The sequence below is a fragment of the Chironomus tepperi genome, unplaced genomic scaffold (genome assembly GCF_022539635.2).
Source record: "Chironomus tepperi strain 1889 unplaced genomic scaffold, CSIRO-AGI_Ctep_v1 contig_465, whole genome shotgun sequence".
NCBI classification, from domain to species: Eukaryota; Metazoa; Arthropoda; class Insecta; order Diptera; family Chironomidae; genus Chironomus; species Chironomus tepperi.
Genome location: NW_027226587.1, coordinates 30,974 through 85,230, shown reverse-complemented (window position 1 = coordinate 85,230; position 54,257 = coordinate 30,974). Strand labels below are relative to the sequence as shown.

At 33.1% G+C, this 54,257-nt stretch overlaps 7 protein-coding genes across 9 annotated transcripts; 3 read left to right on the top strand and 4 right to left on the bottom strand.

The window, feature by feature from the left end:
* Window positions 1–5,070: 5,070 nt before the first annotated feature.
* Window positions 5,071–12,995, top strand: Nep5 (Neprilysin 5). Its single transcript, XM_070651623.1, has 17 exons — window positions 5,071–5,159; window positions 5,326–5,387; window positions 5,473–5,509; window positions 5,614–5,767; window positions 7,001–7,082; window positions 7,167–7,261; window positions 7,328–7,360; window positions 7,756–7,891; window positions 8,542–8,919; window positions 9,040–9,976; window positions 10,086–10,245; window positions 10,332–10,380; window positions 11,732–11,784; window positions 11,850–11,995; window positions 12,363–12,405; window positions 12,475–12,546; window positions 12,643–12,995. Exons 4-17 carry the CDS (start codon window positions 5,710–5,712, stop codon window positions 12,870–12,872), a joined length of 2,472 nt encoding a protein of 823 aa, XP_070507724.1. The 5' UTR covers window positions 5,071–5,159; window positions 5,326–5,387; window positions 5,473–5,509; window positions 5,614–5,709; the 3' UTR covers window positions 12,873–12,995.
* On the bottom strand, window positions 12,916–14,293 carry Smn (survival motor neuron). Its single transcript, XM_070651624.1, has 3 exons — window positions 14,145–14,293; window positions 13,609–14,082; window positions 12,916–13,346 (listed from the first exon to the last, which is right to left on the bottom strand). The coding sequence occupies exons 1-3, from the start codon at window positions 14,172–14,174 to the stop codon at window positions 13,083–13,085; spliced, it is 768 nt and encodes a 255-aa protein (XP_070507725.1). The 5' UTR covers window positions 14,175–14,293; the 3' UTR covers window positions 12,916–13,082.
* Window positions 14,294–14,785: 492 nt separating this feature from the next.
* Window positions 14,786–27,437, top strand: LOC139099274 (putative leucine-rich repeat-containing protein DDB_G0290503). The gene is made up of 6 exons (XM_070651696.1): window positions 14,786–14,996; window positions 21,957–23,534; window positions 23,595–23,715; window positions 23,808–26,643; window positions 26,758–26,873; window positions 26,939–27,437. Exons 1-6 carry the CDS (start codon window positions 14,971–14,973, stop codon window positions 27,275–27,277), a joined length of 5,016 nt encoding a protein of 1,671 aa, XP_070507797.1. The 5' UTR covers window positions 14,786–14,970; the 3' UTR covers window positions 27,278–27,437.
* Window positions 27,438–29,127: 1,690 nt separating this feature from the next.
* LOC139099189 (uncharacterized) lies at window positions 29,128–30,202 on the bottom strand. The gene is made up of 4 exons (XM_070651586.1): window positions 30,043–30,202; window positions 29,588–29,975; window positions 29,320–29,430; window positions 29,128–29,263 (listed from the first exon to the last, which is right to left on the bottom strand). Exons 1-4 carry the CDS (start codon window positions 30,200–30,202, stop codon window positions 29,128–29,130), a joined length of 795 nt encoding a protein of 264 aa, XP_070507687.1.
* Window positions 30,203–31,140: 938 nt separating this feature from the next.
* LOC139099188 (uncharacterized) lies at window positions 31,141–33,558 on the bottom strand. The gene is made up of 6 exons (XM_070651585.1): window positions 33,289–33,558; window positions 33,197–33,241; window positions 32,089–32,167; window positions 31,655–32,033; window positions 31,482–31,592; window positions 31,141–31,276 (listed from the first exon to the last, which is right to left on the bottom strand). The coding sequence occupies exons 1-6, from the start codon at window positions 33,556–33,558 to the stop codon at window positions 31,141–31,143; spliced, it is 1,020 nt and encodes a 339-aa protein (XP_070507686.1).
* Window positions 33,559–35,806: 2,248 nt separating this feature from the next.
* Window positions 35,807–47,231, top strand: PCB (Pyruvate carboxylase). 3 transcript variants are annotated; one of them, XM_070651684.1, is made up of 11 exons: window positions 35,807–35,825; window positions 41,530–41,660; window positions 41,735–42,146; window positions 42,200–43,297; window positions 44,182–44,226; window positions 44,481–44,695; window positions 44,904–45,038; window positions 45,099–45,146; window positions 45,204–46,277; window positions 46,386–46,737; window positions 46,794–47,231. In XM_070651684.1, the coding sequence occupies exons 2-11, from the start codon at window positions 41,565–41,567 to the stop codon at window positions 46,904–46,906; spliced, it is 3,588 nt and encodes a 1,195-aa protein (XP_070507785.1). In that variant the 5' UTR covers window positions 35,807–35,825; window positions 41,530–41,564; the 3' UTR covers window positions 46,907–47,231. The 3 variants fall into 3 exon arrangements, with proteins under 3 accessions (XP_070507785.1, XP_070507784.1, XP_070507786.1); XM_070651683.1 differs by lacking the exon at window positions 35,807–35,825 and adding an exon at window positions 37,148–37,264; XM_070651685.1 differs by lacking the exons at window positions 35,807–35,825; window positions 44,182–44,226 and adding an exon at window positions 37,148–37,264.
* Window positions 47,232–48,149: 918 nt separating this feature from the next.
* On the bottom strand, window positions 48,150–51,125 carry LOC139099265 (myogenesis-regulating glycosidase-like). The gene is made up of 4 exons (XM_070651686.1): window positions 50,814–51,125; window positions 48,879–50,177; window positions 48,523–48,822; window positions 48,150–48,467 (listed from the first exon to the last, which is right to left on the bottom strand). Exons 1-4 carry the CDS (start codon window positions 51,016–51,018, stop codon window positions 48,280–48,282), a joined length of 1,992 nt encoding a protein of 663 aa, XP_070507787.1. The 5' UTR covers window positions 51,019–51,125; the 3' UTR covers window positions 48,150–48,279.
* Window positions 51,126–54,257: the final 3,132 nt, after the last annotated feature.

Below are 54,257 nucleotides of genomic sequence, written 5' to 3'. Positions count from 1 at the left end.
GATACAACTTTAGCAAGTTACAATTTGAGTTGACTTGAATCAGCTTGAATCCATACAAAATCTGAATCTACTTCGAGATCTGGTAGTCACAATAGTGACAAGGAAGTAGCTTTAACAGGCAAAGAGCATGTTTTCCAGGTACTGAAGTATCACTGCGGTATCTAAAAGTGATCTTATTAGCGATAGAAACAGATTTCCATTTCAAAATGGATTTACATGTTAGGGTAGTATTCTAAGTATGCTATTTCCAAGCTTTTTCAAAATCAAGGTTCCGATTATTTTTCGAGATCAGAATTTTTCGGAATTATCCGAGAATTTCGACAGAGAGAAAGAATAATTCTAGAAACCAAGCCAGATTCAATTGGCAAATATGGTTGCTGCCACCAATTAGCTCCAGCTTAGTGATTGCAAACATTTCAATGTGTGCCATTTGAGTTTAAATTCTAACAAATCCTCAAGAGTAAATTACATCCTTTATACTTTGTTCCCTTTATGCTACATTTTAAAACCATTCGACTGACAAAAGACGTCACAAGGATTAATTGGATTTGTCAAATCCAGAAAATTTAAGTGCTTCATTTATGTTCACATGTGGAAGTTTCAGTAACATTTCTAAAAAATTTTAATGAGCAATTAAGTGACATCATTTGAGGTATTAATGTGATTTTGTAGCTTTATAAAGATAATGAGAAATTGTTCAGACAAATTTACAGCATAAAGGAGGTTCAAAATTAGAGATTATAATCAGATTTTGTGACGAATTTGATCGATACAATTGAAGTAGCTTCAAACAATATAAAAAAAAATCACTGCTGACCAATATAGCATGTAACTAATAGATTAAAGGACATTAAATTGAATTTTAAATGACGATAAAAATTTGAACTGAAAAAAAGTCGGAAATTATATTTTTATATTTAATTAAAAAATTGTAATAGGTAAAATCTATGCAGCATAGAGTTGTTATGGAAATTTAAAATCATTCATTAGGAACTATCTCGAATTTCAAAATTTTACAGAATAAAATAATGGTTTCACATTTCATTAAAATAATTAATGAACGCTACTTTTCTAAAATTATTAATGTACTTTTCAAATTTAATTAATTTAAATTTTGCAAGATTAATTTATTGGAGTGATTTTTGAAACCATTGTTTTGTCTGTGCGGTAACACAAAGTGGTTACAATGAGGATCGATCTTATTTACATTTTCATAGCATAGAAGTTATGGAAATATTCCAGCAATTTCCTTTTTCAAACGAATTTTTGAAAAGGGGTGCTTATTAATACACATTGCTAGGATTGTTGATAAGATGGCTGGATGAAGCTCGATATCTCAGAATCCAGAAATCGTTAAAACTTCTAGTTTGAAGCATTAGCTTTGTGATAATAATTTCTCCGATGAATATTGATCTCGATGAGCAAAATTCTTATTAAGCTAGTTAATTACCGATTTTTCATTTTATAAGCAAATAGCTTTAAAGCGTTGCTTTTAACACATTTAAATTTTTTAGCCTATAAGAATTTGAATTTTAAAAAGCCGGTATATGACAAATTTGATTGGAAACAAGTTAATATCCAGTTGATGACTAGTTCTAACGTTTAATTGAGAATAGGAAAATGACATGAATACTACTTATTCTACAATGTTCATAGTTCTTTGCAGGGATTTGGCCAAAAACCGTTGGCTAACTGCATTTTCGGCATTTAAGATGCACCCCGACCTATATTAAAATGCTGCCATAACGGTGACGGGGTAGTAGTATACTTAGAACGAAGTGGCAGCCACTTGGCAAACCCGGTTGTTTTCGCCACTTGGTTTCTAAGTATACTGTCGCCTTGCCGCAGTGGTGACAATATTTTAATATGTCCCGATCGGGATCGTTTGAAGTTTTTGGCTAGAACTTATAGTTCGTCCAATATTGCAGACCTCCAGATTTGGAAAAACCCTATTCTTTGCTAATCAAATACTGATCGCTGCGACAAAAGTAGGCTATAGTTGATCGGTAAGGTCGAGTCCTTTTGTAATTTTTATAAATTCATTGAAATTTTTGGAATTGAATCTTAACAAAAATGTAAAGACAAACGCAAAAATTCAAAGTTGATTCGGATTTTGTATTTAAAAGTTGATTTGAGTAAACTCGACTCTCCCGACTAGACAAGCTGCATGCGTACGCTTGCAAAGTGAAGTAAATATACTATTATGTTGATTGAGTACACTCATAAGCACACTCTTTTATGGTTAGTATGTTCATTGCCTGGTAAGGCTTTATATAAAATCCGAGTCAACTTCGAGTTCTGCGATAAATAAAAGTATTGCACTTCAGCAGCTCATAACTTCTCTAAAAATTTAAACGACGACATTTATGAATAACAACTAAACAGAAAATTCAACATCCTCAAATTAATGAACAGTAATAAAGAATGCCAGCACAATTGTGCCTATTACTGAATTAAAAACTAAGAATTTATTATTAAGTATTTCAAATTAAACAATTTTCTTTTGTATGAAGAACTCTAGACTCAAATATGTTAAAAAATTTATTGTTAAAAGAGATTGTGATGATTCCAACAAAAACAAAAAACGTACTTACAATGAAATTGAAATTTTCAATAAAACAATGAAAGAAGAACAAAAACTTTATGTCATATTGTGAAATAAGATCTAGTGTTTCAATCATTTTTATTACAGCATATCCAGCCGGTCATAGAAAATCAGTCACAAAATGAAAATGGAAAACCTGCAAAAAGCGTTGAAAACAATCGGTAACCATGGAAATAATAATGTTTGTCCAAAGGGAATGAAAAGTTTAATTTTCAGTGGAAATTTTGTTTTGTATTTCCAGTTCTGTTTGTGCAAGCAACAATCCAATTTACAATGAAGATTAACTTTTAATGAAAACGTGATAAATGTACGCAAATAATCAACGATGATTACAAATTTATCCCACGTGAGTTCTGTAGGACTTCTTTCGAAATTAAAAGGTCAGTTTTAATCAGCATAATGAATCCTCAAATATATTTTTCACAAAATCCTGAAAGGTAAGTGAACAGGATTAATCGTACTAATTAAATAATATGTTGGAGAATGTGAAGTCTTTGATTAAAATTATGTAAATTTAATTGACATACTAATAGTTTACATGAATGCACTCTAATCATTGATCCACACACATTTTGTTGATATAGAGCAAATAATATGTTCATTTCAAGAGCGTAGTTCAGGATTTAGTATGTAAACATTACAACAAAGTATTTGTGTCAAATTAAGGTTTGAATAGCTTTTCCGAACAACACACTGTGTTTGCTGCGTCGCTGTATTATCGGTAAGACGCAAAATTGTCCTGACGGCGCCTCACTGCCGGCACTACTGAGTGCTGTGATCTGGCGCACCTTCACTCATTAAACAATCATTAATCAAAGTGTGGTCGTCTCAAGTTCGAGTTTTTCGACATTATATTGTCGAAAAATTTGAACATCTTGAACTCAACTTATTTTAAAATACAAATTTCCGTTACGAAAAAAAATAAAAGTAACGGTCAAAGAAAATTTGAATATTAACGACAAAAAGAATTTTTAAAAAAATTATCGGTTGTTTTTAAGAAAGTCACACTCTGTCATTAACCTCAAAATGCTCTAGTTCAACTCTAGATCTCAATGATCTGAATGCTAAATCCGGCTCTTCAAACCTGCCAAAAATGCAACTCCCCCTATTGTGCTGCTCGGCCACATCTAAAATTATATCATTGAATTTCCACTTCAAATTCCTTTTGAAATGGAATCAAGATTTCAATAGATTGAGAAACACAAAGAGCTCCTTCATCCATGTTGTTGTTATTGTCAGTAAACCATTTAGATAGAGTGTCAGTAATTTGAATAACGTTGAATATTACTTTGATAAAACAGGATATTCGATATATTTGCTTTTTATGCATCAGATATTGTTAACAATATTGTATGAAAAATGTGCATTTGAACTAAGGTACTTGATTATTTATCTTACAAATGTTCTCGAATTTAACCTTGATTGAACTTGAAGGTAAAGGAAGTTGAAATCTGTAACAAGAGCGCCTCTTTGATTCGGAGCTCAAATTTTGTATGTCAGGTTGATTTTTCTATACCAAATTTGATTAGACTTTGATCCAAAGTATTTACTCCCCTAATAGGCAAAAAGTATGCTTTCATGATACATAAATACCTCTACTGTTCCTAAAAGCGGTCTCTCTGCCTGTTTGGGCTTGCTTTGATGGTCGTACAGATCAATTGCGATTCATGACCTCCCTAAGACGTCTTCTAAAGCTGGGTTCCGTCTGCTATTTATCGATGCCCAATCCAATACTCTCTTTATCGATAGCTTCTCTGGATTCAAAGTTTGCGGATCTTTTTCGTGCTATTTTGCCAAATTTGACAAAAATACCTTGTTTAATAGAACTTCCACTGATCCTGCTAAATGGAGCCTGTTAACTTTTATACTTCAAAGGTCAATCTCTTTAGCTTTAGCTGAGTATAGTGTCTGAGTAGAGTAAAATCAGGGGTATCGAGCTATATATATGCATCTGCTAGTGCGAAAGTAAGTCCTCTGTGATCGAGTGGTTAGGCAACAGACCAGAAATCTGTATAACAATTTTGTGAGTACGTGGGTTCGATTCGCACCAGAGACTGATGTCTCAATCATTATGGTAGAGTCCTGTCGTTATAACAAGGATTCACTCAATTCTTGCTCAATCCTACAGGATATGCGACTTAAGCGTCCTAACCTCAAAATTATATAAGGTCCCATATAAGCTTCAACAAGTTCAACAACCCTTATTATGCGTCCATACCACCATCAAACTACACAAAATCCTTACATTTTCATGCACAATATTTCCATCAACATTTAATATTTAATACGGTTCTTGATAATGATAGTTATTCATTTAAACCAATATGCTGTTCATATTATCTACGTCATTCATTCATTCATTAGCTGTCGAACTTATGTTCGTTTTTGTTGGTATTTGTGATTTCATTTACATTCCTTTTTTATTGTTTCCATTGGAATATAGAATAAAGCAGTTAGTTGTGTGTCAGCTGTGGCAAAGCAAAAACGTTGAAAATTGAAAAAAAAATCCTCGACTAAAAACCGGTTGCAAGCTATTAATAGGAGCATAAGTTAGGTATTGATGTTTTTTTATGCATATTGATCAGATTATAAATTTTGCTACATAAGTGTTCATTAAAAAGTCATTATTAAATGCTAATTTTGGGACCTTATGGAAGTACTTAAATTTCCATTTTAATGTCCTTTTAACACTTTCTATATTATGCATTTCCTTCCTCAAGGATTAAATAATGGATTTAATGTAATCAACATTACAAATTATTAGCAATCTTCGTCCGTTTAAGTAAGTTCTTACAAAAGATACTTAATTATACTCTTGTGACCTTAATTTTATTAACTATTGTATATTCCCCATCTATTATTTTGAGATTGACTGTGCACTCTACTATGAGAATTGTTTGTGATGTAAATATTTAATTTAAATTGCAATTGCGACATAATTTGATTCCTCCTCCATTTTTTTTGTATTTTCCATTTTGTGCATTATATCTACTAACGACGATTTTCAGTGCTGAACATGCAAAGTGTCATTCATTAAACTCTACATTGTACAAAACAAAATAAAAAAAGATCCCTTAAGTTGTTAAATTGTAGAGCTATTAGCGATGATGGAATCAGAGCGAGTTTGGACGACACATGAGGACATGAAGACACAGAATTCATGTAAGTAATTTTTATAATTTTAATGAAGCATATGAATGAGGACAATCAATAATTTTTTTTGTATTGTCCACTCATGATAATTACAAAATAACTTAGATTATAATCAACAAACCAAATAACTAAATGTCAGATACAGTCAGTCACTTCTTTACATATTTACATATTCGGTGAAATCAATTTTATAGATTTATTTTCATATTTTTTTATGTACAAACATACATTAGAACTATTGATTCATATAGTATCCTTGCTATATCACTGCATAATCATTATATGCCACTTGTTGCTTTCTGATTTCCTTATTTCCACTTTTCATTCATTCTTTTCGTCTATGTCCTTTAGTACTTTTTATGTCCTTACACGTGACAGATGGAGTTTCATTCCTTTTTTTTGCTATGTGCAAATTGCTATATTAAATTTTCATTATTCTCTCATCCTCTTAATCTCTGTCTCTCCTTACTATCATAAAACATATGCACATTGTGCTTTGGGGTCGTTATGAAACAATGTGATTATTTTAGACCATAGTGCAGTGGTGGACAACCTGTGTACCACGGCACACACGATTTCCGTCGATGTTTACCATCACGGTGTGCCGCGAAAAATGAAAGGTTGCCCATTACTGCCCTGATTGATGGGCTTTTATCTGATTAGATGTATGTCTATTTCTTGATACGATTTAGAAGACATTAGTCGTTTTTAAGACTAGTCATCCCAAACAGCACACCCTGGTCTTCGCCGTATTGATAGTAAGACGTGAAGTAACCCATATAAACCCGCGACGGCTGATTTAGACTTATTTTATGACAATAATTGCGATTAGTCGCATTAGGTTGCTGCTCATATCCTTACGCTACCCCCGTGAGTCGGCGATGGTGGTTAGGATTTCTTCAAGACTGAGTCAACGACTACTCTTGGAAGTCTCGCCCTAACAGACAAATAACATGCTATCAGCTTACTCTGCTATTAAAATCACGTTCTTGGCTTGCCGACTTGGTTTACAGACCGAGCTGGGAATTCTGGATCTCGATCTTGAGAATCCTTGCAAGGTAGAAGGGTTGGCAAGCCTCAAAATCGTCCATCCATTATTCCCCATTTTTAAAATTCCTCATCAAAATATTGCTATCCCTGCTCCTGATGGACATTAATTGTAGACGACCACTCTAAGCATAGTTATCCAGTCTTTTATTGACATTTTCTCATTTTTAAACAATAAAAATGAATGTTTTTCAGCTCCAACGCAGCAGAATCACAATGGTAGTGCTGTGAAAAGCGAGAGGGCAAAAGCGTCGTACATGGTTGGCGTTCAATCCAGGTAAAATAAATAAAATGGAACACGAGAAAAAGTATAAAGCATCCGATTTCGTTTATTTTTTATCTTTCTTTTCTGTGAAATCAGATTCCAACGGAAATACTATCATAAAACTATTTTTACATCACTTGCTGTGATTATTCTGCTATTAATAATTGCAATTATTGTTATGTATTTAAGCAGTAAGATTTTTTATTTCATGCTTTGTGTCATACTGGATAACGAGAAAATATTCTTGTTTATTTTAGTGAGAACTACAGATGAAGTTTGCTATTCGAAAGGTAAAAGTATTGTTCTCTTTACTAATGAGAGTCATATTATATTAATCATATTCACATGCAGTGAAGATATTTGAGAATATTCCATCATTTTATTACGCTGTATGTGGATTAAAGTCAAGGACTAGATGATTGGATTATTCCATTATCTTTAGTAAATTAGGTTATTTCCGTCAGTATACTTTGTATTCCTTTTTGAGCAAACTTAAGCTAAGAATGCACGTAGTCAGAGAATCTGAAGATATTTTAGCAATTTGATATCTTCTTTTGGGTTTCATGATAATTTAATTACTTCCGATGTACTTGTGGCATTTTTAAAACTACTTAATTGTTGCATCAAGTTGTCTCTCACTTTAATTCTCATAAATCAAGCACATAATCAATGTTTATTTTTTTAGACTGTTTGAGAACAGCAGCAACATTCATACAGAACATGGATCCCACAGCAAATCCTTGTGAAGACTTTTTTCAATACATGTGTGGGAATTTTGAACAAGAACACCCGTTGCCGGATTCATCAACATCACATGATTGGTATGCATACATATAATTATGGATGGTTAATCGGGTATGACGTCCAATGTTGTTCTATCTTGACTATTTTGATAGTCAGGAATATTGTGTTAATTCTTGCCATACCGACAGTATTCAATATAATGATTAAGAGATTGATCTTTGGGGGGAATCGAACCCACGTATGGGTACCCACATATGGGTGGTCTGTTGCCTAACCACTCGGCCACAGATGCATTACTATCGCACTGGCAGATTTTCATGTATATGGCTCGATGGCTTATATATGGCTCGATGGCTTTTATATGGCTCGAAGGCCAATATATGGCTCTATGACTTATATATGGCACTATGACTTTTATATGACTCGATGGCTTATATATGGCTCAATGGCTTATATATATCTCGATGGCTTGTATATGGCTCGATGGCTTATATATGGCTCGATACCCCAGATTCCATTCTGATCAGAAATCTCAGGAGTTCTTGGTTAGGAATTGAACCTTCGTTCACACTGGATTCTAATTGATCAATTATTCAATCCTTAAATCACGAACAATTTCCAAAATCAGTTCTAGCATTTCACAATGGACGTCATTCACAATCTACCCATATGTTGTTACAGCACACAAAAACAATTATTATTCTTATTCTCGCATTATCATAATTAGGTTTACAGAAAAACAGCTAACAGTTCTACGAGAGTTGAGAAAAAAGTTGCAACAAAAACAGTCAGACGTAGAACCATATCCTGTATCGCAAGCAAAAATGTTTTATAAATCATGTGTTGATACAATCTCAATAGATAAACTCGAGTTTCAGGCATTATTTCGATACTTGAAACTTTTTAATATACCAAAATTACCAACGATGGTGTCGGATCCAGATGCTGAGAACATTAACTTTGATTGGATTAAGAGTATTGTCAAAATTAAGAGATCTCTTGGTGCTGATAAGTTAATTGGATTTGAAGTTTTTAATGATCCAAGAAATCGAAGTGTAAACTACTTAGCTATTGGTTCACCATCACAAGAAAGTGACCTGCCGCTGTAAGTTGTTTGTTTGTTGTTGTTGTTTCAATTAAATTACTCTTGAGGATCATTTACAATCAACTCATGTACGCTTTTCATTCATCATTTTTTCTTCCATTTCCTTTCAACCTCGACTAGTGTCGATGATGCGCTATCGAAGAAGATAAAACGAATGAGGAGAAAATATCATCTCAATGCTCGTGTTACGGATGAAGATGATGACGATATATCGATAGATGATGAGGAAGATATAGCTTTAATGGCATATAATATTTATATGAAGGAAGTCATCCATGAATTGATACGGAAAGCTGCACCATCATATGATATAAAAGGAAATACAAATCGAATATCCAAACTAATACAAGTGACAGTCAACATATCCAGGAACATATATACATTTATAGATATGGCTGAAAATGCCTCAAAAATTGAGGATCGAGACGGAAACTTGTCAGATTTAGTTTACATTAAGGTAAAAGATTTACAAAAGCAAATTCATGAGGATATTAGTGCGGAACAATCAACATCCCCTTTTCTGGAACGATATATGTCGTTAATGTTGAATGGTATACCTGAAGCACATTTTGATATAGATGAGGATATAGTATTAACAAGCAATGCAGACATACTTTATCTTAAAAATGCTATAAAATTGATTTACGAAACAAAAACAATACATCTTGAAGCATTTTTATGGTGGTCGATTGTAGAGGAACTAATACTTTACACGACAAGTTCAATGAGGCAACTTTATCATGATTACACAAAGACTGTTACCGGTGTTGAAGGTATACCATCGCGTTCATCATACTGTACAACATCAATCAATAAATTAATGGGTTATGCTGTGAGTTATTTGATAGTTGAGAAAAACTTTATGATTGAAACAAGACCAAAAGTGGAAAACATGTTGTCTAATATACAGACTTCATTTAATAACATAATCCTACACAGTTGGATGGATTGGGAAACGAAGGAGAAATCGCTCAGGAAATCGAAAAAAATGAAAAGTTTAATTGGATTTCCCGAATGGATATTGAATAAAACTGAACTTGAAAGACATTATAAAGGGGTAAGTATCGATAATGTTTATTTTAACTTTTTTCTTACTCCAATCAGATGCTGTTTATTATCTCTTATACTTTATACTACTTTATCTACTTGACATGTCTTCAAAAAAGATTAAAATTAAAAGTGACACATGGATGGAGAATATAATTGAGTTGTTATCGTGGCAATTCATGGATAAGCTATCAAGATTCCGTATGAAAAATGAACTGGAATGGGCATCGTCACCATCAAATGTTAACGCCTTCCATACATTTCAGTCTAATGCAATAAGTAACTTGTGATGAAATTTTTTTTTTATATTTTACTCTCCATATCATTTAAGCTTCAATGTTTCTTTCCCCATAAATATTTTATAGCTATACCGTTTGCTATACTACAATTTCCATTCTATCAGCTAGGATTAGAGTAAGAGTACTTGTTTGTTATGAGCTTGAGAGTGAAAAGTAGTAGACATTATATTTGCACTTTGACTGTTGTGGTGTCGGAGATGTGTGGCTTCTCTATCGTCTTATTGAGTGTATGCATTCTCAGACTGTATGTAGAACTAGACTAGCTAAGACATCGCTTAGTTACCGCGTTGACAGCAAAACATATAGGTAACCTGACGGAGCTGATCTTGGGCTATTTTAAAGTTGGAAAGTTAGATTTCCTGAAGCGTGCAACTCGGAAAAGGGTGTGGAACTAATCAACAATTTTGAATTATTTTGATCAGTTCGACACTCTTGTGGGGTTCAGAGGTTGTGCTAATGCTTCACGTTGGAAGATTTGATTGATTTAGTATTTTGAAATATAGGCTAGTCGAGGATGTAGACTAGTGTATAAGAAGTTAAGTGTCGTGATTCTTAAGTGTTTTGCAAAAAAGAGCTATCCGAAACGAAAATAGCCGTCACGATGCCGTAAGGACTTACTTAGTTACTTCCTTGGCAAGGGCGTACATTGGCCGATTCTTGCATTTTGAATCCTTCGGAAGCTGGATCTGTCTTTAGATAACTTCTGTATGTTTCTAATTTCCAGCACTTTTCGTTGCTCACACAGTAATCCCAAGAGCTCTTTGGGCCGCAGGTATTTTTGTCTGCGCGCCTATGTAGCGATGCCTCAACGATAACATTATGCTGCTCGGAATATTAATTGTCTGCTTTTTATTGACTATAAAATTTGGAAGACGTAGACTTAGACAGAAGAGAAGGTATGGTGTTCAACCTCCTTCCCTTAACAGAAGCTTTAGCTACGTCCTAGCATGCAACCAATATGACAATAATTCACAATGCTCTCGACACTACAACCACTTTTTTTCTGCAATGAACAAGTTTGATGAGTTTTAATATCAATGTAAATATGTAGCATAACTTTTTTTCAAGGTTTCATGTAATGCAAAAAGTCATAAATTATGACAGATATTAAGTGTATCTAATGACTAATGATCCAATATTGCGCTTCAGTCGTAATCATATGAAAAGCAATTTTTGCTGTCTTTTTCCCACTTCTTTTAGAGAACAAGGAAAAACATGTGAATGGAAGTTAGTTACTAATTCCACAAATGTTTCTTTTCTCTTTACACATTTTTCCTCATTTCACTTCAGCACTACTTTTCTTCCCTTTGAGAGCACCTTTTGCAAGTTTATCGTACACTTCTGTTTCCTTCCCTTTTAGCTCATAAAATGCTTTCAATTTTTTTTCCTTTTGTGTGATATTAGAAAAGCATTAACATGAATGGAAGTGGAATAAGTTTTTTTGATTTAAATGATTTTCCTTTTAGATCACTGAATTATGGTAGTATAGGGACTGTATTGGCGCATGAATTGACTCATGGTATGTAGTCCATGAATATTTAATGGATTTGAAAATTGATTGTGGATTTTTTATTTTGGGTTTAGGATTTGACGATATTGGTAGGCATTTTGATGAGGATGGGAATAAGAACTTCTGGTGGACCAATAATACAATACAGAAGTTTCTGAATAGGACTGAATGTTTTAAGAAGCAATATAGTGAATACTACTTACCTGAAATTGGGGATTATGTGAGTATATTGTAGCAATAAAGAAATTGAAGTGATTTCCGTAAAGAAAGGATTGATTTCCATAGAACCGGCTCATTTCGGGTGTATTCGACCGGATTCTGTCGATTCTATGAACAGCAATCCAAAACAAGATTGGCTTCTTGTTATTGTTTATATCTGAATTTGGCGGGAAAAATCTTAAATTTCAATAATTCTTCTGAACTTCCTGACATTTCCAAAAACCGGCTTTTCATAGACAAGTAAACAGTAATCGGCAATAATTCCCAGAATTAGAACCCGCCAAAATTCAATTCGTCCATAAACCAATTTCATGGTCTTCAATATACAATGGATTTTAATTGAAAACTATTCTTCTCTATTACGCTAGATAAATGGCGAGAATACACTAGGCGAAAACATCGCAGATAATGGTAAAATCTGATACGCACGACTATTACTAATCAAATTATGCTACATATCTAACAAATTTCATTTTCAAGGTGGATTACGTGAAGCTTTTTATGGTTACAACTATCATGTAAAAACGAATGGAATGGAGAAGAAGTTACCAGGTAAAGAGAGAAAGAAGAAAAATGATTCCAATATCCTGACTGCCTTTGTAAAAATTAATTAAATCACAAAAAAAAAATTTCAATGTTCTGTAAAAGGATTCGAGAGATTTACCCACGAACAACTGTTCTTTATGAGCTATGGTAATTTATGGTGCGAGACAATGTCGCTTCAGGGATTAAAATTTTCATTAGAAGATACACACTGTCCAGGACGTATTCGATTGTTGGGCGTTTTATCGAATGCAAGAGAATTTCATAATGCATTTAATTGCCATATTGGACAGAAGTATCATCGTACGGACGATAAAAAGTGTATTCTATGGTAATCAAAACGTGTGTGATATGATGATTAAAAAAAATTGTGCTGTGTATTTTTCATAATCAATTTAACATTAATTGTGATTTTTTTTTCGACATTTTCATGTGTGACATTAAATATTTTTTGAATAATAAAGGAGTTTAATTAAATTTTTATGATCGCTGCATTTTCCATTATTTATTGTTCAATTAGAAAAAACACAACTTTTTTAATTAACTTAATCAGATTTAGGACTTTTACTACTTATACTTCTCTTCTTCTGTCGCTTCCTATCGTGCTTTGGATTTTCATCTTTTGTCGAGGTCGACGGGGATTTTTTTGCAGTTTGTTGTTGTGCAATGGACACAGAAATTTCTTCTTTTGCTTCTTTTCGTCCGTGATATAATCCTGTGTAATATCCGCTCATGTACCACGACATAAGCATCGCAGACATATACTCTGTATCTCTTGAACTATTGAACATACCTGGGGGAAGTGGTGGCTGTAAATAGACAAACAATGATCTATGTAATACCATGAATTTATATTAAGCATATTTATGATTTCCATGATAGTTTTTGCAGGCTTAGATTTAATCTTAATCCTGAGATTAATTAAATCTTAGGATTAAAATATCGTGTTTTAGCATGAGTAAAAAAACGAGGTAATAACTTGCATGATAAACTGCGATAAACTATTGATAGCAGTAAGGAAAACATCATTAAAGCCATAGAAACCGAAAAACTCATCAAAAAATAACTTACCATTGGAGGAATGGGAAGTTTGCTGTGAACACCTGAAGATTTGTTCAGAATGAAATTGTGCAATTCTTCTTGATGATTTTGATTCTCTTCTGCAGGTTTGTCTGCTTCTGCTAACAATTTTTGCTCTTCTCGTGCCTCAATTCCCCAAGATGCAACTAAATCCTCTAATTTGACTCGCTGTTCATTATCATATCCAATATATCGAATGAGTGCAGTTCCATTTTCATTTATCGACAATATTTCAGCTTCATAATCTACATTATCCTCATATGTGGACCTAACAAAGTCACCTACTTTAAACGATTCTTCTTCATTATTTACAGATGTGCTGGATTCTTCTGTTTCTTGTGGCTTCTTCTTTTTATTTGTATCCATTGCAAGCTTCTTTGCAACCTCTTCTTTATGTATCTTGATTGACTCTTCATATGCCTTAATTAAAAGTGTATCATCCCAAATGTCATCATGATCCGGTCCCTAAAAATACGAAATAATTAATTTTTTTGAATTTATTGACTATAAATTCAATTGAGACTTACTGAGGACTTTGTATACAAATTGTTTGACATTTTAAGCACTTAATATGTTAATAAAGTAATGTGTTATTTTGGAAAATCAATTTAATTAACTCTTCTAAAATAATAAATTTTGTGGTTCACTCAGTTAAAAAATTATCCGGTTGCTATGACAGCGCATTCGAGTATTTGTAAAATTAAATTCATGAAAATTACATAAAATGTAAAAATGTTACGAAATTTACATGTATGCAATATTTATTGTTAATAATAGTAAGTTAGTAAAAGTTTATATGAATTTTAAGAAACTTTTTAACTTGACCGACAAAAAAGTATGACAACAAACTGTTTACTATGAAAAATTGCTAAAGTTTCGAATCCGAAATTCAAATATTTTTTGACCGTTGTTAATATTGAGAAAGTTTGAATGAGAAATGGTACTTACAGGTACTCTAATTGTGCATAAGAAACTTTTGTAGAACATAAGAATCTTCCATAGTTATAAATTCATGATAAGCAGTATATATTCAACCTCAAGCAGTGATAGACTATAATATTGATATTAACGGCATTTATAAATTCAAATCAAGCATAAAATATCTCATTTGAAAATTTCATCAGTTTAAATTCATTTCAAGAAAACGTTCCAGACTGAACAGATCGCTCTTTAATTCGCTGAGTGAAATTATTTAATTTAAGGAATAATAAACATAGTTTAGTGATAAGATTTTGATAAAGATAACAAGAAATATATTTTATTCATAAGTGCAATTAAATGAATCAAATTAATTAGTGATTAAAAATCAAAATTATATCAAAAAAGTGAAAAGCGTGGTGTAGACTCAAAAAAATGGGATTAATTGGATGGATTAAAAAGTAAGTAGATGTAGAGTGATTGATTTCTGATAATTAATCAGTATAAAACATAAAAATTTTAAATTTCATACGAACCAAGTCATAATTGTTGAAAATTCTGTTGTTGGAAACTGTAATTCATCTGTGCTACAGTTTACTTAATAATATAAACATCAATTGACAATTTATGATACAGATACAATACGTATTCTATAACAACAATAACAACCGTTTGTTAAAAACATAAAGAACGGGATATTAGGTAGAAAAAAAGATGTAAAATTAATGTTGGGAATTTACGTGAATTACGATCATACTGGATCTTGATATAAATCGCATATTAACAAATTAGCATCTTCAACTACCTGAATTAATGATGTGCCCTTATTTTTATTAGAATTTTAGTGGGTTTGGCTTTCAGATAAAATGCTTCCATTACCAATAAATACCATCATTGAATCTGTTACAAAATGTATTAAAAATCTCCATCATCCACCTGCCTTTCCTGTGATAGATTTCGTACAATTTAAATGAAAAAAAAAATATCTCTTTTACGCTAATGCCACCGCCGACTATTGTGGTTAATAAGAATAGCTGTATTTTAAGCATGCAAGTACTGAGTGAAGAGATCTTTCCGCTATTATAATGATAGATACATTTTTAAAAATGTACATAATCCATCTCTGTAGAAATTGGCGAAATCAGACAACAACAACAGTAGAAACAGGCACATAAAATACATTTTTTAGCGCATTTTTGAAATTTTTTCAAAAAGGTAGCTTAATAAGACACTTTGTTCGGTCGTTCGGTCGGCTGGAACGCGAGATCTCGATAACTAGACATCGTAGAGAGCTCTGGTTTGTTTTAATAGCTTCGTTCTATCAAGTTATTGGGTTATCGGTCATTTAGAAGTTTCAAATCAACGCATAAATACTATAATTAACAATTTTTCATTTTCATATACAACAACAACAAAAACAACAACACGTTTTTTCGTTGTTTTACAGTGTTTTTCAATGTTTGTTGATGTTTTTACAGTGTTTACTGAACAATGTTTGAATTTTTTTTGACCGTTATGAGGTTTGAATCATGAAAATCCGTTAAATGATGAAGTTCTTAAATTTTTGGAAGTTTTATATAAATCTTGTTTTTAAGATCTGGAAGTGACTTGGATCTTACTGTATCTTGGTTTTAGGTCTGGAAATGACCTGGATTTTACTGGATCTTGTGTTTTAGTTCTGGAAGTGACCTGGATCCTACTGGATCTTGTTTTTGAGGTCTGGAAGTGACTTATTAATCAATTACTGATCGCTGGGACAAAAATGCGCTTAAGTCCCTCGATCAATAACACGAGGACTTTTGTAATTTTTTTGTTGAATATCAGGTGGAATTACTGAACCATATCTCCCCGAAAAGAGTAATACAAAAACTTCATGTCGGCACTTATTGTGGTATTCTTATGTCATTTTGCATGAACAGTGTCTACACATTCACGCATTTTAACTGGAAGAGACACAGCAGCAGCAAAAAAATTATTGAAATTTCCTTTAATAATATGCGAATATTTACTTTATAGTTTTAAATCGTGTGATGATGCATGAATTAAGCAGTTAGTGAAAGATTTAAATGCGAGCAGGCGAAAGAAAATTGAAAGTTTTTCACTTTTTTTTTTGCTGCTGCTGCGTTGTTATAGAATTAACATTATGATAAACTCTTTTTGAGTTTTAGACTGATATCTCATTCGTAACAAAAACGATTTTATACTTTGCTGGTTTTTTCATTCATTAAACTGCAAAACATTTCTGATTGTTAATCTTGACAATAGAAGCGGCAAAAATTCATTGAATTAATTCTTATTTTTCTAGATTTATAGTTGTTGATAAGAACTCGAGCTTGCGAATATTATTGTGTTGAGATGGATTATTTATGATGAATCATTGAATTTATTATAATATTTAAAAGGCTGACATTCTCAGAAAAATGCAATAAATTTTGATTTTGACATAGATTAGGTACCAAAATGTTCCAATTAAATTTCGCGGAATTCAATCTATCAGCGGTTCTATCGCTGGTTTACACCTGCCAATTTCCAATACCAAATGCATGCCAATCGCCAATACCTAATAGACTAAACACTATGGTACCTAAATGCGGTCTCTTTGCCTGCTAGGGTTGTGAAAACAATTAAAAAGCATTTCATAGACATCGATACTTTTAGTGTTGAAATCCTCTTTACTACATCAAAGTAGAGCTTAAAGTCAATTCGGATTTTGTATAGAAAAGCTCAAGTTGACTTGATTCAATACAAAATTCAATTAAATTTCGTGCACTGCACCAAAGTTCCCAATAGTTAGCAACCATATCTCATAAATCAAAAACATCAATTGAATCTTACGAAACCATAGTCTAAACTCATTGAAAATCGTACCTGACGATTCGCACCACAATTTTGATCTTAAATCCATGCTAATCTTCTTTCTGACCAATTTATTCACCCATTAATTTTAAAATGCGTTTTGTTCATGCTACCCCACGCTGCGATACTTTTACTCACTTTCTTGCTGATTACTTTTAATAAATCTTTATACACAAAAAAAAAGTAAAAATGTTTAATAAAAATAAATTAAGCAGTCAAAAAAAGAAGAAGAAAGAATAATACAGATACATAGATATACACAGTAGTACAGAGAGAGTAAAGCATGCACATTAAAATGCCATAAATATTGTTTCACTCCAAATACTTTTCGATTTGTTACTCTTCACATTGGAATTCCATTTCAAAAAAAAAAATATTCTCATGATTTTACTTCTTGTACCTTAAGTACATCTCTTTTTGATATTGTAAGTATCATTTAAAGAATTCTTGCTAGAAAAAGTAGAGCAAATTTTTGTATTTGTTTGTTTACTTTAAAGAATTTGCAGTCTTCATTTTTAATTAATAAATGTTTTCATTCATCTTATTAAATTAACTAAAGTGGATTTATCTTTAAAATGAAGAAAAGAAAGAATGGAATAGTTAATTGTAGTTGCTACATGAATGTGAGAAAGAAATAATAAAAGAAACACTATGAAGATGGTTAAAAAATGATTGATCGTGGATTGGAAGTGCTTTGGGGCGCATTTGGTTTGGGATGTAGACTTGAAGTGTCATTCAGAATTTGAACGTTATAATAAACTCTGTCAAAAACCTCGAATAGCACTCCAAGTTTGCTAGGGAATTAATTCGTCGCCGTATTTACGTTAGGACACAATGGCGACATGGCGGCAAATTTAGATCCATTTTTAAGGGCGAAAATACGGCTCATTCTTAACACCAACATGACGCCAAATTTCGACCCATTTTAGGGAGAGACTCGCGATTAGCAGCAACATTACGCTGGATTTCAGTCAATTTTTACGGCGAAAAATACTACTCGTCGGATTATGCTGTTCGGTTTTGTGTCACTAGAAATTTGAAAATTCGAATAAATTCTGACCAAACCTACCGTTTTAATGGTAAGGCGAGGTATGGTCCTGACAGCGCCATGACGATGGATTTCGACTCATTCCTATGGCATAAAATTTAACTTACCACATTATACCACTCGATCAACTTCATTAGTGGATTAGCATCAATTCTAAATATTGAAAGTCCAATACCTTTATTGCAAAATTGATTAAAAATTCCCATTCAACATCATTTCTATAGTCCTAACAACAAAAACCCAATTCATAACCACAAATCGAGATCAATAGACCGTGACTAACGAAACTACTCCGCATACACAAAAAAATCATATAGACGGACAGACGTTTCAAAATCCGAACAATACCGCTAGTCCGCAGACTCAGACAATGCGTGTACAAAAGACAAATTGGTATGAAAGAATAATAACATCAAAGAAAAGTGAAATGAAACGCATGAAGTAATGTTACAAGAGGTTTTTCTCCGTCTCTTCTAACTCTGAACGTCTTCTTGATTGTCGGAATTTAAATTCATTTTAAGAGTAAGCCTATGGTCAGGAAATAAAAAAATTGTTTCTAATATTAATGGAATTTCATGAGGCTCAATCAATGACTTGGAAGAAGCATGATGACCGTGTAAAATGGTTACTTTCTTTCGGAATTTCTTAGTTCTATTCTCATTTCGATTGGAAATAAAAAATCACTTTTTGATCGAATGTCACGCTTCATTACTTCTTTTTCCTCAAATTAATTTTTCTTCATTTTTTGATTATTTTTTAAAAAAATTGTAAATTGTTGGGAAATAACAAAGCAGCAATTAATATTTGTTATTTATTCTCTACTCATTAATATCCACACAATCCATTAGTCAGTTCAAGAACAACTTTTTTGGTCTAAAAACATTTTAGTGTAAACCACACACAAGGTTTCAATATTATGATTCTTCATCAGCACATATGTGATGGTCTAAATTACTTCTGTGCTGTAAAAATATTATGGTGTTAATTATTATATTACACATTGCATCGGCATTACTCTATTGTTGTCGTTTTTTTACCATTCGTGATTCTCTTAAGAGGCTTTGTTTTCTTCTCAGATTTTTTTATTGGAATTTGGAACAATGTAAGAAACAATGGAGATTGATTACTTTACGTGTATAAGCTGGGTATATAGCATAGTTTATGAATTTTTGGGATGAAAGTTGGCTGGGATTGTTGCTGTACATACGTTATTGGGAATGGAATACTTACTTCCTTGGCAAATGCACACGAGGGCCAATTGTCACATTTTGAGTTCTTCGGAAGCTGGATCTGTCTTTATATAACTTCTGCCAGTTTCTAATTCCTAGCACTTTTGCATCGTTGCTCACACAGTAATCCCATGAGCTCTTTAAGAATGGAATTGGGGTAGAATTTCTGCAATTTAGTACAATATTGCTGAATTAAATGTTCTACTTTGAACTTGGTGCTAATACTTTAGCTATTAACTGTTCCCTTTAAGGTCTATTTTGTCTAAAGAATATGTCTGAAAATTATAAGCTTGATCTTTAAATCTAATTCTGTATCAAGCTAGAGTAACGCCGGACTGGACCCCAATTTTTGATCAATTAACCAATTAGTGCTATTCGGGTCTATTACCGTAATATTCATGATACAGTAACTCACTCTTAGTTTCAAATTCAGAAAAGCTTCAACTTAAAGCATGATCAGCTATAAAAGAGCGCTGTAAAACTAATTAATAAGAAAAAAACTTCCTACAACTTTACATTGTCTTCCCAAAAAAATAGCCACGAGAGTTCTAATTACTTTTACCATGAAAATTCAATTTACCTCACAACAATGTATTGTTTGCTGACTTCTGTATTGTTGTGCTGCTGCTGCTGTTGTTGCTGTTAATGTTTTAATAAAAATTAACTTAATTTATTTTATTAGATGGAAAGAAGAAATGAAGACGGAAACTTGCGGATTTATAAACATAAACATTTCATTTTACTTCTGTTGTTTGTGTCTGACTGTATATAATAATAAGAAGTCATCAATCAAGCGACAATTTTCATACATCCGATGTTTTTATAACTGTTATGTTGGTTAATTATTATTAGTGTCATAATTAATACATGTATATAGGCATTATTAGGTGTACATTAATCATATTTTTGCATGATATCTATGCTTTGACGCCAAAACAAGTCTTTTTATTTTGACATTTTGAGAAATTGATATTTCTTTTGTATTGTTAATGTTGAAGCATTTTTTTGTGTGACTTGTGCATGAAAAAAGTCTATTTAGCGTGAAAGAATGATTTGTGAAAATTTCATTATTAGCGATTTTTTTGTTGCTCGCTATGCTCATGATGTGGTATTTAGCAAAAAAAAACGAGACACACGGGTCGTCGTTTGAGGATTTGTTAATTAATTTATGTAGTTTATTCATCATTAATATTGAAAGTTACATTTTTTTGTTGCTGCTGTTGAGAGTTGATGCATGTAAAATTCCTAATATGATCATTTAATGAACGAATTATCAATTAAAGCGGATGATGGCAAAAAAGAAGTATGGCAGTTATGCAATTTTTGGACATTTGAAAACGAATTTTGGACATTAAAAGATAATTCAGGTTTTGATCTGATTTAGTTTTTACATAAGATGTACTTAAAAATGCATTAGAAGTCAGCTAGTACAGACTAGAGCGACACAAATGAAGAAGACTCTGCACACATTTTAAAGGCTCCGCTAAACTTCTTATCATTACCAAATGGAAACCGCCTATTTTGGCAGTCAGACGGAAGCGGCTTCTATTTAAGTTCTCTGGCGGAGAATGAAAATCATTTGCATCGATCGGTTAGAGATCGATTAAAATGAATTATTCACAAAATCACAGCAACCTTTAATGCAAATTCTATCCTCAAAACCAAAAAATTCTTAAATATTCCATCTAAAAAGTTTTCACACGAGTTTCACTTCCCATCACAACATAATCAAAATTATGTCATCAACAACTAGATTTAACACACAAATCAAATAAAAAACAGTCGCAAACATACAAGATTTGCGCGACACAACAAACACATAAAGTCCAAACAGTTGACGACGAATGAGCATAATCATGATGTAATTGAAAGTAACAGTCTTTTATTTGCTATATTCATCTCATCTACTCTATTTAATTAATGCATGATCGTGTGTGATGAATAAGCATGCGAATAGCTTTAGGGTAATTGCTAGTAAGTTGGTCTTGATGTTTTGACAAGCATAAATTACATGCAATTAACATCTAAACAAACATCATGTCTCAATTGTGCTTAAGCTGCTCATTTCTTCATATATTTATTAAAGAAAAAGTTGTGTCTATATGAATCGATGCGTTGCAAATTAGAGAATCGCGCGAAAGAGAAACAATCGACTTTAAATGCTCAACTTTTTTTTCTTTTCTCAACGTTCGACAGCATGACCAATTCGATGAAATTTAAATAATCAAAAAAATTTTCTTTTTTTTGTTCATTAAAAATAATTTTTCTTTATTTTTCTCACCAAACAGAGAAATTGAGTCGACATCAAGGCAACGTCGACAAAGTGCACCGCCGCCAATTCAAAATTTACAGTTTCAGGATCCGGCTTATAGAAGGGCAATTGAGAAATTTCGTGAATATCGCCATAGTGGACGCTTTGAACGACTTAATGAGACAAAAAATACAAGCACAGTCACACAATCCGATATAACGGCAACAAATAATAATAAGACAATTGATTCTGTTTCAATCACAGATGTTGAGATTCAAGCATATGAACGTGAGCGCTTAAAAAGTCATCGTAAGCATAATAGTCATAAGCATGATAGCAATAAGACTGACGCTATTTACAGTAACTGTAATCCTGAGGAAGTTGGCAGAAATAAGCGTTTTTCACTTCCCATAATACGTGATAAAATTGACTCAACAATAAGTAATAATGGACGCAATAAAATTTCCAAGAAATTGCAACCAACAAGTACAATAGATGAAATTGAAGAGTTTGAACAGAATCATTGTAATAGAATTGAAGATGAATCATTTGGTAATTCAATTACGACACCGCCATCAAAATTTTATCGTAATAATAGTGATCCATATGATTCAACAGCTAAGAAAACAGTCGATAGTGCTCAAAAGCCAACGCCGAAGAGATTAATGGGAAAGAATATGTTGAGACGTAATAAAGGAAAAGCTCCACAACCACCAACAGTTAAAAGGGAAAATAGGGGAGATGCAGGAACAGAATCAACAGTTAATTTTTATAATGGAAATTTTAAGCGCTATGACGTGAGTACAGCCTCGGTTGATGACGAGTTTGTGATTTCTTCGAAAGCTTATAAAGGTAGAATGAGAAAAGAGCATCCGGAAAATATTAATTCCGTTGGTGAAAGTGCAAGTAGCGGTTCTTTGTCATCTGATACAATTAATGAAAAGAATTTGATTAAGAATCGTCGTCTATCTCCGCTTAATTATCAGACAGTAATCAATAAGCATGGAGAGGAAGTTGAATATGCTCTACCTTATAATGAACGTGATTCTACTCTTGATTTACCTCCTTTACCCGAAGCTCCAATTCCTAATGTATCACAACATCAAATCTCAACACAATTTGATCAACTTATTGATCAAAATTTCAAGTTCCTTAACTCAAAACTTGATTTCCTTAATTCTCAAATTGATGATGGCGAAGACGCACAAAAAGCTATTCAATCGATTGAACAAATTAGCATCCTTAATCGTCCAAATGTTCAAGTAACTGATTTGGACAAATCTAACGAGTGTGGACTTGCATTTCCAATGCAAACTGGTGACATAATGAAAGATTTAGATGCACTGTCTAAATGGACACAAAATTTCGAAAAGAATGATCGAAATACATCACCAATGCTACAATATCTAGCAGCTCAAAAAGACGTCAAAATTTTTAATGCTTGTGACATTAAGTACAAGGCTGGATCGTTAAGAAACTCATTTTCAACACCATTAGAATTTTCTAACGGATATTTCCATCAGACACCGATTACACTCAGAAGTACACTGCCGAATAATTACAATATAAGTAACTTTGCCGATAATGGATGTAAACATGAATTTGAAATTTTGTGGTAAGTAATGCTGTTACTAGAATGAGATCAAACAGTTGTTAATAAATTGAAATATTACAGTCAAGTTAAGCACTTAAGCATTGTTACGTTGATGGGAATAAGTTTCGATAAGGATTTGCGTGTTACGTCGTTGATCATGGAGCCGTTTGACTACACATTAAATCACTACCTACATCAAATGGTAAGTAACGCTAAACAAGCAGCGAGATGAAAGTAAAAATTTTTCCCATAATTAACGCAAAACAAAAAAAAAATTTAAATTTCTCTTTATAGGATAAATTCTACAATATCCAACAAACCGTTTCGATAATCCATCAAATTGCAAGCGCTACACAATACCTCAATGAATGCGGTTTTATTCATTCAAACATAAGCAGTCATGCTGTTCTCATTCGTGAAAATCCATTTGCTGTTAAACTTTCATCATTTGAATTAGTTACTGAAATTTTGCCACGTGAAATGACTGGAAAATTTTATGAGATGCAAAAAATTAATGTTGATATGGACATTTATAATCTTGATATTACAAGTGATCATGTAACGGCTGAAAAGTATGGAAAATTGTCAAAACAGCATTTCTACAATCGTACATCATTGCCAATTTCAAGATTTGAGGAGGATGTTGTTGAAGATGATGAAGAGTATAAATTGACATACTCAATTGCATACAGACGAATGTATTCAATGCATTATTATCAAGCACCCGAGTTGTTAGTTCCAACAAATAATAGCTCCATAAAATATGTTAAACCAACAATTCAATCAGATGTTTATGGTTTGGGATTAATGCTATGGGAATTAATTAATCGAGTTGTTCCTTATGTTATTTATAATCACGATGAGCTGATAAGTGGATTAATTAAAGGAAAAGTGCAATTACCTGTTCTCGATAAGAGTTCAATTATTTTTAAGGAAATATTTGAAAGTTGCTTACATGCCGACATCAAAAATCGATTACCAACTGTATCAAAATTCATCACAATGTTGGAAGATCTCCAATTACTCGGTTATGAAAAAGATAAAATTGAGGTCTTGGAGATTATTGAGCCAAGCCATGAACATAAAACCGAAAAGAATATTAAAAATTCAGATCAACGTGATAAGTTGCGTGAAAAAATTTATTTCTCAAAGACTGAAATTAATGATCCACAAAGAAGATTCGAGAATGCTTTAACAACAGAGAATCTTATTGATATGGGACTACGTGACACGTCACAGAAAATCTCAGAATCAGTTCAAAGTTCAGAAATTGAGGCTAATATGGCGTCATTTAGTCATCAAGCTCCTGGCATCTTACAAGATGATGCTCTTGATAGAATTCGTAAGACAGTTGAAAGTCAACGAAATTTTACACCAAAGAAGCCAAGTCGCAAAAGAGATGATGAACATGAACACAGCAAAAACTCGACAATGTTCCAAAGTTTCTTTGGATTTGATCGTCTACAGACACCAAAAGTTGACAAAGATGTGATTTATGAACGAACAAGTACGTTGAAGAAGCGTTTGAAGGCAGGAACTTCAACTGGAAATAAGAAGTCAGTTAAAGGGTTATTTGATGAGAAGATTGAAAAGCCTGAAGAGAAGCAAGAAAATATTGACGAGAAGAAAATTTTAAGGGAGCAGTTCGAGAAGATGAATGATGAACTTAACTTAATAATCAGTAATTATGACAAAAGTGACTTTATGCAGGAGATTGTAAAAGAAATTAAAGATCGAGGAAAGACTAAAAATGACAATGGATTGTCAACATTTCTAAACAAAGCTATTCAGGACAATAATTTAAGTCGATCATTTGAGGAACTTCCAATAAATGACAAAGAACCTGAATTTGTTGGAATTAAACGTAGCGAAAGTGATGCATGTGGATCAAATTTGCATCGATATTCATCAAATGAATCATTTTCTCTTCCACATACACCAATCGCACGTCAAAATATGATACGAAGAAATGCATGGCTTTCTGACAATTATAGACCTAATTCAAGTACTCATATATCCGATGAGATTGCCAAACGTAGCATAAAGTTCACAAATAGCTCACCGCTTAATGACTCAAAGTCACAAAATCTGAAACAGTACAATGTCAATATTAAGATTCATCATAATGATCTTGATGGTCATACAACACCAAAAAGTACCAATCTTAATCAGTCACAATCAAATTCATCGTCTGTAAAGATCAAATTGTATAATTCAGCCAGTAAATTGTCACCAATTGTAAAAATTAATAATATAGATCTCAATAAGACAAGTTACACTGAAGATATCAATAAGAAGTATTATCCATTAATGCCAGAAATGTTAAGCGATGCCATACAAAATAAACGCGATCGATCGTTTATGCAGACGACGCAATATGAGGAAGAGCATAATAAGATAAATCACGAAAAGTCTTTAGAGATTATTGAGTCACAAGAATTGGCAAATAAAAATGATGAAGACAGCGATTATGAGATTGAAGAAAAAGTCATAATTCCACTACCAATGAGTGTACGAGATACAGTCAAACTAATTGAGACAACATATAATCCAAATTCAAAATTAGACATGTTTAAGCATCATTCATCAGTAAATCATGATGATGGATATAAATGTGAGAAAATATGTGAAGAGACACAAACCGATGAATGCGATTTTCCAGCATTAATAAAAGAAGGTTGTGTTGATGATGGAACGGAATGTCTTACGCAAGCATCGGAATCAATACAAAAATTGGAGAATTTACAATCCAATAATGACGCACCAAAAGTCAAAAGATTGGAAAATCTTGTAAATCAATCAACGACATCGACACAAACGCCAAAGAAAATCACGACAAAAGTTACGTTGAATTTAAAGAAAATAACTGGACGATCAAGTGATGTTTCGCATTTAAAGCATGTACAGGAACAAGTACTTAACAATACTGAGATTTTAAAGCGATTCCAAGCACACTTTAGGGCAAAAGAATCGTCATTGGCTAACAAGAATGACCAAATATCAGCTAGCTGCAGTAGCTTAGTCTCAAAAGAATGCAATCAGGAAATGGTCTCAAAAAATGGTGGACATAATAAGTATTTTTGTCGTAATTGTGGATTCACAATGATACCAGCTGAGATTCTGCAAAAAAGTGAGTAATGAATTAATTTTAATCCTAGGATTTAATTTAATCCCACCTTAATCCTTGGATTTAATCTAATCTTTTTGGCACAATTTACTTAATTATTTTATTTAATTTCATCAGTTCAAAGTTCAGGACGACTCTCAATTGCATCCAGCATTACCGATGGTCTACAATCAATTAAATATGATGAGAGCTTACAATCTCTTGCTGCTATCCGGAAATGTCAACAGCTTGTGGTATGTTTCAAATTTAATTCCAACAAAATCGATCAAAAATAAATAAAATTTTTATTATTTAACAGGAAACACGTTCAACAGAAGATTTGTACATTGATGATGACTTCTGTCAGGGGATATCACACAGCTTAGCAGCAAATATGGAATTATTACCACCACCCGACTTCTTTGACTCAATAGACTTTAATATTTTATCAGCTGAAATTTTTCATACTCAAGAGCATGATTTTGACGATACGTTAAAGGATGATGATGAAAACATTGAGCAAATTGAGGGAAATGAGAAGCATGACGAAAAGGAAATTAATAAATCACACAATGAATCGTTGCATGTTGATGATGTTGTGCCAATTTGTGATGAAAAAAATGATGAAATTATGAAACAGGATGAACCAAAGGTTTAAAAAAAAAATTGATTGGAAGCTATTAATTGAATATTATTACTTGCTATATACTATTAATTATAGATTGTTGAAAAAAAAAATTGATTAAATCAAAAAAACTGAAAAAAAAAATTTATTAACAGATGAACGAGAGCATTGATGATGAAAAAATTTATTTTATATGTATGAGAAAATCCTTTAAATAATTGTTGAGAATAAACCAAGAACATTCAAATTGCAAGCCTTTTCATATTTCGTACAGTCTCCTTTAAGTCCCAACTCCTCCGCCTTATAGTATTCTGATGGAAGTTCTTTCTCTTTCAATGATGACGATGGACTAAAAAATTGAGAATGTTTAGATATCTAATTAGCACTTGTCGTATGCAGCATATGATATAAAACGTATAGCATATTCGGGTAGAATCATATGACTTACGTCAATAAAATATGAAAGATGTGACCCAAGATTCCATTGCTGCTTAAGAATGATACTCGAGCTGATTCACAAATTGCATGCAGCAGACATTTTTTGCCATCGATTTCGTTCCTAAAATTAAAAGCTGATGACTTTTGAATATAGTACAAAATTGTCATGTCTTACGCATCCATTCGACTTTCAAGCATCGTGTAAATTCCAACTCTAGAGAAAATTGTCTTAAAAATTGGACTTCTTTTCTTAATTTCATGTTCATCTTCAGGTACAACAGTTGTTTCCTCATCTTCAGCTATTAAGGTTGAATTTTCAGCTTCAACTTCAACTGCATCTTCGTTGGTTTTTTTCATATCTCTCGCAATAACATCACCATAAGAAGCATCAGCAGTTGGATCGACTGATGGATATTTATCATTCAATTTAAGTCGATTTAAAGGTCCAGGAATGGCATCGCCTGGGACGTTAGCCATGTTGTAATTAGCTTCAAAATTGTACGATACGAAAACGTTGTATTCTTCAAGTGCAACAGGAACAGCTGTAAAGGAATTAGTTTGACACATTTAAGAACTTGACACGTTGGCTGTTTTAATGATTGGAACAAGACTTAATTTTAAGCACTAGAACAGTGGTGGGCAATCTTTTATCATTCGCGGCACATTTTGGTGGTATGTCATGACCGAAACCGCACACAGCATACGGGTCAGCGGATTTCCGACATTTTTGCAGCGGCACTGTAGGTTGCCCACCACTGCACTTGATCCACAAATATTGAACAATTCACTAATAAAATAAGCATATTCATACCTATGGCACACAAAATTCCAGTAGCTGCATTATATCCATACAGAATAGATGGAAATAGAGGCGGCGCAGGCGGTATAACTGGCAGCAGACGTTTTTTTCTTGATAGCGTCAATGTCTTGTCAACATCCTTCGTCCTAAACATTGACAATGAATTATCAAATTCAACTGCGCAATTTATTTCCTGTAGAAGAGCCACAATAACCACTAAAAACTTAAAATTTTGACTCATGACGAACGATCTAAACTGTTCAAATTCCAATAGAACAATAATAATAAATGGGGAGAAATGGAACAGAAGAAATGGATATCGTGACATGTTCATTTTCATTACTAATAAATTTCCAGCTAAATTTAGATAGATCTATCTTTTTGAGTAGCTGAATGCTTGACGATATTTATGTTTGTAGGCTAGATAATAGACTTTTGGTCTGAGCATGTAAAGTTAGTCAAAAGTTCGGATTTTGGTTAAAGTTTAGATTTATTGAGGTACACAGCTATTGCCATTTATTATCAATCTTACTTTGGGATCTTTCACTTATTACAGTACGCAGTGCCTCCCCTGTAAGCTGTTACAAAACAGTAGACACTCCACCTCCCCTCTAATAAGCAAACGACCCCTATGTACCCACAAATATCACACAAAAGTACTTATAGCATTTAATAAACTGAAATCACATTTTCTTATATATTTCGTGCAGTCATTCTTGTAACCTAATTCCTCTGCTTTACTGTATTCCGATGGTAGATTCTCATCCATTGATGACGACGGTCTAAAATTAATAATTTCTAAAAATTAAGTCTAGACAGAAATTGAAATTTTACTTACGTGAGAATAATGTGTAGTATGTGACCTAAAACACCATTAGCTTCTAAAAGTGAATTCGATGCTGATTCACATATGGCACGTAGGAGGCATTTCTTGCCGTCAATTCCATTACTGTAAAATACAATATATTTCGTTAGCTTCTAAATTCATAGACCAGAACGGCGCAATATAGCCTTTAGGGCATGAATACGTCGTCATGTTAATGGGATATAGTCATAAATACGTAAAGATGCCCTTTCGATCTTGTTGCTGCTGCTTTTATACTCACGCAGTAATTCTACTCTCAAGCACTCTATAAACTCCTTTTCTGGAAAGCACCACTCTATCCATTATACTTCTCTTCTCAATCTCATTAGTCTCCACGTCATCAACATGACTACTTTCTTCTGTCGTCGTCACTTCTATCACTTCCTCGTCCACAATTGTAGTATTTCCTTTGCTTAAAGTTCTAGCAACAGAATCATCTACTGCAGCATCTCCAGTTGGATTTACTGACATGTCATCATATGTAGACCCTAACTTCCATCGTACAAATGGTGGTCCAGGAAATGAATCGGCTGGGACATTGGCTAGATTGTAATTAGCTTCAAAGTTGTACGACATGAAGACATTTCTGTCGATATCGTGAAGAGGAACAGCAACAGCAACAAGTATGCCTTGAATTGGATATACTCTACGTTAGTTATTGGATCAAGGACTAGTCGAACTAAATATTTTGTATACCTGTTGCTGCATTAAGTGGAAAAAGGAGCTGTGGCCAAAAAATGCCACGTTTTGTGATTTCATGAATATGTCGTTCCTTCACACTATCCTCTAAAACTGCAGATACTGTGCACGTCACTAGTAAAATTAAAATCACTAATTTTAATGGTAAGACAGACATCTTTGGTCCGTGAATGATTAAAATGAAATGAAGCGTAAAAAGTACCAAAAAAATTACCGTTCTTGTTACGCATGTAGAAGGGGGTTATAGAACAGAACCATGGTACATACATAAAATTTATCATATGATTAATATCGAGTGGCACGCTTCATCTATTATACTTTTATAATCCAATCACTAACAGAGAATATTTATTTACTCATCTAATTCTCTGGAACTTATCTAGTTCTAAAATTGAACTGATTTCATTTGTTGATATCGATGTGGTCGTTTTTTGGATGTCTAAAAATAGTTTAAGATGGAAGGAGTCACAAGACCATTCTGAAAATTCTGAAGAGTAAGGAGATACTTGGCAGTCTATAAAGTGATTCTAGTTTGTGTAGACGATAAGAAGATTGGTTTCAATATAAAGTGAATTAACTTTGTGAAATGGGGTGAAATGGATTTATTTCTAGAATTTAAAGACAGAATAATGTCGATTAGTTTGCTGACGTCATGGGTAATACGTAAGCTTTGATCAAAACGGAGTGTCTACTTAGGTAATGTTTGTGATATGTTTAAAGTAGTCAATTATAAAAAGTAAACATAAATCCTTAAGGCAGTGTCTTCTTGGGGCTAAATTAAGACTATTCCAAATAGTTGAATAATGGTATTATTCTCTTATCTACCACCCAGTATACAGACCACAATATACCACGATACAGACCTTTATTTAACAAGTTGTATGTCTATTTCTAGGGTTGACAACATTAGTCGTCCTTAGAACTAGACATACAACTAGTCAAACTATCTGCTAGAAATAGCCAACGATATATCACAGTTCAATACATAATCCACAATTCTAAACTTAAAGAATCACTAATTGAGCAGTAAAAGAGTTTTACTAATTAAGCAGTAAATGTAAAGCAACAGATTTATTTAGTAAGTAGCCAAAACTTTTATACAAAGGTAGAAACAGCATCCAGTAAACTAAAATCACACTTTCGCATATATTTTGCACAGTCATTTCGATAACCTAATTCTTCTGCTTTGTTATATTCCGACGGTAGATTTTCATCAATCGATGTTGACGGCCTAAAATGAAAATAAAATTTAGATAAAGGAAACAGCTCATTTAAATGTTAGTTTTAAACAAGATCATATGTAAACTGAATTCAAAACAGAGTTCGAAGTCGATTCGACTTTTCCATACAAGATTCGAGCCGACATCGAGCTCTGATTCAGATTCATAGACTAGCTCAAAGCTTGCTTAAAATTAACAGTAACATATCATCCTTACGTCAGAATAATATGCAATATGTGTCCTAAAACTCCATTAGCTTCTAATAATGAGTTTGATGCTGATTCACATATAGCACGTAGGAGGCATTTCTTTCCATCGACTCCATTTCTGTGAATATAAAAGAAATAACTTAATTTTCACTGCATGAATTGAACAACTTCTTGTCTTACGCTGTTATCCTACTCTCAAGAACTCTATAAACTCCTTTTCTGGTGAGCAGTACTCTATCCATTAAGCTTCTCTTTTTGATCTCATTGATATCCTCATCATCAATATGATTGATTTCTTCTGTCGTAGTCACTTCTTCCAGCTCTATTGTTTCATTACCTTTATTCAAACTTCTAGCAACCGATTCGTCGATTGCAGCATCTCCGGTTGGATTCACTGACATGTCTTCATATGTAGATCCCAATTTCCATCTCACATATGGAGGCCCAGGTACTGAATCTGACGGCTGACCGACCATATTATAATTAGCTTCAAAATTGTAGGACATGAAGACATTTCTGTCAAGGTCATGTAGAGGAATCGCAAGTGCAACGAGAATTCCTGTAATTCAAATAGTTCAGTCAGTTCCAATAAACAGTAATGAAGAACTAATTACCTGTTGCAGCATTTAATGCGTAAATTAACCACGGCCATCCAAGACCACGCTTTACAATTTCATGCCTTAAATGTTCATCCTTTAAATTATCACCAAGATTTCCACAATTACCGCAAGTCACAATTATGATAAAAATAAATGATTTAAAATATAATGAATGCATCATTAAGCTGTGAATGATTAAAATGAAATGAAGCGGAACGAGCACATAATAATTACAGTACTTGAAAAGTAGAAGGGAAACTACTAGAAATATATTTTCTCTGTAGAATTGTGTTACATTCTCAACGAAAGTATCAATTACTTATGCAAACACTAAGAGAGAATCTTTTGTAATATTGACCTATTTATTTTTAGAGTATATACTTTATACTTTATTTTGATTTTGAAAATGAATCTAACAATTTGATTCGACAATTCTTGCGATATTTTGAACAGTTATTATTAGAACTTTCGGCATCGATATATTCGTCCATATCTGATTCATTTGTTGATGATGATGGTCTGAAAATAATGTTGAATGAGAAGTATACATGCATAAAATGATGATTATAAGAAGTGATATGCAGGAGTGTTCTATGGAATATGGGTAGTAAAGATAGGTGGTGTGGTGTCTGCGATCCCAGAGTACGGCATCTGTGGTCGAATGGTTACGCAACAGGCCGGATATCTGTACAACTCTTGTGAGTACTTGGCTTCGATTCCCAACAGATACTGTTCTCCCAATTGTTATATAGAGTGCTCCATTTATGACAGGGATTTGTTGAATGCTCATGACATTACAAGTGAGAATAGGCAAATCTAGAATTCCAAAGATCCCCAAAGATCATATCTAATGTAGCACTTCAATGTACTTAGTATTGGAAATTGGAAAGTCGGAACCAATTGGTAGACTCAATTTTAAGAGTCATCTGAGAAAGGAAAGGGATTGACACTGAATTTCATTCGGATGAAATATTCTATTGCTCTGGATGAGTGTCGATAATTTGGAGAAAGGTTATCTATAAAGGACTAACTTTTGGTAAACCTTTGGATTAAATACAGCAACAAAAATGTAAACATAACCTCAAATTGCAGTAAATAAAAAAACATATCAAATCAAACTTACGTCATCAAAATATGAGCCATTGATCCAAGAACTCCATTGATGCTTCTAAAATCTACTCTTCCAGCCTCACATATCAACCTCAACAAACAAGCCCTTCCATCTATCCCAAATAGCTCCATTTTATCTTCAATCATATTGTAAATATGCTTTCTTGAGAAAGCATTGAATCCAGCCATCCTCGATGATGTTTCATTCTGCTCAACGCCATTAATCAAGAGAATCTTATCATAAAGTCCTTGTGTAAAATCAGTTGACTTTGCAGGTAGCACATAATTTGCCTCAAAATTATACGACATAAAGATATTACTTTCTGGACTTCCAAGTGGAAGAGAAAGAGCAACAAGATACTGTCCATAGTGCATGATTAACGGAATATAAAGAAAGATGAAAGTAAGGTTTTTCATTAATTAACATGTTGATTTGGACTATATACACTTTTGGTAATTAAATCGTGTCTGTTTTAACAGAAAATATTCTTGGTATGGAAATAATTCAGTCAGATTTTGTAAGCCATAGAGTTAAGAAATGAAGGAATTATTCATAATTTTTGTGATTGACTTATTAAGATGGTCGGATGGATATTTGGTTGTGCCTCCTACGTCGCCCACAAGTATGTGCTTAATACTGTCTAAAGCAATTCAATTTAATGGATAATTTCATCATATTTTAGGGCATCAGCTGATTCTTGGTTTGGGAGTTCCGTTAAATCTTGAGAATGAAGCTGTTACTTATGGTAAGTCAAGTGTTCCTGACAGAATATTACAGCCTCTAATCAAAATAAATATTTTTAGGTTGGACAGTCAAAGCTCAATACTTTCTTCCTGAATCTACAGCACAGCAACTCAAGTGGCCTCATTTTAATGGATTCTGGCCAAACTACGACGGTCTTTTAGTTCCACCAAAAAATCTAACACAAACTGCATTGAATACAGTATCACAGTATGTTGAGACAGCCTGGAAGCCTTTCCCTTACGGTGGTAGAAGAAAACGTGAAGTCTTGATTGATAAAATATCCGGTCAAAAATATGAAAAGTATGATGGCGAAGTTAAGGAAGTTGGAAATATAGAACTTAAAGACAACATTCAAAATAATGATCTGTATAATGAGGAGGATGACATGTTTGATGATCATATCGATAATCAAGGAAATATTCCAAAATTGAGTGATTATCCATTGAAGACCGAAGAAGAATTGATGGATACAAGTGGAACTCGATGGTAAGTGGAAACTAGTAAGAGTATTGGAATGCCAAACTTCGGTAAATCGATCAAAATCCGGTTTCAAGCCGGTGTGACTATGACTTAGTACAGCATTCGATTTCAATCCGGCACTATGTTAATTAACCGACTTATACTATTCAGAGCTAGCCATTCTAGTTAGAAATTGGGTTCCTCTGACCTTTAACCATGCTTATTGTCTTTTTCAGGCTGTTATACGATGGATTTGCAAAGATGCTCACAGCAAAAGGATTAGAAGGAAGATATTGTGTTTTAAGATCGATTTGTGAAGCAGCTGAATCAAATTTCGGAATTCACAGTGGACTTTTTGGGGAGCTGTTCCACTTATTCTTCACGTAAGGAATCTTTTCCTTTAAACTTCCTTAATATTTACTGAAATCAATTCCTCTTCCAGCCCATCATCAACATCAGATGTAATAGTGAACAGAGAGCATTATGACTACTTAAAAGCTGAGATGCTCGGACAAGCTGGTGAACCATGTGATCAAATTTTCCATCAATGTAAGCGCTCAGTTTTGGAGATTTTCACAAAAGTTTATGATTTAAATTTTAATTTTCACAAATAAACTTACACCATTTGTCGCACCTGTTGTAAATGTCAATAGACTTGTTACTTTATTTACTTCTGTTATGAATATTATGATTAATAGGTGCTTCATGTTGAGTGGATGGAATGTGACTGGATATTAATGCACAGGATTTCTTCAACATTTCTTATGGATCTGCATTTTGTGGTGTTAATTATTAGCATAAAGGTAAAGAATTTAGAATGATGTTGCTATTAATTTGCTGAAAATTTGGATATGCTTGCTGTATGTGATATTTCTGCAGTTGCCCATTACAGTTTAATGCTAATAAAACACGTGTAAGAAAAAGATTTTCATAAAAGCCGTTGGAAAGCTTTTTAAAACTTGAAAGCTAAAAGCTGATTAATAAGCTTTCAAAAGCTCTTGTCCCATTTGGGAGAACTTTCCCTTACATAAAAGCACAATTCTCTCAAATTCTCTCTTCTCTCACGAACCATGTGTTTTTAGCGCAAATTTCTCTTTTCAGCCACGAAACATGCTTCTGTTCTTATTTTGTTAGTCTATCGTTGTATTAGACATACAATTGACGATTATTATTTAATTGGAATTAATTAAAGTTTGTAAATAATTCACATTGAATTTTAAAATAGCTTGCTTTATCATTTTAACGGTAATAATTTGAATAAATGCGCTTAATTCAATAAATTGATGTAGTAAGCTTCATACTCGTTTCAAAGATTAATCAATAAGTTGCTTGCACAATTTTTGTTTTTTGTCAATTTTAGTCCTCCTGGACAATATTAATTCATAAGAAGTGGGTGTAATCGTAAAGAAGGCAATAAAATTATTATTTAACATCAAAAGTAAGTTATTATCAGTTTAAATAGTATAGAAATTCGTGTCTTAAAAAAATTAGAGATAAGTTATCCGAAAATGATATTTTGAGTAATTAAAAAATAATTTTCTAGTGCCAACAGTAGATAAAAGTGGAACTGGATGTTTGTTCTACTCTTTTCAAGATAAAATCCATTTAAACATTGCTAATTCAACTCATAATTTTCTCAAGTTTAATTATTGTGGATTTAATGATACAATTTTAAAAAGTGCTTTAATTAAGATGCTAATTTAATTAATTAAAAGTGGAATTTCACAATTAATCAATAAAAAATTTATTTGGGCTATTCATTGCTCAATTATTTGCTAATTTATTTCGAGATCCAGTGATATAAAAGCTGTTTAAATCTGTGATTTTACATAACAAGCTTAAAGCAGAGGCCAAGTGTATTGATTAGATAATTAATTCTTGATTCTAATCCAAAATTCTCACATTTATAAAACTTTCAAAAGATCCAGTAAGAATCAATATTTTCGAATTAATACTGTGACAGTCGCTAAGTTTAAGATTTGAGAAAACATTTAACCTGTTAATCAGAATATATTGAATCGTATGAGCTCTTATCACAGATGATTCAGCCATCCACAGAAAAGAAATTTATTATGTAATAACAAGTAAGCTGATATGTATGAAGAGGCTCAGATTATTTTCTATTAATGGATTTATTGACCTCTCTGCTAACTCTTTTGTTGCTATCAAGTATATCAAGTTATGTAAATTATAGTCTATGATAGAAATGAGAACGAAAAAATAGCAATTTTGATGAAAAGAACCAGTTCGTAAAATAGAGAACAACAGAAATGATGAATCATAAATCGATTTTCACGATTAAAATCGCACTCAGATTGACACCGATTCAGTATTGCAGTGTGTAATAGTAAAAGTAAACACTTCATAAAGATTCTGACTAAATATTTATTATCGCTGCTTTCCATATCAATCATTATTGCCCTATTAAAGTTGAAGTGCTAATTTTTTTAACAGAAAAAGAAAATAAAATTAATTTGTTTATGAGCTCAATCGATGACTTCGTTGCCATTTGCGTAAATCTCAGCTATTTTCCTGTAAGTGTCATTTAATCAAAATTTGCGAAATTAATGTTCAAACTGAACAAGACACAAACAAGTCACACGAAACATAAGTATAAGAACCAGTTTGTAATAATCGCTATCATGTGCCGCTCTCTGTTGTCGTTTACAGAGATTGCATATATTCTCCCATATTCTCTCTCTCGCACATAAATGCCGGCTGATATTTTTAATGAACTTGAGAATACGAAAAAAACACATATAATTTTAGTTGAGTAAATTCAGTTCTGTTGCGGCTACGATTGAATTAAGTTGGAAATTTTATTTTACGGAAAAATATATTTTTTATTTTGTAGTCTCGTGTTGGGAAGAAGAAAAAGTAAATATTTTTCTCAATTTTTGTGTGAAAAAATAATAAAGAGTTGTGCGGCGTAGAAAAAAGCATGTGTAGTAATAGATAAAAAACTTAATGCGTTTCTTAAACGTGAAGATATCGTGATAGACAATTTCGTACCTATAAAAAATGTGAAATTTAATGTTTTTTTTTCGGGAGGTCGCTTGCATGCTAATGATCTTAAATAATTGCATAATCACTCGTACAAAATGTGGCTTTTGTGGCTGAAATTTCTCATTAAAAACTTGCCCGTCATGTTGAGAATGTTAAAAATTTTCTGTATTGAAACAGGTGGCGCTAAAGACAAATAACAATATTTTCTTTGTTTAATGTAAATTACGTAATTTTTGTGATCAGAACATTCATCTTCTCTAATGTTCGCATGTAGACGACCGAGAAATTAGTGTTTCAAATTCTATTTATAAATCATCTTATAATTTATTTTGCCGCTGTTTTAATGCGGTCACTGAGAAATAGAATGTGCAGCGTCTCGAACTATCTTGTTACTGTTTAGAGTCCCTAAAAATTTTCTGTTTTTCATTAGGCTGATTATTATTTCTAATCATAATACAGTACGAATAATAAAGGAAGGAAAAAAATACAAAAACAAGCAGCATAAGAAGTAAAGTAGAACTTTGCACCGTTTGGCATTTTAAACGCGGAAAGTTTATTTTGTGCATTATTATTTCTGAAAATAAATCATTTTCATCATGTACGTTTGATTAGATGATAATGTGGCTATGAATTACTAAAGTTTTGTTGCTATACAATTTTATGGCAGAATTGATTCAATTAAAAATGATTGATTCTAAAATAGAGACTTTTTGAATTTGAATCAGATTGTATATCTATAAAGTAGATTTCATATGGTATCCATTTACTCGTATACTAGATAGATTCTTAAATAGCTGTAATAAAATGAAATCCCAAATGTTGGCAGGGAAACAAATCAAAAAGTGCACTGATTCGAGTAGATTTTTGATTTTGTTTTGCATGCTGCATACAAAGTATAACAGTTAATTTTATGCTCATTTCTTGATAAGTTTGAAAAGCTCCCACTTTTGCTATATTCTTGAACAGTACTTACCGAACGGCACTTCATGTTTGCTAGGTCATCGCTACGTTGCTGTATTAATAACAGCATGCAAAGTTGCTCTGATTGCACCGTATTGATTGATTTCGATCAATTTTTACGGCGAAAAATGCAGTTCTATGCATTGTGCTGTTCGGATAAATTGTATGCAAAAGTGACAATTTATCAATCTATTCAATTTTTCCAATTTGCTTTGCTTTTGGAGTATACCCAAAAGTTGAGCTCGAAAAATCGACTCGACTTCTTATAAAATACAAAATTTTCATAACTTCGAGTCAACTACTAGTTCTGCTCGTAAAACTAAATTTCCAGCTTTAAATTGCTTATTTTCTAAAATTAGAGTCTGTGCAGTTTCCAAAGATTTTATCTAAATGCATAAGCAAGCAAATGCTCGAATCAAGAAATAAGCTCCTTACATTCGAGTATCAATGCATTTCCCTACAAATATAAATCAATGACGCAAATTAAGGCAGTCAATACCAAATAATATTCCATAATAACAATCAAATCCTCCCATATCAAAAGTTCAAATTCTACGGAAGTCTTATAAGTAATCTTGTTGCTATAAAAGTGTACAAAAGTCACTTACCAATAACAAAATTCACATTCAGTTATTTGTTGTTGTTTACAGCTTAAAATCTTTTATTTTTGCTTTAAATTCTTGCCGTATTCATTTTTAGACTTATTTTCCTTGTACAGAAAATCTATAGGATGAAAACAATATTTTTTGGCACCGAGACAAATTGATCCTCAAAAAGCCATGAAATACTAGATATTAGGTTAAATAATAAATATCATTATTTTATCTCTTTTTTTTTAAAAAAAAAAATTAACTCAACATACCGCGATAAATTCATTAATTGCATTTTTGTGCTGATAAGAGCTTTTTGCCAGTCATAAAAATTGACAAAAGAGCCAAATTAACTGAATCAGACTGTCGATTGCAAATAAAGTCAAGTGGCCGTGAACTTGAAACGAAACACAAGTAGAGATCTCGCGTGAAGATGTGAAGAATCGCGTAAATGATTACTGAATGCATGTGCGGCAATGAAAAAAATCTCGTGAAAGAGATTTGAGGCAGTTCTTATTCCGCGACAGTAAAAACCTGTTATTTAGCTACTTTTTTGATTGAATTAATTGTTAGGCAGGTCGTTGGAGGTGTGTCTTGTGTCTAGACTGTTATTACTAGGATAGAATTGTAATTATGTTCAAAATTGTCATAAATTTGATTTTAATTCGGTGGATTAAATTTTTAATCCGATGGATTTAATTAATTCTTTTAAGTTGCATTAGATTTTAATAACAAAATTCAATCAAAGTGACCTAATTAACTTTAAACTTTTCGAAATAAACAAAATTTGGAATTCAAAATTCATATCACTTCCGGTAAATACCAAAAAATGCGTAATCACTCGAAAAACTTCCTTACTGTATCTCATTTGATATTTTTTTGGCGAAAAGTGACACTCGAAAAAAATTTATTGCCTTGCTGTTGTTTATTAAATATTCTAATGTGGATGATACTTTTAAAAAAGAATAATAAGACGTCAAGTCTAAAAGTCCATGAATATTTTCACGTGCGGTAATTTAGTGAACCACAAAAAAATAATAAAATGTTATTTATTATCGCGATAAGAAGTCAGAGTGAATATAGTAAATATTGGCTAGAAATTGATACTAATTGCAAAATACAGTCTACGCCTCTTTAGTTCGAATTATCATGAATACAATAAAATGTTATTTATTTACACTTCATGCTAAATGTCTTATCAAACAACCTTATTTTCATGTCTTCTTGCCTGCTTGTTGCCTCTTGTCGATAATCTTCCAATATACCAAAAAATATTTTTTGTTGATTATAGAATCGTGCTAAATTGAAAGACAAATCTTGATAAGGTAGTGCGTTGACTTTTTGTTTTTCCTTGTGTTATCACATAAGTGCTACATATGCCTTTGTCAGGGCTTTTTGTAAACAGAAAAACATGTGTGATGTTTTTACGTCCAAAGGAGTGAATTTGCAAGACAAATAGATCAAGTAGATCAGATTTTGTGGCTCACATGACTTGAACCTTATTAAATAAATGCATTGATTTACATGAGTCGTTGAGTGCAATGCAGGCTGGCTTTATTTATTGTACAGAATAATCAGATTAGGGTTTTCAATCCCGGGATCCCGATATTCGGCACGTTTTACCAATACCGTAATCCTGGGATTGAAATTTTGGACCGGCATTGAAATCCCTACATCAGACTAGTAACTATAATCATGCACATACCACGAGCGTTGCTCTCATTGTAAATTATCGATTAAATAATTATTTTACAATTTCATATCAGTGACATATTACAATGCGTGCGGTTTGATATGCCTTAACGATTACTTACGTTATTCTTTCCTCAATAAAACATCATCTGTGCTGCTTATCAGTTCTCTTCGTACGCACAAGCTAGAATAATAACAAGTTGTTGTTCTTTAATGGACATAAATTACAATTCTTTGATGCATGCAATTCGGCGTCGGATAGTCGCGACATTTAAATAGATATGATAAACAAGACTGCATATTTCTATGTCCTTCACATGCTATAAAACATGTAGAGAAGCTATCCAGTTTTGAAAATTTAATTATGTGAATGTAATTCAGTAGCTTAAAAAGATTCGTGACTTGATTTGTTACGGAAGAGGTGATTGACTTGGTATTAGAAAGAAGCATGTGCTGGGCATGATATCTTCACACTAACGTGACTAAGTATATTTTTGACTTGTTGCGCCAGATTTTCTTAGATTCTTATTTATCTTATCTATTTTTATAAATGTGGGTCAATCCTATAAGAAAATGAAACAAAAGGAAACATTTGGGAGACGCGTGTATTGCGTGGGTGTGGGATAAGTTTTTCGTGATTTACAGAGTGTGTACATGTTTTGAAGGAAAATGCGTTACAATGTGGAACTTTGTAAATATTTACGATTAAGCTACATTTAAGTGATGCCTTGACTTTTATGGCCATGACCTAATATTGACTAAGGTTTTTGGAGTTTTTCAAAAAATGCGCTGCTTAATCTTTATGCACACAATATTACCTTACTTGATTTTAATTACTATTTTGCAACAATGCACAATATTAATGTCCACTTCCTCTCATCTGTTTATTTTCAGGTGTTCTTAAGAATTAATTAAACAAGATAATCAAAATGTCAATTTACACAGCTGGAAATGGAATTCGAGCATTCAGGCATGCATCGAGAATCAGAATATTTAATATCAGCAAAAATAAATACTCAACAGATGTGAGTTCAATCAAGCTGTTTACCTTAATTCACAGATTAATTAACGAAATATCACTTTTATTTATCGGATCTAGATCGAATACAAGCCAATACGCTCGGTTCTTGTCGCTAATCGCGGTGAAATTGCAATTCGTGTATTTCGAGCATGTAATGAAATGGGAATACGGTCCGTGGCCATTTATTCAGAACAGGATAAAATGCATATGCATAGACAAAAGGCTGATGAATCATATTTAGTTGGCAAAGGATTGCCTCCAGTTGAAGCTTACCTTAACATTCCAGAAATTATCAGAGTCTGTAAGGAGAATGATGTTGATGCTGTTCATCCTGGTTATGGATTTCTCAGCGAACGATCTGATTTCGCACAAGCAGTTATTGATGCTGGAATTAGATTTATTGGACCATCACCAAAAGTTGTACAGCAAATGGGTGATAAAGTTGCAGCTCGTCAAGCAGCTATTGCAGCTCAAGTTCCAATTGTTCCCGGCAAGTTCTGAATGATATCATTGAGTATACATGACTAATACTTTTGATTTTAGGAACTGACGGTCCAGTACATACCAAAGAAGAGGCATTAGCATTTTGTCGTCAACATGGTCTTCCTGTGATTTTTAAGGCAGCTTATGGTGGTGGTGGACGAGGTATGAGAGTAGTTAAGAGAATGGAAGATGTTGCTGAATCATTTGAAAGAGCAAGTTCTGAGGCAAAAGCTGCTTTCGGAAATGGTGCTATGTTTATTGAGAAATTTATTGAACGTCCAAGACATATTGAAGTTCAGTTACTTGGTGACAAAGCAGGCAATGTTGTGCATTTGTATGAACGTGATTGTTCCGTTCAACGAAGACATCAAAAAGTTGTTGAAATTGCTCCCGCACCAAGATTAGCTCCAGAAACCCGTGATCGTATGACAGAATATGCAGTTAGACTTGCCAGACATGTTGGATATGAAAATGCTGGTACCGTTGAATTCTTGTGCGATGAAGCGGGTAATTTCTATTTCATTGAAGTCAATGCACGTCTTCAAGTGGAGCATACAGTAACAGAAGAAATTACTCATATTGATTTGGTACAATCACAAATTCGTGTAGCTGAAGGAATGACATTGCCTGAGATGGGATTGACACAAGAAAATATCTCGACACAAGGTTATGCCATTCAATGTCGTGTGACAACAGAAGATCCTGCAAATGATTTCCAACCAAATGTTGGACGTTTAGAAGTATTTAGAAGCGGTGAGGGTATGGGTATTCGTCTTGATTCTGCATCTGCATATGCTGGTGCCATTATTTCACCATATTATGATTCGTTACTTGTTAAAATCATATCACATGCCTCTGACTTGCAATCATCTGCTGCTAAGATGACGAGAGCTTTAAGAGAATTTAGAATTCGTGGTGTTAAAACAAATATTCCATTCCTTATGAATGTATTGGAAAATCAGAAGTTCTTAAATGGTGTTCTTGATACTTACTTTATTGATGAACATCCACAACTGTTTAAATTCCAAAGATCACAAAATCGCGCTGGAAAATTACTCAATTACCTTGGACAAGTTTTAGTCAATGGTCCACAAACTCCATTAGCTACAAAGCTTAAACCAGCAGAAGTACATGCACATGTTCCAACAACGCCACTAGGTAAGTCATAAAGTCACCAAAAAATTTTATTATTTAAGCTTCTTATTTTCTTCAGTTGGCTTTTTTACTTTTTCTGACCTCAAAATTATACTTTTTGGAACTCTTTTTAAAATTTTACTTCCAAAACAGATGTATTAACAATTGGTTTTATTTGGAGAAAGATTTATTAGAAATTTGTGATTAATCTGATTGACAAAATTCTTGTTGAGACCTCAAAAACTCTTTTCACCGTGTATCTATTTTCTTGTTTCAAGGCGAATTCCATCCTGCAATTTACCACTGGTTTAGTAAGTTGGACATTTACAGTCAAAATTCTCCGTTAAAAAATTGCTGTGTGCTTTTAATGTGAAATAAGCACAGAACATCATTAGAGACGAATTAGTTGGGTGCATTTTTGTTCATTTTCAAAGGCTTGTCCTATATCTGATACTCACCACTAGACTACCGAAGAAATATTCTGTCCAAAAATTGGCATTTTTGTTTGAGAATTATATACTTCACAAGAGAATGTTTCTAAATTTTCTTTGTACTAAATTGGTTAATTGCTTTAACAGCATCACTCGATAAAGGTGCTATAGCTTAGATTTCTCGAATGATACCAAAAACTTCCATAGTTCCGGTAACATAGCCTGCGAGAATCCTTAACTTTACTTCTCAAAAATGCCCTTGAATGAAGACGCAATTACTGCAGTTTAGAGACATTGTTTAATTAAGGTGTGGAATTTGCTTTGAAATGCTTTAACTTTTATTCTTCCTTCCTACTGACTATCTATCATGCTTTAGATACTATAATATAGATTGTTATTAAATTCATCATTTAACTAATAATTTTTTGTTTTATTAAAAAAAAATTACAAAATCGCACATAAAATACGTTTAAATAGACTTGTCTCCAGAGGCATTAGCTCAAGAAAGGTTGGGACGTAAAGGTATTTTATCTTATGATATTTATTACTTTATTTTGCTGCCGTTATTGTTTGTCCTGCTATATTTTGTAATGATTATGGATTGAGTATGCTTATTCAGTATTCATTATAAATTGTTTTGCATATATCCATTATTTGCGTTTATGTCATAAATGTCAATGTTGTGTATAAACAAGTTTCTTGCAATCTTTTATTCCTTCTAGGGCCATCGATTCTTATGCATTTATACTAATATACTTTATTACCAATTATTTTAGTCAACGCACCACCACCTGGCTTGAGAGATATTCTTAAAGCCGAAGGTCCAGCAGCATTTGCTAAAGCAGTTCGTGGTAAAAAGAATCTCTTGTTGATGGATACAACTTTCCGTGATGCACATCAGTCACTTTTGGCAACACGTGTTCGTACACATGATTTATTGAAAATTTCACCATTTGTTGCTCACAAATTCAGTAATTTGTATGCACTTGAGGTAAGTCTGTAATTTAATTAAGATGTTCAATTGATGAAGCTATTGAGTAGGAACTTTTTAATTGTTTTCGAACAGAGAGTGTCTGTTTGCTGTTAAATTGATTTCGAGAATAGTTGAAGGCAATTAAATGCTTGAGTTATAGCTTATAATAGTTGTAGTCCAGAAATAATATTTGAGTATTAATACCTGAATATAATTTACTTTGTAGAACTGGGGAGGTGCAACATTTGACGTCAGTTTGAGATTTTTGCATGAATGTCCATGGGAGAGATTAGAAGAAATGAGAAATCGTATTCCAAATATCCCCTTCCAGATGTTGTTAAGAGGAGCCAATGCTGTTGGTGTAAGTTACACATGCTTTACATCTAATGATCATTTAAACAATTAACCTCCTTAATTTCAGTATACCAACTATCCTGATAATGTTGTCTTTAAATTCTGTGAATTATCTGTAAGTATTAAGCTCTTCCACCTTATATCCATAAACTAATTCCTCAAAACATTCTAGGTTCAATGTGGAATGGACATTTTCCGTGTCTTTGACAGTTTGAATTACTTACCAAACTTGATTCTTGGTATGGAAGCAGCAGGAAAAGCTGGTGGAGTTGTTGAGGCTGCAATTTCATACACAGGAGATGTTTCAGATCCAAGCAAAACAAAGTACAATTTGAAATACTATGTTGACTTAGCTGATCAATTGATTAAGGCAGGAACACACGTTTTAGCCATTAAGGACATGGCTGGTTTGTTGAAACCACAAGCTGCTACAATTTTGATTGATGCTCTTCGTCAAAAACATCCAGATATTCCAATTCACATTCATACACACGATACAAGTGGTGCTGGCGTTGCTAGTATGCTTGAATGTGCTCGTGCTGGTGCTGATGTTGTTGATGTTGCTGTCGATTCAATGAGTGGAATGACTTCACAACCAAGTATGGGAGCTGTTGTCGCTTCACTTCAAGGAACTGACCTTGATACTGGATTCCAATTAAATGACATTTCTGAATATTCAGCATATTGGGAAACTACAAGAACTCTTTATGCACCATTTGAATGTACAACAACAATGAAATCAGGAAATGCTGATGTTTATATGAATGAAATTCCTGGTGGACAGTATACAAACTTACAATTCCAAGCATTCTCACTTGGTCTTGGTGATTTCTTCGAAGATGTTAAGAAGGCATATCGTGAAGCTAATTTACTTCTTGGAGATATTATTAAAGTCACACCAAGTTCAAAAGTCGTTGGAGATTTAGCACAATTTATGGTACAAAATCATCTCACAGCCCAACAAGTTGAAGAGCGTGCAGAAGAATTGTCATTCCCTAAATCAGTTGTTGAGTTCCTTCAAGGAGCAATTGGTATTCCACATGGTGGATTCAAAGAACCATTCAGATCTCGTGTTTTGAAAGACATGCCAAGAGTTGAAGGACGTCCAGGTGAAAGCCTTCCTCCACTAGATTTTGATGCATTGAAAAAGGAAGTCCTTGAGAGTCATCCACATGCTAACGATCGTGATGTTATGTCAGCTGCTTTGTATCCACAAGTTACAAATGATTTCCTTACATTCCGAGAGGTAAGTTGCTGTATATAATTTTTTAATCCGAGGATTTATTATTAATCTTTGGATTAAATTTCAATCTTTAAGTCTGAAAATCTAAATTCAAAAATCTTATAATTTCAGGAATATGGACCAGTCGACACACTTGATACAAGAATTTTCCTCACTGGACCAAAGGTCGGAGAAGAATTCGAAGTCACAATTGAGAAAGGAAAGACACTTCATATCAAAACATTGGCTATGGCTGAAGACTTAACGCCAAATGGAGAGAAGGAAGTCTTCTTTGAACTCAATGGACAATTGAGATCAGTTTTAATTCGTGATAAGGAAGCTGCAAAGGAGATGCACATTCATCCAAAAGCAACAAAGGGAAATAAGAATGAAGTAGGTGCACCAATGCCTGGATCTGTTATTGATGTTCGTGTTAAGATCGGTGATCATGTAGAAAAGGGTCAACCACTTGTTGTATTGTCAGGTAAGCGATGGATAAATGTATTTTATAGCTGAATATTAATAATAATAAACTTTTAGCTATGAAAATGGAAATGGTCGTTCAATCTCCACGCGCTGGAACAGTCAAGAGCTTGAACATCGAGCCAGGAACTAAATTAGAAGGAGAAGACTTGATCCTCACTTTTGAATAATTTTAAAAAAGCCTTAAAAGCATTTTTTTCATTGTTTTATTGCCCCCCTTGTTATAATTTTGTTTAATGTTTTGTGCTGTAAATTTTTCGAACAATAACATCCAACTTAGTTGCCACAAACTAAGGTACAACATCACAATAATGACTGAGAGAATAAGACATTTACGAGGCTTCCAAGCAGTTATATAATATGTGGCGAGTCTAGTGTTTATGTTGCTTTTTTTTAAAATTACATTAATTTTGTTCCTTATTCTCTAGTGATGAACATTTTTTGAAGTAATCTGAAATTGTTTTATAGAATAAATATTTTAATTTTTATTACAAATTCCTCTGTTCACTAAAAATTTATTCGCGACATCTATAAATCCTCAAATTAAGAATAAATCCACAACATTTACGGGAACAGTCGATTTGACAGTATTTCTTGCTTTGTGCTTCTCTTTAGCATCATCGAGTATCTTCCGAACAGATTGACTCAACTTTTTGCTTTCAACTCTTTTTGGGGTTTCGAATCTTGCAAACGATACAGCTCTGGAGGGTGTTAAAGGTGACTCAGCAATCGATTTACTTTGAAAGCTTCTAGACGTTGCTGGATTCCTTTGGGATTTTTCAAAATTGAATTTTGATTTCAATATTGACGCTTTTGTGGGTTTAATTTGCGGTGGCTTATAGTCAGATAGTTCCAATGATGAATCATTTTGGTTAAGTCTGAAGACGCGTTTCGGAACTGTCGAATGAATATCTATAGGCTTTATCTCCAATTGACTATTAATTGAGGTAGCAGACTCTTGCATTCTAGAGTCTTCACCTTCAATCGATCCAGCAACATCTCCACTTCCATCAAAAACGACCTTCTCATTTCCTGGTGCCATTATAAAGTTGATATTGTCAACATCCTCAATCATCTTATGGATCTTCTCTAACTTCGTATCAACATCACTTGCTTGCTTTAATTTTTCATCCGTATCACGTTGAATATCAGATAGAATTACACTTAAGCTTGGTTTTCTTGCGATTAATGATGTTGGACGGTCATTAAAAGAATTATCCGATCTTCTTAAAGCCATTGATACTTCTTCAAGCTTCCTCTGTCGTTCTGCATATTTTTGGATTATATCTTTTTCGGAAGGAAAGTATTCTTCAAATACGACCATTTTTAAAGTGATTAATAGGTTAGAGAGGTTATGTTGATAGGGAAAAATGAAATGAAATGATTGCTATGATCAGAAATTAAAGTTAAATATTTCAAAATTTTTAACAGTTTTATTTTAGAATTATTAACGTTGAGTAGGCATTGTTAAATTCTTCGTAAGATTTTGGAAGTGAATTCAGCAATTCCTACCATTTTTGAATAGTCTTTGAATTTACAAAATTTAAGCTTCAACTCTGATGAAGTAAGGAAGTGTGTCAAGTGGTGCACTATAATTATACCAAGTTTTTCCTTCATAAACTCTGTCTGAATTTCCATCTTTCCATTTTCCGGATGGAATGTATACTTTTCTTGTAGTCGCTCCATCCATAATAACTGGTGCTACCATAATCTTGTCACCCAAAAGGTATTCTGGAAATATAAACATTAACATTAAGTTTTAAGAATAAACATTAATACCACTTACGATCATCAATAGTTTGTGCTTCATAATCATCCTCATCTATCCACCATAAAGGAACATTAACAGGTTCTCCTTTGTCAATTGCCAACTGGAATCTTTCCAAAATGTAATCAGAATGATCAGCATGCAATTGAATGAACTTTTTAGTGATTTCGATTGTGTCCTCAAAGAAGTGCCAAGGAGCATGTGAAAATTGTAAACTTGGCATGAAAGTACTAGCTTGAAGCCAGCGGATGAACAGCTCTTTAGTGATTACATCTGCGCCATACTGATTTCCACCGATCATGTCAGGAAGAACGAAAACTGTAGATATAGACAATTAAAAGGAAGCTTAACCTCAATTCAAAAGTGGAACTTACCATAACCATTAAAATTAAACTGGAATAAAGTTGGAATCAAACTCTTCAATCCATTATCGGCCGTCCATCTTGAATCAAAGTCCAACATGCGAACCAAGACATGAAGGTTTTGTGTTCCCCAGCCAACTCTGATTTCAAGCTTATTTCCGAAATCTGCAGCCATTTCAACAAAAGCTCTTGTGATTTGTGATGGACTTATGTCCCAATCTCTTTCAAACTTTGGATCTGTTGGATACCATGACGTTTCACCAGCATCAAATTTGAAGACATCAATTCCAAAATCTCTTTGAATAGCTTCAAGTCTACGACGGTAAAAGCTTAAAGCTGCTGGATTTGTAAAATCGAAATGTGCAGCTTGATTTGTTTTGCTGTTCCACCAGGATGTTTCAGTACTTCCATTGTGAGATTTAACTAAGTAGTTATTGGCAACAGCTTCATCGTAGTAAGGCTGACAATCTTTATTTATGAACGGGTGAGTCCACATTCCAACAATAAATCCTTGGCTCTTAAGCTTGTTAGTTAAGGCTTTCAAGTTACCAAAGTTTGTAGTATTTACAATTCCTGATCCATAGCAATCTTCCCAGAAATCATCAATGTCAATCAAGCTGTGATTAAATCCATGATCAACGATTTTTTGTGCAAATTCCTCAACAATGGATTCATTAATTTGACGTCCAAATTCTACCCAAGTATTCCAAATTGGATAACGAATTAATCTTTCGTCAGGCATTCCACCTTTTGGTTTTCCTAAGTACTTATTGATTACACTAACATGAAGTTCCTTCATACTTGTTGATACACCGATCTTGTAGTTGAATTCAAAGACATTGTTGTGGACATAATAAGGAAGTTCCTTCTTTGCTGTAAAGCAAATTTCATGTTCATTTTGATCGATGAACAAAGGAGTCTCGTAGTCAATAAGGATGAAGAACTTCCTGGATGAGAACCAATAACGTTCCATGATACCCGCACTGTCAAGTTCCTTAGTGATGTAGGCATAATCAGAGAATCTAAAGTGCTGAATTGGATATTTCTGATTCTTCTGTTCAGGTCCACCGTACCAATTGACATTTTCATCATTGCTTAATGGCAGGCAATCCTTAAGAATCTTTTCCTTACTCTCAACACGTCTTTTGACTTTTAATGATGCAAAATTCTTCTCATCCTTATCAAGCGTCAAAAACATTTCATTGGAACTAGTTGTGAATATCTTGTAGCCATTTTCGATAGCTTCAACTTGAACTGTTTTATCGCCAAAATCGTTTCCAAAAAATATTTCTTGGGCAATTGTTCCTTTATCTGTGAAGTTAAGTAAGAAGAGTGTTTATTAAAAGTAATAATTGAAATAAGATTACTTGAAGTGGATTATACATATCACATAGGGATTTGGCAAGGGATGGACACTTTGTCAGATTAGATAAATGTTGAGGACTCTTGTTGCCTTCTTTGAACAGTTTAGTTTCGAATATAGAAGGTTGTAAACCTACTATACTGTTATCACACTACACCCTACTAATCCCAATACAGCTTCGGCTGTCAGCGGTGTTCTTAGTGAAATCAGGAAATACCACGAGAAAGTGAAACACTTGACGTATGGTCAGCAACCGAATCAGATCGGAAGCCTTAACTCCCCAAGTTTAAGGACTGAACCTATGTTTAATCATGTCAGCAACACTATAGCCAATGATTGAGTCACCCTACCTTTGGTAGGAATCAAACTAACTCGTCTTGACAAAAGTGAGTTCCAGATTTACGGTGTGCTGTCGAATCAGTCGGACTCAGATTTTTCGACTGTATGTTATAGTTTGTTCAAGACAGACAGGCTTGCAGTCGAAGTTTAAACGAACCCTGGTATAACGCATATGTAATTTAATCCAAAATGTCCATCCCTTGCTCTCAATGTTAAGTAATCCAACCAATTCTTATGATAACTACCATTAAACACTTGAATCACATATCGTTTGTCACTCTTAAACCTCTTAATATCAACATGAAATGCTGAATTTTCAAATTTTATTTCCTGCACAACTAAATCGCTGCTAAAATCTAAAAATATTGATGCGATAAAGAATGCAATTGTTCCGACAATCACAGTTATAAAGACTGTCAGAAAGCCTTTGCTCGCTGGATCGATCTGCATTGTTGTAAGGTAAATTAAAGACTGAACATTAACTTATCACTCGAAGTTCGTGGCCGTTTATCTTATCTACGTTGTTCGTACAACGATTTTGGAAAGTAAACAACTTCCAATAGTTCCAATGATTTACTAATAATAGACGAAAATTCAATTCCAATATTCCAACAGAAACAGCTGATGACTCTCGGTCAAATGATGACTTACAAATGACATTTTTGCATGCATATTTGACATTTAAATTGTAAACATTTTGCAGTTTGTGCTAATGCACCAGCCTCGTGATGATTATCATGATTGATAGTAAATGCATTTTGTGGCATCAAAATTAATTGATTCAGGAAGTAAATAGACATTTTTGTTACAAAAATTGCAATCAACAAAATTAAATCAATCAAAAAGTCGGATAATCGAATTTCTTTAACGACTTTTTAAAATTTAAAATTCAATCTAGAGTTTGTAAAAATTCAAATAATTTTTGACAGTTGGTGATAAAAATGGACTAGAATAGAATGTTAACACAGGAAAGATTCATTTAACACAATCAAGATAAGCAGCACTAGAAGAAAAAGTGATTGAAAATTTAATGTAATAATCATAAAAAGCACTTTATTGACTACTTCAACTTTATGTAATTTCTTGCTGATATTAGAAATCGTAGAGAATGAAAGAAAAGTAGAAATAGTTTAGGTTTGCAGAAATACAATGGATATAAAAAAAAGTAGATGAAATCAACAGGGGAATAAAAAAAATATATTTATTTACAATGCACAACTGTTTTGGAATGGGAGAGAAAAACTAGCATGAAGAATATAAAAGACGTGAATTTTTTTGTACGTGTTTTTTGTTACTTATATATATTTATTTACTTACTTCAATCACATGACTAACATAACAAGAAACTCAATCTTCTATGTTACTCGACATGCTCGAATGTCCATGTATGTATTGAATCCATTGTACTTTTGTACATAAATTTTTCATTTTTTTCTCCTTAATAAAGCCTTATTGGATTCCATGATAAAAATATTATTATTTTTTCCGACTGTTCTTTTTTCTGCTTCCTACAAACTCTCGTTAAGCATTACAGACGGTAAGAAGGGAGACACAAAAGATTACTTCTTTTTTTTTTGAAACCGGAACCGGAAGTTTATTATAAGTATACGTTCTATCCGTTTCATTTGTGGGGAAAAAAGTAACAAAAGAAAGTGCGGCTTGTACTTATTCACATTGACGTAATTTGAGGGGAAGTCATGTGGATTTTTTTATGGATTTCTGCGAATTAATATTGCTAATTTGAGGTTTGAATTCATGAATTTTAAAATATCCGTTTTGTAACCGATTGTATTCAAATTCAAATTAGAGCGAATTCATAGTTACGAACCCTTCATAGGGCAAATTTGTATATTTTGGCCCTTTGGCCAAAAGCGCGGGAATCAATAAAAATTCATTTGCAAAATTATTCTTTTAATTGCTTATCTTTAAGCTATTTAAGTCGTCACTGCAAGTACTATAATTACATCAATCATCTACATTCTTTCCTATTATCTACAATTAGATCTAAAAACAGAATTTATACAAGCTTTGTGATGTGGCCAGCAAAAGATTAAAATTGAAAGCCTAAGCTCTAATAACCTAAACTCGAAGTCGGAGCATGGAAGTTCCAGTAAGTAAAATTACATCTTCGCAAGAAACTAAATCAAGATCTAAAGCTATCCAGCTCTTGTAAAATTAAAAATTTAATTTCATTGAGTACATCCAGTCTGTTTATCAGACATCAATCATAAATGAGTTTTGCTGAATGAACTGGTCTTTGAAAGATACAAAGAACATATAAATCAGAGCTCAAACATTCAAAATAACTGGAAGTGATTTAGCAAAAAAAAGACATAAAACGGAGAAATTGAAATATCTTGTATTCTCAAAATGGTTGCTTGTAACATTTTTTTTACTGTTCTGTTTTGTTTGTTTATTTGTTCATTTTGCTTTGGTAAAATTGGAATTGGAAATGTATATGTTGAAGAATATCATGTAATTTAGTCATTCAGTTCCCTAATGTTGTATCTTTATCCTTACCATCATCATTGACAAATCCCACATGCAAAAAAAAAAGTCGAAGTATTGTGGGAATGAATGAACGTGAGCAATGGGCATGTATGAATGTATATGTTGTACATTGAAGTAATCACAAGAAAGTTCATTTTACTATATAACAGTCATATTGTTAGCATCTCATGGGACATGATTTCTATGTAAGTTTACAAACTTACATGCATCATACATTCACCAAGACTTGCTTTGGATATGTAATTTACATGGAGATAATTTTTTCATCAGATTTTTCGGATTTTTAGAGGTTTTAAAATTATTTAATTGTCCAAATTTCTTTCGAGTTGATCAAGTTAGTCTCGAGTTGTTCAGATTCCTGTTTAGTGATTTAAGGCGGCCCTTTGAACGGAACTCATAACTTGGGATCAATTTGAATCGAATTTTGCTGGAATTTTTAAGGGAATTAAGCTTGAAACTGCCACAAATTGAACGATAAAGTAGAATTTCGTTCAGAAGATACTTACTTCCTTATTCGCTGGCCGTACAGATCAACTGTGATCCATGGCCTCCTTGAGCCGGCGCCTGAAGCTGGTTCTATCGCTGAATACCGGGTGGCAATTACCAATTTTCAAGAAGGTGAATGCGGCACACATGAAGCCTAGTGCTTCACTTAACCTAACACCACTAAATACCAACCCCACCTTCTCGTGGTGAGAGGCCTTTAATCCAAGCCACATAGCGGGACGGAGACTCTGGTTAATACAGTATGCGTTGATTTATCAAGCCGCCATCCTTAAACCAAAGCTCCGAAACCCAAAGGAAGGAATTCGGAAGATTTGGACATGAGTGCGGATTCAGTCGAGACTTTCCGTTTTGCACTGTGTTGCTCAATATCCTCGTCCCGTCAAATTTATTTTAAATAGTCTGGTGTCATAAAACTGCACATCCTAGCAAGTAGGTGGTTTAAGTGTCAATATAACCTTAAAGCTGTAGTCAGTAATGCTTCAAAGACAATAGAATCATTAACACTCAGTAACATCTTCTAACATAAAGTCAACAAAAAAAGAAAGAAAGTCGTAAAAAAGCCATACCGAGAGTTCATCAATAGGAATCACTACCTCAGCATCCATAACATTTGACTTATTCATGTATGTGTGAAAAATGATGTTAATGCTAATAACAAGAAACGTCAAATA

Excerpts from the sequence above, each read along its gene's own strand:
- PCB (XM_070651684.1), top strand. The coding sequence starts at position 41,565 with ATGTCAATTTACACAGCTGGAAATGGAATTCGAGCATTCAGGCATGCA. Across the intron at positions 43,298-44,181 it reads TGTTCCAACAACGCCACTAG|ACTTGTCTCCAGAGGCATTA; the intron begins GTAAGTCATAAA and ends ACGTTTAAATAG. Across the intron at positions 44,696-44,903 it reads GTAATTTGTATGCACTTGAG|AACTGGGGAGGTGCAACATT; the intron begins GTAAGTCTGTAA and ends TTTACTTTGTAG.
- LOC139099188 (XM_070651585.1), bottom strand. The coding sequence starts at position 33,558 with ATGCACTATGGACAGTATCTTGTTGCTCTTTCTCTTCCACTTGGAAGT. Across the intron at positions 33,242-33,288 it reads TATTTGGGATAGATGGAAGG|AAGCATCAATGGAGTTCTTG; the intron begins GCTTGTTTGTTG and ends AGTAGATTTTAG. Across the intron at positions 31,277-31,481 it reads ATATTGCATATTATTCTGAC|GCCGTCAACATCGATTGATG; the intron begins GTAAGGATGATA and ends TTTTCATTTTAG.
- LOC139099265 (XM_070651686.1), bottom strand. The coding sequence starts at position 51,018 with ATGCAGATCGATCCAGCGAGCAAAGGCTTTCTGACAGTCTTTATAACT. Across the intron at positions 50,178-50,813 it reads TGTGATTCAAGTGTTTAATG|ATAAAGGAACAATTGCCCAA; the intron begins GTAGTTATCATA and ends TTAACTTCACAG. Across the intron at positions 48,823-48,878 it reads GTTTAATTTTAATGGTTATG|TTTTCGTTCTTCCTGACATG; the intron begins GTAAGTTCCACT and ends CTATATCTACAG.
- Nep5 (XM_070651623.1), top strand. The coding sequence starts at position 5,710 with ATGATGGAATCAGAGCGAGTTTGGACGACACATGAGGACATGAAGACA. Across the intron at positions 7,361-7,755 it reads TGAAGTTTGCTATTCGAAAG|ACTGTTTGAGAACAGCAGCA; the intron begins GTAAAAGTATTG and ends TTATTTTTTTAG. Across the intron at positions 12,547-12,642 it reads AATGGAGAAGAAGTTACCAG|GATTCGAGAGATTTACCCAC; the intron begins GTAAAGAGAGAA and ends GTTCTGTAAAAG.
- LOC139099274 (XM_070651696.1), top strand. The coding sequence starts at position 14,971 with ATGGGATTAATTGGATGGATTAAAAA. Across the intron at positions 23,716-23,807 it reads ATCACTACCTACATCAAATG|GATAAATTCTACAATATCCA; the intron begins GTAAGTAACGCT and ends TTCTCTTTATAG. Across the intron at positions 26,874-26,938 it reads GGAAATGTCAACAGCTTGTG|GAAACACGTTCAACAGAAGA; the intron begins GTATGTTTCAAA and ends ATTATTTAACAG.
- LOC139099189 (XM_070651586.1), bottom strand. The coding sequence starts at position 30,202 with ATGTCTGTCTTACCATTAAAATTAGTGATTTTAATTTTACTAGTGACG. Across the intron at positions 29,431-29,587 it reads CTTGAGAGTAGAATTACTGC|TAATGGAATTGACGGCAAGA; the intron begins GTGAGTATAAAA and ends TGTATTTTACAG. Across the intron at positions 29,264-29,319 it reads ATACTACACATTATTCTCAC|ACCGTCGTCATCAATGGATG; the intron begins GTAAGTAAAATT and ends TATTAATTTTAG.
- Smn (XM_070651624.1), bottom strand. The coding sequence starts at position 14,174 with ATGTCAAACAATTTGTATACAAAGTCCTCA. Across the intron at positions 14,083-14,144 it reads ATTTGTATACAAAGTCCTCA|GGACCGGATCATGATGACAT; the intron begins GTAAGTCTCAAT and ends TCGTATTTTTAG. Across the intron at positions 13,347-13,608 it reads AACTTCCCATTCCTCCAATG|CCACCACTTCCCCCAGGTAT; the intron begins GTAAGTTATTTT and ends GTCTATTTACAG.